Source organism: Medicago sativa, chromosome 3, assembly GCF_051527215.1.
Source record: "Medicago sativa cultivar Bolivia chromosome 3, Bolivia_mono, whole genome shotgun sequence".
Lineage (NCBI taxonomy): Eukaryota > Viridiplantae > Streptophyta > Magnoliopsida > Fabales > Fabaceae > Medicago > Medicago sativa.
Window position 1 is genome coordinate 68,541,270 of NC_140751.1, and position 61,221 is coordinate 68,602,490.

Below are 61,221 nucleotides of genomic sequence, written 5' to 3' on the forward strand. Positions count from 1 at the left end.
AATCACTTTTATGAGTTTTTTTTTTGACAAAGCTTTTATGATTTTTTATTTTTATGTGATTATTGTACGGATTTAAAAAAAATAAGAATCTGAAGGGAAAAAAATATAAAAAGCTCCAAATAAAAAGTTGTTTAGAGGAGTTTCTCTTGAAAATCATTTTTGATAGATATTTTAGAATAAATTTGAATCATTATGATAAGAAATACAAAATACCTTATTGTTTTTTAAATCTGTAAACTATTGAATATTATAATGATATTTTTTACTATTTTTTTTTTTTATAATTTGTAATAAACACAAGTTATAAATTAACTTTTACCTTTTAAATTTTGGTCCGTACAATAATAAAGATTTTAAAGCCTCCACAATGTAAAATAATTCTAGATTCAATGTCATTACAATTTCCTATAATTTATTTGGTCATGAATTTTAAAAAAATTCTTCTTAATTATTTGCAGGTGGATATAGCACTAGAGTGTGCAAGGATGCAACATAGGTTTTCTTTGCCTCCCTTGGAGGTGGAAGACTTCCCTCAAGTTGGTATGAATTCTGAGCTGAAGATGACACAATTAGTCTCAGGTTCCATGAGTGGAACTAGAAATGAAACAGATATCTTGCAGGAAATTCTATCTGTAGCTCAAGCTTCTCAAGAATTGATAAACCAATCAAACTACTCACATGCATTTGGTGGCAATGAAAATTATGCTACTGATCATGAAAATGATTTTACTTTTATGGTTGGAAATAATTACAATCATGTGACTGATCATATGAATTCCATGAGATATATTGATGACAAAGCATGGGAAGATCCAAACACAAGATCAATTGAAATTGGGGATCTTGATAATGAATTCAAGGCTGAAAGGATGGTAGAGAATTTGAGATGGGTTGGAATGTCAGGCAATGATTTAGAGAAGGTATGCTAGCTATATTGCTGATATTTAAATTTAAAGTGTCATCTAAGTACTAATTTAAGATAAGATCTTATATGTCAATCATAGAAATCCACCATATATAGGCTATCTTTTGGTATATTATAAAGTCCCAAAAATGGATTTTAAAAATGCGACAACTCCCATACCCTAGAATTTTATTAAGTATACTACCTAACATCCAATCATTTGATGTCACATGTACTCTTTAATATTTAATTATTTTTAAGTGAATAATTTAATTTTTTTTTTATTAATGTTATCTTTTGAGTATTGGTATCTTATTATTCTTATGAGTACTATCAAGGAATTCTTCTTTTGAAATTGCTAGCCTAGACCCTATAATATTGAATATTTAATAAATTAACATTGGACTTTATAGGTTTTTTCTAGATTACCCTCTCTTGTTTAGAGGGTATTTAACCCCTCATGATATCAACCAATCAAAATGTAATATACATTGGCAACATTAAATGTCAAATAAATGAGTAAATTTTTTCTATAAAAAAAAATCAATTTTAGGTAACTTTTAATACTTTTAATTTTTATTTAATTAAAGACAAGATTACATTATAGGTCATTTATCTTATTTATTCGTAACACTTTAGTCTTTTATCTTTATTTTTTTCCGTTTAGGTCTTTTATCCCTCATAAAAGCACATATACATCATTTTTCTCATTTTTTTTATTAAAAAAATACATAATTTTATTTTTTAAAATATATTTTTATTAAAAATGGAAAAAAAAATCCAGAAATATGATGAAAATGTTCATCATCTCCATCTTCTCTCTTTGAATCTTCATCATCTTCATTGAATCAGAAAAAATTCTACACAAATATATCTCCAAATATCATGAATTAATGTTATGTTCACCTCAAATCTTCTTTTAAACACAAAAATCAAAACCCTATAGAAAAGAGATTTAGTTTCATCACAAAAAAAAAAAAATAGTTATATAAATTGTCACACTGTATATTATTATTATTTTCTAACTCAATATTCAAACCCGGCATAAAAATAACCCCAAAATTGAGAGCAGCTTTGCACATCAATTTTGTTGTTTCCAGAACAATCTTAACTTTTGTAAAGCCTAACCCTTCCGCCAGTGACTAAGCCTCCACCATCCGCCTTGCAACATTTGTGAAATTAAGGTTTTGATTTTTGTGTTTAAAAGAAGAATTGAGGTGAATATAACATTAATTCACGATATTTGGAGATATATTTTAGTAGAATTTTTTTTTATTTAAAGAAGATGATGAAGATTCAAAGGAAGAAGATGAAGATGATGAACATCTTCATCATATTTCTGGATTTTTTTTTCATTTTTAATAAAAATATATTTTTAAAAATAAAATTATGTATTTTTTAATAAAAAATGAGAAAAAAGATGTATATATGCTTTTAAGAGAGATAAAGGACCTAAACGGGAAAAAATAAAGATAAATGACCAAATTGTTACAAAAAAATAAGATAAAGGACCCCTAATGTAATATTGCCTTAATTATATTTAGGTGTTCAATCTTAATTAATTTACACTACAAGACTGGCTTAGAACAATTAAAATTTCACGTCAAATTTCTTTCATCTGAATGTCCTTAAATTTATTGGTTACATTCATAAAATTTCTTCTTCCCATTATGATTGTTCAATTTTGTCGTTCTAAACTGCCGCATTTTTCAATTTTCGTGAGAATCGTCGTCGTTCGTTTGATTCCAAATATCGTGAGAATTACCGTTATTTCCAGAACCACGTCAGGTATGGTGAGTTGATTTTTCTTTTTGATTTGATTTTTCTTGGTTGTGAGGTAGTTAATTATAACAATTGAGTAAGTCATCCGTTATACTTTAAGGATTGCTAGCAGGTGTTGCCACTGTGATGTTTTGGGAGTTTGCTAGCATTTTTTTCGGTTGCTGCTGAAATGGTTATGTCATGAGGCTTTTGTTCTTTTGTTTGGACTTAAAGGCTTTGGCTGATAGTGAGGCAGGTCTATGCGTGTTAGCAGATTTTATTAGGTTGGCTGCTTAAATAAAAAAAAGTCACGATACCTGATGTGGTTCTAGAAACAACGACAATTCTCACTATAATTTGAAACTGCAGCATTTTGGAACGACAAAATTGAACAATCAAAATGGGAAGAAAACGAAAAAGAAACAAGAATTGATCAATATGGAAGAATAAAGAAGAGATTTGAATGAAGGAGATGTTTTTGTTCTCACGTTCGGGGTTGTGGAATGGAAGAAATTTTATGAATGTAAGTGATGAATTTTAGGACATCCAGATGAAAGAAATTTGATGTAAAAATTTTATTTGTTATAAGTCTTGTAGTGTAAATTAATTAAGATTGAACACCTTAATATAATTAAATAAAAGAGTAAATTACACTCTTCTCCCCTCAAAGATTCTTGAATTACACTCCCCTCCCCTCTTATGTTAAAATATACACTCCCCTCCCCCTTATTCCAAACATATTAGAAAACATTTCATTCCCCTCCCTTAAGAGAAGCTTGAATTACATTCCTCTCTCTTCTTATGTTAAAATCTACACTTTACTTCCTCAATATTTTTTTTTTAATAATCTAGCAAAAAAAAAAATCTAACACACTTAAATAAAAAAAAAGTATTGCGGGTCTATTTTAACATAATCAAAATTTGAATACATATTTTTCGCTATTTTTTATTCACAATTACATTAACATATAGTTTTAAACCCTATTATAAAATATGAAACAACCAAAAAATAAAATTACAATAATTACTAAATACAGTAAAATATGGTTATTTAAAAATTAGTTTTATACTATAAATTATAAACTTAATAGCAAAATATTTAAGTTTAATTACCATTAATATTTAAATTATAATGAAATGAATTTATTTTTCTTAAACGGTGGTTCAAAATTAGTATATATCATAAAAATATTTATTTATCTTAAAATAGATTAAAGTGTAGTACATATTTAATTATTAAGGGAGAGGGTTGTAATTCAAGCATCTTATAGGGAGAGGAGTGTAGATTTTATTTTTAAAAGGAGGGAAGTATATATTTTAACATAAGAGTGGAGGGGAGTGTAATTTACTCTAAATAAAAATTAAAAGTATTAAAAGTTACCTTATGATTAAGATTAACTTTTTTATTTTTAGAAAAAATTGATTCATTTATTTGACATTTAATGTTGTCTATGCATATTATATTTTGATTGGTTGATATCATGAGAGGGTAATTACCCCCTAAACAAGAGAGGGTAACATAGTTCTCACCGACTTTATATGATTATTTGAATAATTTTACAGAGTTTTATGGAAGAGCATCAAAAGGTTGTTCCAATTGAGGAAATTTCAAGCTTCAAAACAAACAGGAAAGAGAATGAGGTGCAAGGTATTATTATTAATTAAAAATTAAATGCATGATTTATTTTTGTAATTGACCTTGGATTTTTTTTTTAACTTACTATTTATTTTTATAAACCAAATTGACTAACAATAGCTTTTGTACTTTACAGTAGAATCTGAGCAACCAAATATCAACAAAGAAGTCAATGATGCTAACATTGATAATTTCTCAATGGGGTTTATCAATGATAATGACCCTAATGAGAATTTTATAGATGATGGTAACATTGATTATTCAAATTCTACAAGCTATGAAGTTGTTGAGGAAACAACAAAAGTTAGTCATGGAATGTTTGTTGCTACACGCCAAGTAGCAGACACGTTCTTTCACCAAATAACACCTTCACAAACAATCAAAGTTCAACTCAATCCAATTCTGGAAAATAAAAAATCTATAGAGAATGCAGAGACAATGATTATACCAAAGAATCAAGGATACTCTCTCTTAAGGAAGTTTAAGGCTAATTTGATGAAGTACATGAAAAATCCATCAAAGATAATAGCAAGTGCAATTGTGTTCATATTTGCACTTTTTTTGGTGCTTTGTGTTTATTTGAAGGAGCAAGTGGAAGATATGAAACCAAAGTCAGAATATGTGAAAAGGAAATATAGCTATGGAGCTAATAGCATGAAGAAAATCATTTGGAATGAGCAAGAGAAAATTTGGTTTGTTGGTATCAAAAGTGGTAAAGGTTTTGAGGTGGTCTTGAAGAAGATAGGAATTTTCCTAACTATATCTTTGGCTCTTTGTACCATGTGGGCTAACCATATGATAGTTTGTTATTGAACAATTCCTAATTTTATTTTGTTCTTAGTTTCTAACTTAAGGATTTGATATAGAAAAAAACAGTTTAAATTCTCAAATTGGGGTTTTAAAATTATATATAGGGGATCGATGATGTATCCAGATACTTGTATTTTTTTTTACTTGGTCACTTATATGCTTTTTTTTTACTTGGTCACTTATATGTTATTTGATTAAGAATTTGTTACATTCAATACTAATTATAGAATCCTTTATTGATTACCTTTAGTTTATTTAGCCCCAATGTTATTCAATTAATCTACTGATGGAGGATGGTGATGTTCAATTTGTTTCCTCAATGTTATTGTATTTGATATTCGTTTCAAATTAGTATAAAAGTCGTACATGCACAATAATTTTTTTCATCAAGAATTAACCTAAAATATCATAAGGGCTACTTTTATCCTCCATTTTTTTCTCATGTCAAAAAGAAAAGAAAAGAAAAGAAATCCTCCATTTTTTTCTTCTTAAAATCCACACCCCTCCGATATACCAATCTATACGGAGAAAAACACAATATATGTTTCTCACGCCCGAATAAGTAAATTGACAAATTCAGATATAAGTGGTTTCTAAAAAATAATGGATGGGAAAAAAAAGCTCTCATATATGATCAATGTTGACAAGAAAAGGAAGAATATAAAAGAGATTTTTTTATCGCCCCCTCCCGTACTTTTACACGCCCTCTAAATTTCTGCAAAAAATAAATGATTGTTGTAATTCTTTGAAATAGTTTTTTAAATTGACTGATTAAGTGATTATACAAATTGGGTGGTTTGATAGCATCGAATTCCTGTCGAGAAAGGAGAATTAGAGTCTAGAGGATAGATGTAGGCTGGATTGGTGGTGGATACTTGTATGTGTGTGGCAGCGTGCGACCGAGAGATGGAAGTTGGGAGGAAACACGAGAGGTCAGGTTGAGAAGAAGAAAGAAGTGACGTACCGGAGGAAAGAAGAAAGAAGGAACATGTATTTTTTTTTTCTTTGAGTGTGGGATGGGTTGGGCTATAAACATTTTTTAGGCCCATAAATTTTGGAGTCCCAACTCGGTTGAGTTGTTTGCAGCCCCCAAAGACGGGATTGATCTTGATGGACCATTGTCGATTAAGCTTTGATTGGACAACATCATCGTCTTTCTCACCCTCATGTGTTGTCTGTACACGCCTCGTGAACTCACGCACCAAGAAGCTAAACCGTGCATGAGCCATGTTCGTGCCATCCACTTCATGGACAACATCATCTGGGTCAACACCTATTGTAACGCCCACTTTTTTTAATTATTTGATTTATTCTTTGTTACTTGATTTATTTGGTTTATTTATTGAGCCTAGAAATATATTTATATATATTTATGTGAATTATGTGATGAGATGTGAATATTGATATGACTTATATGTTTATATGAACTATGTGATGTGATGTGTATATTTATATGATTTTATATGATTTATATGATGTGGTGTGATTTTATGTGATTATATATGTGATGTGAATTTAGAATATATTTATATGATTTATGTGTTCTGAATAATTATGTAATGTGAGCCTGGAAATATATTTATATTTATGTGATGTATTTATGTGAATATATGTTATTCGGTGTATAATATACTTGTTATTTTGTGTGAAAATATATATATGTTATTTGGTTTATTATTTATTAGATTATATTTAGTAGGTAATTATAATTATTAGAAAGAGTAAATAGAATAGTTGGAGGGTTATAAATATGAGAGACTAGGTTGGAATAGCTATTACGTAGAAACTGTTTTGTGAGAAGAGTAGCCACCAAAAAGAAGAGAGAAAGCAATTTCCGTTTTTCTGAAACCTACCTCAGTAAAACAATGATATCTCACTCGTTAACCGTTGGATCGTGACGATTTTTGGACACAGCATTCACAACACCTGGGTCTACCTTTTCACCGTTCGGATCGTCGAAACAAGGTCTGAGTTGAGAGAAAACTATCGCGCACTGAAGCAGTATTTTTGGGTGTTTTCATCACTTTGTTTTTCGCAAGCTTTGTTCATCTGAATTAAGGTAAGGGTGAGACTAGCTTTCAATATAATTAAGGGTATGGTTCTGAGAATTGAATTTAACATGATTAGGTTGAGTTTTGGTGAGAATTGAGATTAGGGTTAAATGACCGATTTGATGATTAAACCATGAAAAGATGTTAGATTGATGCAAAATTAGTTTACAGACCTTAGATATTGTCTAGGGTGTTAATTAAATGCCATATGGATGAAAGAATCATGAAGATAGGTGAAAAGTTGTGATTTTTTAGGTTTCTGGCCGTACTGACATTCATCGCTCGCAACTGCGAGTAGAAACACTCGCAACGGCGAGCTGCACCGCATCGCTCGCAACTGCGAGCAAATTACTCGCCACTGCGAGTTAGGCTGTTAGTTGCCCAAAATTGTCCCGATGCGATCCTTTCGCACGTGTAGTCATGAGTTGATCTTATAAGTAAGAAAAATGGTTGTTTAGGATACTTTCAGAAGTTCCAGAGGTCTGTTTAGGTGACTGAGATTAGTGGTGATGATGCATAAGAATTATTTAAGATGCGTTATGATTATAAGTTGTTATGATTCATTCCCTTTAATGTTGATATGTTATTTAGACGCTATTATATGTTGTATCTTGCTGCTGTTTTCTGTTGTCGACTGTTAGTGTCTTGAGGTTGCATGAGTCGGTCTATGTTGTTGGAATTTAAGAAGTTGTCCATGATTATGAGTCGTATGAGTTGTACACGTCGTTGTCTAAGTTGTTGGAAGTTGAGTCCATTGCATACTCGTATAAGTTGGTTGAGGGCTTGATGCCCTGGAATGCTTAGTCATTCACATGATTGGTGAGGGCTTGATGCCCTGGAGCTTTTGCTCACTATGTTGGGGGCTTGATGCCCTGAAGAGCCTAATTACGCTCATATAAGTTGGTTGGGAGCTTGATGCTCTGTATTGGTACCACATGCATGATGAAGTTGTCTAAGTTGTTGATGAAGTTGTCTAAGTTGTTGTTGAGGTTGTCTGAGTTGTTGTTGAAGTTGTCTGAGTTGTTGTTGAAGTTGTAGTTGCATTGTAGAGTCGTCATAACTTATATTTAATGATGATTTAACGATGATGTCTGACGATGATGCCTTTAATGATGATGTTTGATTATGATTTGATGATGATATTTTGATGATAATGTCTGTTTATGATTGATGATGATAATAATATGATACTAAATGATTATTAATGCTGATGTTTATGATGTCTTAAGTTGTTAAATATATGATGATACTTGATTATGACTTAATGATGATTTTTACTTATGAATTAGAGATGATAATTGTTTACGAACTAATGATGATATTTGACAATGATAATTGAATATGATTTGATATAATGCTAAATGGTAAATGTTTTAAATGTAAATGATGATTTATGTTGTTAAATGCATTTTGACGAATTATATGTTTAATTTATTGACTGTGAAATCTCACCCCTTCTGCGTATATGTTGCCTCGACCGTGGGTAATGTGCAGGTAATAAAGATTAGAAGTGTTCGTGAGAGGACTCCTCACTTGTGTCTAGGTGCTCTGATATGTAACGGGATGGGGCTTGCTTTCATGAACTTTTTATGAATAAACATTAACTAAAACTTATGAGATTTCTGATAAGGCCTGTGTGCCAAGACTTTTATTATGTCGAATAATTTCCGCTGCATGATTATAGATTTTGACGTTGAATTTTGAAAGATAATTATTATTATCTATTTTGTGGTTTTAAGGAAGTATGTGACATTCCGTTTGTGATTTAAATACTCTGATTTATGATGAAATTTTCAAGTTGGGAAAACGGGGTGTTACAATTGGTATCAGAGCAGGTCGGTCCGTCCGGCCAAGTAGTAGAGTCGTGTCAAGCAACGTAGTGTTGTGTAATAATTTTACATTGTCTTTTGTTGTTCTGACTTGTTGTTTGATTGTATGTTGTTTAAAATTGTTGTTTGTGGTATAGACTAATCCAGAGTTGTTTGCAGGATGTTCAATTTTCGAGGACGAAAATTCTTTAAGTGGGGGAGAGTTGTAACGCCCACTTTTTTTAATTATTTGATTTATTCTTTGTTACTTGATTTATTTGGTTTATTTATTGAGCCTAGAAATATATTTATATATATTTATGTGAATTATGTGATGAGATGTGAATATTGATATGACTTATATGTTTATATGAACTATGTGATGTGATGTGTATATTTATATGATTTTATATGATTTATATGATGTGGTGTGATTTTATGTGATTATATATGTGATGTGAATTTAGAATATATTTATATGATTTATGTGTTCTGAATAATTATGTAATGTGAGCCTGGAAATATATTTATATTTATGTGATGTATTTATGTGAATATATGTTATTCGGTGTATAATATACTTGTTATTTTGTGTGAAAATATATATATGTTATTTGGTTTATTATTTATTAGATTATATTTAGTAGGTAATTATAATTATTAGAAAGAGTAAATAGAATAGTTGGAGGGTTATAAATATGAGAGACTAGGTTGGAATAGCTATTACGTAGAAACTGTTTTGTGAGAAGAGTAGCCACCAAAAAGAAGAGAGAAAGCAATTTCCGTTTTTCTGAAACCTACCTCAGTAAAACAATGATATCTCACTCGTTAACCGTTGGATCGTGACGATTTTTGGACACAGCATTCACAACACCTGGGTCTACCTTTTCACCGTTCGGATCGTCGAAACAAGGTCTGAGTTGAGAGAAAACTATCGCGCACTGAAGCAGTATTTTTGGGTGTTTTCATCACTTTGTTTTTCGCAAGCTTTGTTCATCTGAATTAAGGTAAGGGTGAGACTAGCTTTCAATATAATTAAGGGTATGGTTCTGAGAATTGAATTTAACATGATTAGGTTGAGTTTTGGTGAGAATTGAGATTAGGGTTAAATGACCGATTTGATGATTAAACCATGAAAAGATGTTAGATTGATGCAAAATTAGTTTACAGACCTTAGATATTGTCTAGGGTGTTAATTAAATGCCATATGGATGAAAGAATCATGAAGATAGGTGAAAAGTTGTGATTTTTTAGGTTTCTGGCCGTACTGACATTCATCGCTCGCAACTGCGAGTAGAAACACTCGCAACGGCGAGCTGCACCGCATCGCTCGCAACTGCGAGCAAATTACTCGCCACTGCGAGTTAGGCTGTTAGTTGCCCAAAATTGTCCCGATGCGATCCTTTCGCACGTGTAGTCATGAGTTGATCTTATAAGTAAGAAAAATGGTTGTTTAGGATACTTTCAGAAGTTCCAGAGGTCTGTTTAGGTGACTGAGATTAGTGGTGATGATGCATAAGAATTATTTAAGATGCGTTATGATTATAAGTTGTTATGATTCATTCCCTTTAATGTTGATATGTTATTTAGACGCTATTATATGTTGTATCTTGCTGCTGTTTTCTGTTGTCGACTGTTAGTGTCTTGAGGTTGCATGAGTCGGTCTATGTTGTTGGAATTTAAGAAGTTGTCCATGATTATGAGTCGTATGAGTTGTACACGTCGTTGTCTAAGTTGTTGGAAGTTGAGTCCATTGCATACTCGTATAAGTTGGTTGAGGGCTTGATGCCCTGGAATGCTTAGTCATTCACATGATTGGTGAGGGCTTGATGCCCTGGAGCTTTTGCTCACTATGTTGGGGGCTTGATGCCCTGAAGAGCCTAATTACGCTCATATAAGTTGGTTGGGAGCTTGATGCTCTGTATTGGTACCACATGCATGATGAAGTTGTCTAAGTTGTTGATGAAGTTGTCTAAGTTGTTGTTGAGGTTGTCTGAGTTGTTGTTGAAGTTGTCTGAGTTGTTGTTGAAGTTGTAGTTGCATTGTAGAGTCGTCATAACTTATATTTAATGATGATTTAACGATGATGTCTGACGATGATGCCTTTAATGATGATGTTTGATTATGATTTGATGATGATATTTTGATGATAATGTCTGTTTATGATTGATGATGATAATAATATGATACTAAATGATTATTAATGCTGATGTTTATGATGTCTTAAGTTGTTAAATATATGATGATACTTGATTATGACTTAATGATGATTTTTACTTATGAATTAGAGATGATAATTGTTTACGAACTAATGATGATATTTGACAATGATAATTGAATATGATTTGATATAATGCTAAATGGTAAATGTTTTAAATGTAAATGATGATTTATGTTGTTAAATGCATTTTGACGAATTATATGTTTAATTTATTGACTGTGAAATCTCACCCCTTCTGCGTATATGTTGCCTCGACCGTGGGTAATGTGCAGGTAATAAAGATTAGAAGTGTTCGTGAGAGGACTCCTCACTTGTGTCTAGGTGCTCTGATATGTAACGGGATGGGGCTTGCTTTCATGAACTTTTTATGAATAAACATTAACTAAAACTTATGAGATTTCTGATAAGGCCTGTGTGCCAAGACTTTTATTATGTCGAATAATTTCCGCTGCATGATTATAGATTTTGACGTTGAATTTTGAAAGATAATTATTATTATCTATTTTGTGGTTTTAAGGAAGTATGTGACATTCCGTTTGTGATTTAAATACTCTGATTTATGATGAAATTTTCAAGTTGGGAAAACGGGGTGTTACAATTGGTATCAGAGCAGGTCGGTCCGTCCGGCCAAGTAGTAGAGTCGTGTCAAGCAACGTAGTGTTGTGTAATAATTTTACATTGTCTTTTGTTGTTCTGACTTGTTGTTTGATTGTATGTTGTTTAAAATTGTTGTTTGTGGTATAGACTAATCCAGAGTTGTTTGCAGGATGTTCAATTTTCGAGGACGAAAATTCTTTAAGTGGGGGAGAGTTGTAACGCCCACTTTTTTTAATTATTTGATTTATTCTTTGTTACTTGATTTATTTGGTTTATTTATTGAGCCTAGAAATATATTTATATATATTTATGTGAATTATGTGATGAGATGTGAATATTGATATGACTTATATGTTTATATGAACTATGTGATGTGATGTGTATATTTATATGATTTTATATGATTTATATGATGTGGTGTGATTTTATGTGATTATATATGTGATGTGAATTTAGAATATATTTATATGATTTATGTGTTCTGAATAATTATGTAATGTGAGCCTGGAAATATATTTATATTTATGTGATGTATTTATGTGAATATATGTTATTCGGTGTATAATATACTTGTTATTTTGTGTGAAAATATATATATGTTATTTGGTTTATTATTTATTAGATTATATTTAGTAGGTAATTATAATTATTAGAAAGAGTAAATAGAATAGTTGGAGGGTTATAAATATGAGAGACTAGGTTGGAATAGCTATTACGTAGAAACTGTTTTGTGAGAAGAGTAGCCACCAAAAAGAAGAGAGAAAGCAATTTCCGTTTTTCTGAAACCTACCTCAGTAAAACAATGATATCTCACTCGTTAACCGTTGGATCGTGACGATTTTTGGACACAGCATTCACAACACCTGGGTCTACCTTTTCACCGTTCGGATCGTCGAAACAAGGTCTGAGTTGAGAGAAAACTATCGCGCACTGAAGCAGTATTTTTGGGTGTTTTCATCACTTTGTTTTTCGCAAGCTTTGTTCATCTGAATTAAGGTAAGGGTGAGACTAGCTTTCAATATAATTAAGGGTATGGTTCTGAGAATTGAATTTAACATGATTAGGTTGAGTTTTGGTGAGAATTGAGATTAGGGTTAAATGACCGATTTGATGATTAAACCATGAAAAGATGTTAGATTGATGCAAAATTAGTTTACAGACCTTAGATATTGTCTAGGGTGTTAATTAAATGCCATATGGATGAAAGAATCATGAAGATAGGTGAAAAGTTGTGATTTTTTAGGTTTCTGGCCGTACTGACATTCATCGCTCGCAACTGCGAGTAGAAACACTCGCAACGGCGAGCTGCACCGCATCGCTCGCAACTGCGAGCAACGTTACTCGCAACTGCGAGTAGGACCTTCGAGCTCGCCATTGCGAGCAAATTACTCGCCACTGCGAGTTAGGCTGTTAGTTGCCCAAAATTGTCCCGATGCGATCCTTTCGCACGTGTAGTCATGAGTTGATCTTATAAGTAAGAAAAATGGTTGTTTAGGATACTTTCAGAAGTTCCAGAGGTCTGTTTAGGTGACTGAGATTAGTGGTGATGATGCATAAGAATTATTTAAGATGCGTTATGATTATAAGTTGTTATGATTCATTCCCTTTAATGTTGATATGTTATTTAGACGCTATTATATGTTGTATCTTGCTGCTGTTTTCTGTTGTCGACTGTTAGTGTCTTGAGGTTGCATGAGTCGGTCTATGTTGTTGGAATTTAAGAAGTTGTCCATGATTATGAGTCGTATGAGTTGTACACGTCGTTGTCTAAGTTGTTGGAAGTTGAGTCCATTGCATACTCGTATAAGTTGGTTGAGGGCTTGATGCCCTGGAATGCTTAGTCATTCACATGATTGGTGAGGGCTTGATGCCCTGGAGCTTTTGCTCACTATGTTGGGGGCTTGATGCCCTGAAGAGCCTAATTACGCTCATATAAGTTGGTTGGGAGCTTGATGCTCTGTATTGGTACCACATGCATGATGAAGTTGTCTAAGTTGTTGATGAAGTTGTCTAAGTTGTTGATGAGGTTGTCTAAGTTGTTGTTGAGGTTGTCTGAGTTGTTGTTGAAGTTGTCTGAGTTGTTGTTGAAGTTGTAGTTGCATTGTAGAGTCGTCATAACTTATATTTAATGATGATTTAACGATGATGTCTGACGGTGATGCCTTTAATGATGATGTTTGATTATGATTTGATGATGATATTTTGATGATAATGTCTGTTTATGATTGATGATGATAATAATATGATACTAAATGATTATTAATGCTGATGTTTATGATGTCTTAAGTTGTTAAATATATGATGATACTTGATTATGACTTAATGATGATTTTTACTTATGAATTAGAGATGATAATTGTTTACGAACTAATGATGATATTTGACAATGATAATTGAATATGATTTGATATAATGCTAAATGGTAAATGTTTTAAATGTAAATGATGATTTATGTTGTTAAATGCATTTTGACGAATTATATGTTTAATTTATTGACTGTGAAATCTCACCCCTTCTGCGTATATGTTGCCTCGACCGTGGGTAATGTGCAGGTAATAAAGATTAGAAGTGTTCGTGAGAGGACTCCTCACTTGTGTCTAGGTGCTCTGATATGTAACGGGATGGGGCTTGCTTTCATGAACTTTTTATGAATAAACATTAACTAAAACTTATGAGATTTCTGATAAGGCCTGTGTGCCAAGACTTTTATTATGTCGAATAATTTCCGCTGCATGATTATAGATTTTGACGTTGAATTTTGAAAGATAATTATTATTATCTATTTTGTGGTTTTAAGGAAGTATGTGACATTCCGTTTGTGATTTAAATACTCTGATTTATGATGAAATTTTCAAGTTGGGAAAACGGGGTGTTACACCTATCAACTCCGCCATCAGCTTAACCCCTCATCTCAACTCCAGAAGAGGGCTCTCAATGGTCAGATGCAGCAGACATGACATGTCATGCAGTGTCGCTACCATCTCCTCAAAAAAGACAGACAACAAGTCGCAGTCGATCAGTGAACAACCCATATCAAAAAGGTCCTTCAGTCCACTCGCTCTGGTGGCATATGTGAACACCTCTCATTCGGGTATCCAACCTCATTACCTTATTCTTGTTGTTGATGCATTTTAAAGTTTGTCTGACTGTAAAAACAAAAAAGGATAAATTAAAATAAATAATAAACCATATATATAATTAAAAAATTGAACCAACCAAATAACGAAAAATAAAGAATAATTCAAAATAAATAAGAAACCATATAAAATAAATAGCGATGATGTTTCTTACATCTTCCTCCCATATGTGTCTAGCTACGTGGTACGAATACAGGCCCAAGATTGATGTGTTCTCCAGACCGCCAAAATATGACTCTTGAGGTAGTGTCGATGCATTTGGCTGCTCAACCTCCTCCTGTTGGGGCTCATGTATTGGATCTGCTAACTCAGGGCCAAGCTTGGGGGTATGTTGAGGCTCTAGCTACCGAGACAGTCTGGGTCTACCATTATTGACCTTCCTAATATGCTCTCGCCTAGCTGAAGTAGTCATGTTCATCTTGTTGCCTTAACATGGTCGAGGTGTGTGTTTATATATGAAATAATTTAAAATACATATACAAATCAAATTGATGGATAACATTTCCAAATAAATCTAAATTTATCATTCTTGAGCCCATTTCAGATTTAGAAGCCAAAATGCTAGAAAAACATGTTTCAGTTTCTAAAACCTGAACACAACCGATACCCAAAAAAACAATATAAATGAAACATTGAATGTTTGAGCTAATGTGAACTAACCTCTTATTTAATGGTTGGAAAGGTCTCACAATCAATGGATTTGAGCAACTTCACTTAAAAAATGCCACAATGTAGCAAGATTCGGAATTGGTCTTTTTTTGTTGTTTGAGTTTTTTAGGTTATAAAATGTAACTTAAGAAATTAGGGAAGGAGACTGGGAAATCGGCATGGTTCAGATTAGATAATTTGAAACGTGTTTATGAGTTTTAAATTATATAATCCGAATAATGGCAAAATGGGGAAATTAGGGGCCGGTGAGAAAGCTAGGACCGATAAGAAATTATCAAAATAAAAACTCAAAAGGTCGACTACAAAGTCCAGTTTATTTCGATCCTCCTGAGTTTGTTAATGTTAACATGCCAAATATCATTTGTGATCCTTTTAAGTTAGCCGTATATAACACATTAGTCTTTTAATTTTATTTTGCAACAAAATAGCCCTTTAATTTTATTTTGTTTTGTAACAAATCGGTCATTTAAGTCAAAAAATAATTACAATGCCAGAGGAGTGTATGATTCTATTGTTGACTGTTGTGATGCAGGTTGATATTCAGGATGCTTGGTCATGGGTTCTTGATCCAGTTGGTGGGTATTCTGTCAGTGGGGACTATCGCATTCTTGCTGATATGAATCGCATCTAAGACTACGTTTTCGCGGATCTCTTATGGAGGAAAGATGTCCCATTGAAGGTTTCAGTGTTTACTTGGGGGCTTTTTCAGAATAGATTGCCAACTAAGGTGAATTTATTTCGAAGAGGGGTCATTCCGTAGGAGTCTCAGTTGTGCGTTAGTGGTTGTGGTTTACTGTAATCAGAAAATCATTTATTTCTGGCATGCACTCTTTTTGGTCAGATTTGACCACTTGTTAGAAATTGGCTAGGAGTTCATTCGGCGGATCCATCTACCATTGTGGATCACTTTCATCATATTGATACATCTTCAAGTTATGCAAAATCAAGATATTTTCTTTCATGTTTTTGATCTATTTTGCTAGTTCTTTGATGATTTGGAAGGAAAGAAATGATAGACTTATTCGTCTCAAAGAAAATTATCCTCTTCTTGGAGAATAATATTAAGCTTATTTCCTTTTGGTGATTTAAAGCTAAATTTGTTGTTTTTCATGATCAATTTCATAATTGGTGCCAAAACCTTTTTTTATGTTTGGGTATTAGCTAATGTTTGTTTGGTATCGTTGGAACACTTGTTGTATATTTTGGTTTTCTTCTCTGGTACACTTTGTGCTGGAAAGATAGTCAGCTATAAGTAATATATCTCATTTTTATTTCTTAAAAAAAAAAATTAAGGTGATAAGTCCAAAAAGTATTTATTACACCAAACATAATTATTTACACGCATTTTCTTCTTCTTATTTATGAATTCAAACTTAATTTTATAGATAAATGTCCCATGAACAATATTATAAATCAAGTAATTGAACGATGTCTTTTCAAATATAATCAATACTAAAATAATACACCTATGAATCATAATTTTGATAAAAATGAATTTGTAACCACCAACATATCATTAAACATCCATATAACCACTTTTTAACAAAGTATGTTTGAAAGAGAGCAATGGTGAAAATAATTTATGACATAAAGCATCAATTTATAGAAGGAAAAAAAAAAACTTTAAGTCGATCCAAACATCCGACTTAAAAGACTCTGGGTGGTATTTTGCCAGGTTAACACATAAGGCTCATGCATTCGTGGGCAGAAAACTTATGACGACCTCATTAGAAATCATTATGATCACTTCATGAAGAATTTTTTGGCTAAGCTTGGAGGGAGCGGAAAACACCTCAATTGCTGAGCTATGTGGTATTTTCTTTGATTGGCAGATGATAGAGAAATGAAGTTGAGTCATGTTATCCTAGAAAATGATATTTTCTTTTTCAAGAGCATTTTTAATCCCTATATAAATTTTCTTTCAACACTTTTTGTCCTTAAAAAGCTAAAGAAAAATGTATAGACTAAAATGTGTGATTTTATTTTGTAGAGACTAAAACCGATATTATCAATATTTATAGGAACCATTTATTTAATTAACCGAATTAATTATAATCTCCTAAAAAAAACTAATTTTAATCAAATATCAGTTTTTTTGTTTTTTGTTGAGGGAATCAAAATGAGACTCTAACAACTTGTCCACTTCACAAATACCTTGAACTGACAGTTCAGATAAATATTATAAATATGATGATAAGTTAATCATAAAATGTTATAGTAACAGATTATATAAATGTTTCATATTTGTTTGATTCTCTCATAGCAATGTACTTCTACTTCTATATCAAAATCTATTTTTGCTTTACAGGATTAAACCCTTTTGTTTTATCCAACAAAAAAAAGTTGCATCCCCTTTCAAATTTTATTTTATTTTTTTAATTCATGCCAAGGACTCAAGATTCACATGATAGCATTTATCTGAACATCAGAACATGTCATGACAATTTCTCCATGCCCATTATTTTTTGTTATAAAACTTTAGAAAGTATCTAATTTCTTGTGAAACTGATCAATTAAAATTAAGAGTTAATTAAGTAAATGGTCCCTATAAATATCCAAAATTTTGTTTTTAGTCCTTACAAAATAAAATCACACTTTTTAATCCCTAAAAAATTTTCTGTCAATTTTTAGTCCTTATAAAATTTTTCCATCATCATTTTTACTCCTTGTCAAAAATTTCTGTCAACATTTTTTGTCCCTAAAATACTTAAGGAAAATGTCACATGAACTAAAAAGTATGATTTTATTTTATAGGGACTAAAAACAAAATTCTGAATATTTATATGAACCATTTACTTAATTAACCCTAAAATTAATGGTGGTGTAAGAAAATTGTTAGTGTTGTAGTCTAATAAACTGCAAGATAAGGTAAATGATTTTGAATATGTAGGGGTTGAATTAAGGTGAGTGCACAGCACATGTATAATAAGTAGTGGATCACTCACATTCATCAGGGTATCAAAATCACAGAAAATGACAAAAGAAAAAGATGTAACAAATTATGAATTAATAGGAGAAAAAAAATGGATGAAAAAGTAAAAATAAAACATGACAAAATAATCCAAACATAGGTTCACGGGTCACTCACTGTTTCCTCTTCTTTGTTAAATTTATTAAATTAAATAATATAGAAAGTATACACTATACACTCCACTAGCTACATGCCAACAATTCATTCATACACTCCTTATGATTTCACCTTAGTTTCAATCCATTTATCAGGAAAAAGCTGCACACTGCACCACAAAGAATGCAGATAATTGCTCAAAAAGTTAAATAGCTTTTTAATGTGCCTTAAAATAATCAGAATGAACTAAGATAGTGTATATAATTAGTTTCATTGATCACATATTTATTTTTTTATATAGAAAGTGGTAACTAACTCATTCAGCTTATGGATTCAGCTCATTGCTCTTGGTTCCAAGGTTTATTTTTCTTAGCATTAGTTTGGTTCTTTAATTGTGGAAGTGTTGATGGAGTGAGTACTAGTACAGTGAAAGTGGGAAACTTTTCTAAGGTAGAAGATGCTGTGAATTTTCATATTTACTATGGTCAGACCTTCAAAGTCATTAAGAATGCTGTTGATGGCCAGAGCTACCTTCTTCTCCAGGTACTTTACAAACAACTTGGTTTTTTTTTTCTTTCAATTATTGCTAAGGTTGCCCTTTTATATAGTGACACCGACACAAATAATTACACTGAATTATATGATTTTCTTAAATAATTAGTGGGGTCAGTGTCCGTGTCTGTATTCGTGCTTCATGGTTCGGTAGTCATGGCTTAGTACTTTATATCAACCTCATCATGAAAGAATTGATGATATCTTACGTAAATACAAAGAATTTACATTGGAGAAGACTTGATACTTTAGTATGATCAATCTTTGTAGCTTCCCAATCTGTCTTTCCAAAACATTGATTAGGTACAGTAGCTTCCATTATTAGCAAAGTTATTTGTAATCAAAGATGGGAGAAATCTGGTTCCTCGGAGTAGTAAGGCACTTGGACACCGTAAGTGGCTAGGGTTCGAATCTTGGCTATTGTGTATGGAGAAAATTTGGTTCGGAGAGGAGAATCTACATTATGTGGCCAATAAATTCCTCGACAAAGATCAATCACTACTAAATGGTGGTAGATATGCGTACCTATAACATTGTTATGAAAAGATAGGAAAATTTGAAACTAGATCATTTATTAATATAATAACAATCTTTAAATCTTAATTGGAATTTGTTTGTCCTTCTGTTGGGGATTATACATAGGAGTTACATATTTAATTTTTTCCTAATTTTTTACATGTTTGCTAAACTTTTCCTGCTAAGCTGTGTTTGTACCTAACTTATATTTAATCAATGAATTCCTCTCATTGGTAGAATAACTCAAGGATTGCATCAAGGACAAAATATTGCACTTCAAGAATCAAATCATTTGTCATACCATTGTCAAACTTCTCTGCTGATACAGATTCTTTTCCTGGTATTCCATGCATAATCAGTTCAATGTGGCAATGCTAAAACTAATTATTTGGCATTACAAATTTAGTCATACTTTTGGACCATAAACTTAAGAATGACTTATTATTTAGCTGCAATTTAATACATTAATTATTTCTTTCCCCTCGTGGCTAATGATTTTTTTTCCTTGTTTGCCTCTTGGAATTTGGAACTAAAGTTTCCTTCTTAGAGGTGAGAATCTTCTACTGATGAAAGTTTACATATGTGTTAATTTCCAGTTTTGTGCCATGATTAAGACAAAAGGGTTTTAGGCCCTGTTTGAATAAACAACTTGATTAAGCACTTATATGGTAACGAAAGATATATCAAGCTAACTTATACAAGATATAAAAAAAATTCATAAGCTATCCTAGAAAGCTTATGAAAATAAAATGAAAATAGCTTATAGACATGTTATAAGTTGTTTCTATAAGCTCTCTCAAACAGTCTCTGAAGCGTTTATGCAAACCAGTCGAAACAGGTCATTAGTTCCTGCTTTTAATTCTTATATTCTTTCTATTCTTGTTTTGAGCAGCATTTAGGCTTACTGGAGAGCTTGAAAGGCATAACCTCAGACACAGTGACTTCTCCATGTGTGTTGAAATTGTATAAAGGAGGACAGATTGAAAAGTTGAACAAAAGTGATTATCAAATGCTTGCACAATTTTCTGCACACTTCTATAGTGACACTGATCAACAGCCAGCTTGCAATTTTGCAACTTCAGTTCCTTTTTCAGAGGATACTCCTTTGCAGGTAAGAAACTTAACTTAAGATTACTCTGTAGATAAAGTTTCAAAATTCAAAAGGATCAAAACATATGTTTGATGTTTGTTGTGCTTACATGGCATTGTCAAATCATTAACGTGTAACAAAGGATAAAATATCGACATGTCATAAGTTGTCTCTACAGGCTGTCTCAAATAGTCTCACGCGTACATATCTATGAAGCACGGACACCTTTTGAATTAAGCGTGTCACAGTGTTTGACAATCGTATGACACTCTTACGATGTGTGTGAGACAACTTAGACAAGTTTCCCATAAAAAAAAATTCTTTGTTTTGACACATGTCAGACACGTCTATGAGGGTTATAAAGATGTGTCGGAGTAATGATGATCAATGAAGGGGTTAAAGACATTAAATTTGATTACAAGATGTTTCGCTTTTCGATAGTTGATCAATAAATGAAGGTGAAAATTATCGGTGTTGGTGTCCTATGCAGCTATGCTTTTAACTTAAGTAGTGTTGATGTGTCGTGTCAGGTGTCTATGTCGGAGCTTTTACTTCATAGGTACTTATGTCAGCACATAAAGTCAATCGAAACAAGCCTTAAGAACATATATGGAAGAGTGGTACAATATTTTAGATTCGTATTAACTTATGTATACTAGTCAATAGAAAAGAGTGTTCTACCAGGTTGCAGATTTTCTGCGCTCCATGTTGAGAAGCATGGTGGAACCCAACAAAGCGAAAAATAAATTCAGAGAAATATTCATTTTGGAATTAATTGAATGAAGAAGTTGGTTACAATGATTGTGTGATTACTTTATGTCTTTATATAGTGAACCTTAGCTAACTAATATAACCAACTAGCTACTAATCACAACTAAAACTAGCTTAAACAATATTCAACTAATTCTAACAAATCTCAAACTATCTTGAACACTTGAAATTCATCATGATTTGCTGCATTCACTTTGACAGAGAGCAGAATGGATCAAATTTATAGGAGCTTTTGCGAATGTTGAATCTAGAGCCAATCAAGTGTATACTACAGTAAGAACACCACTCAGTCCATAGCATAACTAAATTACTACTACTACTACTACTACTACATGAAAATTATATTTTCAGTAACTTTTACCATGTTCTGTATCCTTGTAGTTGAATTTCTGTGCTAATCTGTGTAACTGAATAGATTTTGTAGCTTAGGTTACTAACAAATGGCTTGTAACTGTATAGGTTAAGGAGAATTATTTGTGCTTGGCTGAAATCGCAAAATCTCGAACTTCATTCAAGCCAACTGTTGCTTGGATGAAATATAATAATGTATGTATCTCCAAAAAATATTAATAATTAATAAATATTAATTTATGGACACAAATGAGTTAGTGTTGTGTAAATTCAAACTGAAATGTTATCTTTGTAGGGTGTTTGGTCTTTTACAAAGGAAGCCTATTATTTGAAGGTATGAAACCCTAGCTATCTGTTAGCGAAACATGGCTACTGATATATCATAGTGCATAACTTTTTTTTCTGAAACATGGCTACTGATATAAGTTATTTTGGTTAAAAAAAAATTGCATACAGTATGTGGAAGATGCAGGGGGAGAGATTTTGGATGCAAACAAGAACACTTACAATGTCTCTGATCCTGATGACTTGGAGGAATTGCATGCCCTCCTATGTGTGAGTTCAAAATTTAGATATTCCATTAAATTGAACATTGAACAGCTAATATTATACTACCTAAAAATATGACTCGTTGACTAAATCACGCAAATTAAAAAAGTTGATAGAAGTATTACATTTTTTAACAAATTGGTTTCCATTGTTTCTATTGAGTAAATATTATTATTTCTCATGTAGACTGTGGAAGTAGTCATTGATGAAACATTAGCTTATGATCCAGTCAACTACACTATGTCAACATTTATCCAAAATCTAAATGTTGAAGATCGTTCTTGTTTTTCCTTTCTTACAAACACAAGCCTATGGAGATATGACAAACGGATTCAAAGTTCGTCTCTTGGTAAGTCTCAACATTTATGTTTTTCTAGTGAAATATGCTTAACATTTGTTTCATACTTTTTACTATGGAATTTGATACTTTCATGTCCAAGATAAAAGAAAGAATTTCAACAAAGAGAGCATGTTGGAAATATAATATATATATATATATATATATATATATATATATATTTTGGTGACATTTTTATTTATATTCTTACATGAATCTTGTGCTACTTGATAACTTGCTTTCCATGTATAATTGTTTGTATAACTTTCTGCATGTGAAGATTGGTACAATGGAGCAGTTTCCCAACCTCAGTTGGTATTAGCAGATCTTATTGAAGTTTTCTTTCCAACTGGAAATTACACCATGACTTATTTTAGGAACCTTTTTAAGGTATGCTTTCATTGCTAAACACCAAAGGAAATCAATTTTTTTTTCTCTTGTATTTCCAACTTCTCAAGCTGTTCATATCATCTTGCAGGGAGAAACACCTATAAATATTGGTCCTGAAATGTGTGACAGGGACACATCCTCAACATTGGATCCTACCATAGTGCCATGTGGATGATTTATCTTTCAAGTTCTAAATTAGGTAGATTGTTACTAAAACTGTTCTTTTTTGAAATTTTTGAAATAGGATCTACACTTCTATTTTATTTTTTACGATCAACGAGTTTCTTTAGGTTTATTCGGTAATCTTTAAGTGAAAAGTTTAAGTGAAAAGCCTTCATGATAGTTAGGAGTTCTTTTCATATGATTTGCACTTGGTAGTTGACAGAACAATAGTTTTATTGATAACATAGAAACAGTTGTCATTTTGCAACAAATACACAACTTATTTGTAATGAATTAAATGTGTGAGCAAGATTTTCTTGAAGAAATTGTTGCACCGCCGAAAATAAGCTACATTAACCTGTATACTTGATCTTAACCCTGTGATCTGGACCTTGAACGCCTGCAGTAGCAAAACAATAGGGATAAAATAAATAATGTAAGCTTGAGAAAAAATGACAAACTATATTCTAAACTGAAAATTCTTTTCATAATGATAAAAAGTTCTAGTCAAACAAATTCGATATCTTAGTAACTTTATTCTGTCAAAATTTCTCGATTGATTGGATGACATACCTGCTTGTTCCTTGTTTTCTGAGACTCTGCTGCTTGGAGTTGGACACTGGTTGTTGAGGTTCATCAATTGGAACAGATATAGTCTTCACCTGTGACATTTACATATAAGAAATTGTACCTATCTCAAATTCTCATCACATATAAGAATAAATATATTGCTCACCAAATTCTTAAACATAAGGTTATAGAACATCCAAATGTATCTTTGCTTTGCCACTTTTGGTTCATTATTCACTGTCCTCCAAAAAGTATAAATGCTTCCCATATTCAGCAACTTGTTTGCATAAATCTTCCATGTATAACTGAAAACAAAACCCATGCAATCTTGATTCAATGTTGCAAATGTTAAAAATAATTATAATTATTCTAATCTAGAGCTAGTAAATTGGTGTTTTTTTGCCTTACCATTCATTAATACGCTGCAATCCTGCCGCTGAAATCATGTTCCAATGTGTCGAATCCACTTTACATTTTTCAAAGAAATCAGCAATTTTGTTACTTGATTCGTCTCCATTGAGAGGATCGATATGGAAACCAGAAACACCATCAACAGTAATTTCCGCTGGACCACCATGGTTAGTAGCAAAAGTTGGCAAACCACAGTTCATTGCTTCAATGACAGTTAGACCAAATGCTTCATACAAAGCAGGCTGCACAAAAGCTCCCTTTGTGTCGGCAATAAATCGATAAAGCTCTCCATTGCGATGTCTATCGGTCTGTGCAACAATCCATCTAAATTGACCCTTCAATTGATACTTTTCAATTAAATCATGCATTTTCCTTATTTCTGCCATCTCTTCTCTGTCTTTTGATTTCAAAGGATCAAAGAAGCCTCCAACTATGACAAGGTTCACCAAGCTTCTCAACCTTTTGTTCTTGCCATACCATTCAACTAAACCGGTTATGTTCTTCACAACATCAAGCCTTGCCATTGAGAAGATTATAGGTTTTCTTCTGTTTTCTAGATATCCACTGTAAGAGAGAATTAATCATTTTGTAAGAATATTGAAATTCTTATCTAAAGTCTTAACATCAACAACAAAAGAATGGAAACTTTTTCACTTACATATGATCTTTGTTATCAACTTTACTGTATAATAAATCTTCAATTGTAGGATGGAATTGAATGAGTCTTTTGTCTTTCTCAGTGTAAGGAAAATAGACAGTTTGGTCAGCACCAGGTGCAGCTATGTTGAACTTAGGATCAAATATATTTATCCCTGAAACAACTCTGCATAGTCCTGGGAGTGTAAATGTTGCATGGCTTTCATATTGTCCAGGTTTATCTTTGCTGCAAGCATTAACTTTCAGAATTCAGTATGTTACAACACAATCCTTTTATAGTTTCTTCAATTTTTCAAGTTATCATCAGTGTCGACATGACGGCATGTCAATGACTTATCAGTGTGTGTCATGTCCGGTGGCTGTGTCAGTTCTTCTTACAAGAAGATTGTATTTTGTTTTTCTTTTAATTATGAGGACTAACCTTCCAGCAATTTCCTGATATGTGCTGGTTATGATGAAATCTGATGCATTCATTGCAATTGTATCGGCCATGAATTGGCATGAGAAGTGATACTTAGGGTCTAACTCTTTCCACTTGACATCTGAATCTTCATACTTAGTCTTCTCTAAAGCATGTGCTATAGTTCCCTGGTTTTCAAGCAACCTCATTTATTAGCTCATGCAGTAAAAAGGACATCCTTAAGGGTAACAAAAATTGTTGAATAGGAAGTTAAATTTCAATAATAATGAGATCTTAGTAATCCTAAGTTTCAATAATAGGATAGTTACCTGAGTTATCCTAAGTTTGCTAGCCATAAGAGAAGCTGCCAAATTTCCATCAGTGTAATTTCCTATAATGAGATCTGGTTTTTCTTCCATGAGGTTGAGAATCTTAGTTGTGGCATCCTATAACATGAACCGAAGAACTAGTCAAATGGAACATTTGTAAGAGAAAAATGACATGCCTCCAACTTATAAACGCGTTTTCACGCCATATCTCATCAAATGCAGGATTCTCAACAATTTTATACTAAATATGCATATACCTGAGTAAACCTCTCAAGATAAGGATAAATGTCAAAGCGAGAAACCCATTGACGCAGGATTCCTTTATCTGTCTGAAAAGGCACGCGTAAAATTTTTGAGTGCTTGGTATCAATGATTGGTTCCAATTCCTGATTGCATTTGGTTCCTTGAGCATCAGGTATGAGCCTTGTGACCTATCATTGTCAACACCATATTCTTGCATAAATAATGATTCTATTAAAAGCAAGTTTATTATGTATAGAAAGGAATCATCATTTTTTCGCATGAAACATACCACAAGAATTTGAGGATTCACTTTTAAGCCTTGCTGCTTAATTCTAACTAACATTTCTGCTTCCAAAGCTCTCACTTGATCCAATATGTAAACAACCTATTCAAGATTGTAGAAAAGCAAATGTTAAAGAGCTGCCACATTCATTTAACATGTGCTTGGTTTTGCGGTGACAAAAAATGATTTTGAATGAATTGCATAAGTAAAATTGATTTTGACTAAAAGTGAGTTGAATGTAAACTGATATGTTTGGATGCATTCACTTAAAAGGGGATTGAACATTAAATTCAATGCTAAAAATCAATTGTAAAGGTAAAAATGTCATTATCAATTACAGAAGCATAAACAATTCTACTCGAGAACATGCAATTATGTCGGAATTAATTCTAGACACTTTGAATCAATTTTGACTCCTCTAAAAATGGAACTAAACACACACTTAACAACTCAACTACTCGAGTTTAGAAATGTTACCTGTCCGCCGGTATCTGGCAAGCCAAGAACATCTGCTTGACCAAAATAACCATGAATTGAGAAGATCACAACATTGAATATTGTGGGAACTCTACTGAAAAACTTCTCCATGTTCATTGGATCTGGAGCTTGGAGTACTTCTGACAAAGTTCTCATTGTATCCTTCACTCTTCCTGCAGTATCTCCCCATCCACTTTCAAAACCCCACTGCTTAAACCTATGAATGAAAATAGGATTGTATAAGTGAATCATAAATATATATTGTTCCACTTTATGACGTGCAAAGAGATTTACCTTGGTTCAAAATCATCATAGGGAGTATCCACTGGAAGTGCTGAAAGGAATGCATCAGCCACTGTTAGTGCCATCTGAAGCTTTGCAACTGAGCTCAGGGTATCATTTATCATTAGACTCTGTCAGTTCAAATGACATAAAAGATGATGAATAACCAAAAGTACATTACAAAATTACATGTGCGTGTACGTCGTGTTCTAAAAATTGGACCGAACTGTGATTGAACCATAACTCAGAAGTCTCTCTGGTTCGATCACTGATTTCCAAAACATTGGTGTACATGTGTTTGTGTGTGCGAGAGAAATATTAAAATGATGTTATTAATGTATTTACTTCTCCTTGATGATTTAGTGATAACAAGTAGTCCAATATAGGTTGTGTTTTTGCCAATTTCCCACTAAAACGTAAAGTTAAGAACTTTGAAACAAAATGGAGTCCATTTCCAATTGAAGAAGGCAATTTTAAGTTAGGAATAGGAAAGTCAAATGCTCCAAAATCTGCTTCAAGTGCATTTTCATCGTTTGCCCTACAACATAAACCCAAGTTAACCATTAAAAATTGTTGGCTAATCAAGGAAAATAGAAGCATGACATGTTGAAAACTTTAAAGTAAAAAAAGTATAGTATAAGTAAAAGGACATAGTACCATTTTTGGTCGTATATTCTTTCCTTAAATTTGAGGTAATCAGTGGATGTTATAGGTTCAACAGAAAGATTCTCAGAGCTCACTTTTACATATTCCCAAACTCCAGGGTCTGGCCTTACTGCAAAGGCAACATATGGTGGATCAACAATAGCTTCCTGCAAGCATTAAAATCCATATTAATTAATAAGCCTATGAAACAATGACATATAACAGTAGACATCGATTATAATTTAAGAGAATAGATATGATTAAATATAACTACATGTGTTTATCACGTCAGACACCAAATATATCTAAAGCAATATGGTCGGTCCATCTACTATTTTTCTTAATATCATTTTTTTCAAATTTAAATAAATTTAGACAACGTGGATATATTAAAACTCGAACAAATGAATATATTAAAAAAGACACTGCATTAAAATATAAATACAACAAAGTACGACAAAAAATACTGATAGACGGGCATGTTAGGGCCCGTCTTTCCACAATGTAAATTAGTTTATAGCAAAAAAAAAAAATGCAAATTGGTTGACAAAATATTAACCTGTGTAAAACTTAGTAAGAAGCCAAGATTGCCTTCCAATATTTGATTCCTATCATTCTGGTCCTTTATAACTTGCTCCATTTCTTCCATCAAATCATGAACTTTTATGATCCTTCTACCTTTCTCAAGGTACTTGGCAAAACACCTCTTCATATGATACCTACTCTGCTTGGATGCATCTGGTGATGACATATTGTTATCTGTTATTGAATCTGTGCGCTTCAACCCTGATGCAGAAGCCATGAAATTGAAGATATTGTATATATTGTTGTTTCTACAAGGAGATATCTGTCTCAGTTTATACGCATAGCTATTTATACTTTATACATGATGTATGAAATGGGGCCCATGCAAAGGTGCAAGAGTGGGAGAAAGAACATTTGCATGGCCAATGAGCATTTCTAAGTGGGAGCTATTGGTATCATTCTTTTCTTCTTTGTTTCATTGTTGTGATATATCTATGTTATTGTTCCTCTGGCCATATAAGTGGCAGAATATTGGAAGTTGCCATCTTCAAGACATTTGCTTCTGAGTCTTATGTACAAATAATATTGAATTGAATATTCCTAGCTGTAAAGTTTCATACAAGATTGGTCGTTTTTTTCAAAGGATCCAAGATCAGTCCTCGGATTTTTTGTTGCGTAAGTTAGGAGTAACAAAATGGATGGATTGGATGATAATAGGTGGATATCAAACAATCCATTAATCCATTATCAATCCATTAAAAATTGCTTTAAAAATTTCAAGGATTAGTAAATGTTTAGGTCACTATATTTTCACCAATTTGCAGCAGGAGAAAGCTAAACAGTGTCATAGAACATTGGTTAAGCAACTAAAACAAGTAACCTTTTATAAAAAAAAAAAAAGTAGTGTAATGATTACTTAATCAAAAATCAAAACTTATATTTTCAAGAAAAAATTTCTATTTATATGTGATGCGACATACATTAGCGATGCGATATATTATAGATGATTTGACATGTACATACAAGGATGTCAAATGATTGATATCATGAAATTTTAATAAAAAAAATTATTTTTAAAACATCATTTAAAATATGTAACATCATCATTTTTAGTTAAAAAAAAACCTAAGGAAGGGATCAAAACTGTTCAAATTTAATATATAGGATGATCATTCCGCAAATTGGTGGAAATATGTGGACCAAAACTACAATTAAATCAAAATTTAATATATCCATAAGCATAACATACATCCAATACATTCATTATTAAATTTTCAATGGATGAATGTTTATTTGATGCGTTGTATTATTTATTTAGTTTTTTGACATATTTTTTTAAACTAATTTTTTTTATAAATTTTTAAAATATTACTAGTACTTGATTTTTTTAAACTAATTTTTTTTTATAAATTTTTAAAATATTACTAGTACTTGGACTCGTGCGATGCACAGGAAGGAAGTTAATTATCTTAATTAATGACTAATATTTGTAAAATTACATTATCATATGTATAAATAAAAAGGCTAATTTTTCACATCTTTGAATCAATTTTGACATAAAATACTCATTAACTAACAATGAAATAAAATTCATATATGCAGTAGCAAGTGAAGGACCATTGTGGATATGTTCATGAACAAATTTATGATAATTTGTTAAGCTTTAGGAGACATATTAATATAAATGAGAGTAGGCATGATAATTAGGCGGAGTTAGGGCATATTTCACATTCCTCATCCCCATCCTGAATTTCATAAACTTGTTATCCTACCCACGATCCCCGACGGCGATGAGAAATTGAACTTCATCTTTGTCTCCGACGGGTTTGAGTATCTCTGCCTCGTCCTCATCATTCCCACAATGAAATCCTTTTTTCTAATTAAAAAAAGTTATTTTTAGCCCTAGACCCACTCTAAGCCCAAAAAAATTTCAAACCTTAACCCATTACTAAAAATTAATATCTACCATTTTTTATCAATCTTATCCATTTGGTGTAAGGAAACACCCATTATCATGTGTATTTGTCAATTGCAAATCACGAAAATGTTCACAAGGATTAAAAGTTTAAAATATCTCAAAAGTATGGATGAAATTTAGAGCTTATATGTTGCATATGAATAATTTTCTACATATGAGACGCGTTCGGGGTGGATACTTATATTCTTGTTACCCCGTCTCATATTTGTATTTTGAAATATGGGAAAACCTAAACTCATACTCAAACATAGTCAAAACGGAGAAACCCGTCAAATCAAAGTGGGTTCAAGAGGGTACCAGCAGTATTGGTTTTGTTGTCATGCCCAAATGAGATTGGCCATTCAGTATGAATTATTGTTTTAAAAGAGAAAGAAACAAAACCTTAAATAGTTTTGAATTATCATTCTCAAATCAGATAGATTGTTGAAAGGAAATATTTAAATTATATGATTGTTGATTCCATAACTTGTAATAGAAACAAAAATACATATTAATAAAAACAACTAAATACCCCTAAAAAACAAATACAACTACTAAAATTATCATCCTTTAAAGAATAATTTACAACATTATACATGGTAAAATCATTAAAAAAAAATTAGAAAATTTGTAAAAAACTATTTTCGCTCAAAAAATTTAATTAGGAGACTTAACAACTTTCATGTATAAGATAAGATGTGTCAGATAATATTTTTCAAAAAAGAATAAAAAGCCAAAAAATTAGGAAAATCACAGCAAACTGTTTGGCTCTAAAATGTGCTTGACAAAAAATTAGGAAGAAATTTTGCAACAATTTTGTTGGCTCAAAAAGTTGTCTAAGAGAGTTAAAAAATTTAAATATAAGATATGCGATCATTTTCTAAAAAAATATAGTAAGAGAAAAAAATCAGGAAGGAAATTTGCAACAAATTTTTTGGCTCCAACAAGTTTTCTAAAAAACTTAAGAACTTATATATAATAAGATAAGATATGCTATCATTTTCTATAAAAGTAAAGAAATAGCAAAAAAAATTAAATTATAGAGCTTTGTCGTTGGTCAGTGGTAATCCAACATAATTTTAAAATATATTTTTATTAAAATATTAAATTATAAACTAATAATAATATTTAAATTAGGTTAAAAATCATTTTTTTTTTCAATTCTTTTCCAGTTTCTATTAAAGTTTAAAAGGTAAATTCATCACTATAAAAAATTACTATAAAAAAATGTAGGGCTATGTAAACAACGATTCAAAATAAAGAAAGACACTATACTACATATTGCAAACAAACAAATATAAAAAAGGTAGGATCTGTTGACAAACAAATCCTAACCATTAAATATAATCAATCAAATGGTTTAGAATTTTCCATATGGCAAACACACTAAGAATTTAGTAGAGTATCACATGAGTATTTTTTTTTTCTTTCCTTTTCAACCTTTCTCATCTTTTACTGGGGATGAAATTACTAAAAACTGGCACATAAAAAAGCTTAAAACTCCATAAATCAATCAACTATAGAACCTTTTAGTCTATATTTCTAAATTCCAATTTATTTCTTCATGTCTTTCGATTTATTCTAGCCAACTAATTATGTACGAGGAAGCTTCTTTTGTATTACTTTTATTAACCATTGATATCCAACCTATACACTGAGAAAATTTCTCAAAGTAGTATTGAAGCACCAGAACAATTATTTAATTTAATTCGATTAGTGATTTTCCTTTCAGATCTATTGATCAATTATTTTAAAATAAACATGATTGTTCGAAAATCATAATTTATGTTTGAAAGGCTCTATGTTGTGAAACTTTTGATTTCATTTGTTTTATCATATGGGAAAAAGCTTAAAGAACAGCCAAAGGAAGAAGCTTACAGGGAATACGTTTTTGTTTTTGTTTGTGACTAATTTAAGAAAATAAGTTAAATGATCAAATAATTAACATTTATCACATGACACATTTTAAGTATTTTGTTTCCATATTTTGAACCATCAGATTAATTAGATTGAATGGCTAGGATTTGGTATGTAAGTCTTTTGACTTACACATGGTCAACAGATCATGTCTCATATAAAAAATATCACAACCAACAACACAAGATAATGTCACCAACAATTTTTCTCAAAACTAACAAAAGTTCAGTACAATTAAACAACTGAATTTATTCTTTTTCTTGATATTGGATGACTAAAAACTAAATAACTTAAATTATGCTAAGAAATTAGCCATTATAATTTGATGAGTGCAACTTTTTTAAAAATTTCCTAAAGAGTTTCACCTGGTGCCCCAATCCATAACACATTTTCATAAAGACTCAAACATCATAAGATTCAACTTTCAAACTAATAATACACTAACACGTTAAGATATCCCTACTCCATTTTTCTTATTAGAATCTCTATTCAAGATAATACTAAATTTGAGAAACAAACATGACCATAAACCCTTCAAAAACTATTTTAGCTTCAATTCTAAAACATTGTACAAGCAAAAATAAGCAAAGGAAGTCAGCAACCATTAGAGAGATCACTATTGGATGTAGCAATCTCTCAACTCATGTACCCTTTTCTTATATCATTGAATTCTTATTTCACTCTGTCTTGTGTTTTTATTTAAGGGTTAAATGTATTTTTGGTCCCTATAAAATTGGGAACTTCCAAGTTTAGTCCTTAATTAATTTTAATAGTTTTTTTAATCCCTACAAAAAAAATTTACTTCTAATTTTAGTCCCTGCTAAAACAAAGTTTGTTTAATTATCCTTGAACTTTTAAATTTTTTAACGATTTTTTTGAGACAGTTTAGAACACTATGAAATGTTCATTTATTAAAATTTAGAATTTTTTAACATGAAACGAATTAAATATGAATTTTTTAAAACGACAAAAAATTAAAGATAAAAGTAATAAAATATTGACGTAAAAATCAAATTTTGCGATAATATTTTACGGAGGAACTTTTAGTAATGTTCTTAACACGTCTACAAAAAATTGTTCAAAAACTTAAGACTTTAAGCATAAATTAAACAAATTTGAATTGAGCAGAGACTAATACTGAATGCATAATTTTTTTGTAAGGACTAAAAAAACTATTAAAATTAAGTAAAGATTAAACTTAAAAGATCTCAATTTTATAGAGACTAAAAGCATATTTAACCCTTTATTTAAACTACTTTGTATAAGCTAACCGAAAAACATAACGTAGTTCCCACTCTTGCAGCATAAGCTTCGTCCCTGGACCAGAAAATCGATAACAAACTTGAAACCAGCAACCACAAATAAAAAGCTCATCCTTCCAATTCTCGCGGGTAGGATATTTTGGTAATTTGAAATTCAATTATCAAATATAGTTAGAAATCAAACATAGATACTTATAATAGATAATTTAGTTTTGAATTTAAAGTTGAGATTTTTACTTTTAATTTATAAATTTAAGTGTTACAAATATTAATTGAATAAAGGGTTAATATTGTTTTTGCTCCCTGTAATATGAGCGAATTTCGGTTTTAGTCCCTGTAAAAAAAAAATTTAGATTCTATCCCTATCATTTCATATTCTTTCACTTTAGGTCCTTCATTTAAACATTGCAAAAAAGGTCTACATGGCACGCTGACTAGACCGTTTTCATTATTTTTCAAATTAACTAATTCTATGTGGCTTATTTTATAAGTATTTGCACTACAAGAATTTTGGTTATTACTATCCCCCAATAATGCAAAAAATCCCTCAGTAATACGCATTACTGGAGGATTCGAGTCCCTCAGTAATATGAGTGTCAGAAATGTTACTAGCGGATTTTTCCCTCAGTAATGAGGATGTAGTCCTGACAAAGCATTACTGAGGGATTATTCCGCCAGTAATTACTGACGGAATAATCCCTCAGTAATGTAGATTCAGATTTGTCATAATATTACTGGCGGATTTATCCCCCCAGTAATGTTAATCGAATTTGCATTACTGACGGAAATGTCCGCCAGTAATGTACTTCACCTTTTTTTTTTTTAATCCCTTCCCCCACTTTTTGATTTTAATTAGAGAAATAAAATTAAATAAACACAAATAAATTAAAGAAATATTTTTTTTATTTAATACGACAAATTAATTAAACCACATATCATTATAATATTTGTACAATACATAAATAATTTTCATACAAAATCATAAATATTTTAATAATATTCCTACAATCTAGAAAACTAAGAAAAAAAAATTAATTATCATAATATTCGGAAAAATTTGATCTTGGTCTCCCTCTCGGTGATCTTCGCTCTTATTTCCTCCTCTTCCACAAACCGAAATAAGGAACCAAAGGAACAGCCACAGAGAACAGAATGCTGCTCACAAATAAAATTAAGCGTCGATGATACAGATTAGAGGAAAAAAAACTGACTCGATTATAAATTACAAGAACTTACTATTTAGCTTTTTCTGAAGGTGCACAAATAGGCACCATCTCTTTGATCCACTTTAGGCACCATGTCAATCCCATTGCTTCTGCCATTAGTGGTGATGTCTTTATATTTTCTCTCAAAGTGATTGTCGCACTAACAATGCCTTCACAGCTGCGAGCCACCAGTCCCCAACAAGTCGACCCTCCTTCAAAACACTCAACATCTCTATTAATCTTTGGATCATCAAATTTTTATTAGCATAGGAAGTTATAAGAACTACCAACTCTCGCAAAGAAAAGAAATACAAGGGCAACGCTAAAGACGAAACACCTTGAAAAGAAACAATCATCCATAACAATCATAAACACTGCCAAAACAGAAATTCAAACACTCCCTAACACCAAAATATGTAGGTCAGCCGTGCAGAAAAACATACATCAGTGTACAATATTCAGTATGCACAAAAAAAATAATACATTAGATACATCATAATTGTGAGTATTTTTATCCAGTTTTCTAACAGCCATATATTGTTTGTAACAAAGCTTAAATCTGGACTATACAATCAGATATGTTTCTACGCATATGACTTTTGACCTTACAGCATTTATACAATTATACTTAGCTTATGTATAGGTTGATGACTAAATCTATATCTATATTGATCTATCTACCATCTATCTTCTATATATAAACTAAACATGACTTCTTCTATGTCTTTATGTTTATGTGGCAATTCTATGTAACAATCTTACCCTATGTTAAAAACTTAAGAGTTCTGCCTATGTGACATCTCTATGTAACCTTTCCATTATATAACATTTCCATCAGATTGAGAGCTATGTAAGTGAACACAATGTGGCACTACTTCAAACTTCTTTAATTAAACTAGCAACATTATATCACAGGGTGACAAAGCTTAAATCTCTGATAGCAAGATAAGCATTATCCAAAATCTACTCTTAAATTAGGAAAATTTTGATCAAATTCAAAAAACATTAATGCTTCTAAATTCTAACCACATTACATTACGCAAACATACATATAACATCAAATTCAAGACAATTAGTTTCAAAAAGGTCAATTATCTCACTCTAAAAGCTATATATCACTAAAGTCTCTACAAGAAGTGCAAGAAGCACTAAAGCTCGCGGCGAAAGGAAAAAATACAAAGTGCCGCCAATATGCGTAACACCCCAATTAAAAACCTCACCAAAGTCTCTGCCACAAGCAATGAGGCCAGAATATACATATAGCAAACTAACACGCATAGCCATGCCTCACTCCCACAAACAACAGAAACTAAACAGAACAGCCCTACCAAAATAAACGAACTGGTGTTGCTGCACTAGCTGCAACCAGCAAAAACAGCTGGGGACAGCAAGCACACACACACAGCAGGACCTCAGGCCTTCCCAAAAACCACAAATGCAGACCCATCAGCCCAAAAAACAACACCTAACAATAAAACCAACTGGTCAGGTCGAACAAAGCCATTCCACCACTGCCTAGACCGCATAAACAGAAGCTAACAACACTCCACTGTTGCCAAGTCTTTACCGCGTCAACAATTTTCTATCAAGGCACTCAAAAGGATTCCAACACCATTCGTAAAATAGACAACTCGGCACCGACATCCTACTCAAAACCCACCTCCAAAAACACACATGGTTTATACAATGACTCTCAAATCAACAAATTCTTATCAACACTCAACATTGTGTATTGGACATAAAAAATGATTTGAAGTATTGACAATCTATAGGAACAAAAATTATCAAATCAATTAAAAAATAGCAAAGACTGAATAATCTTTTAAACATGTAACTATTATCAAATCAAAATTAGAAAGAAAAAAATCAACAATCTATATATTATTATAGTACAGATGATTTAGTAATTATAGGGAGTATTTTTATGTGTGCTTGCACTTCTAGCTGCACTTCTAAACGCAATTCTAATCACCATGCACATTAAATCCAAACTCTAAGATTAAACCTATTCTTTTTAACAATTTATAATATTAATGAAACAAAACATACAAAATCATGGCAGCAGCAAAACAACTTAATCTACTTACAATCTCAATTTCAACGCCAAATATTAGCAACAAGAACACTAAACCACTAACAGGAACCTATTAGGGTTTTAAGCTCTATTCTCTTGCATGTCAATTTCTCTAAACCTAAGAAAGAATTTCAATTTCCCATTTCTAAAATTGAAGCTTAAGTTGAGAAATTCACCTTATTGATTTTCCCTTTTGCTTTTGTTCCTCTTGTGCTGGAATTTCCATCTTCTATCAACCAAAAGAGATGAAAAGAAACGAATTACTACACATGCATGGCTTGATTCATGGAAGGAAGCTTTTCTGGAAGTTGGTTAATGGAGGGTGTGGGTTCGGTGGTTGAACCCGAGAGAGAAGAGAAGATGAAAATTATCCCCCTTTATCTAAAAAAAACGCCTCCCTTCCTTCTTTTTTTTCAATATTATTTTATTATTACTAGCGGATTTGGTTTCAATACTAACGGATTTGATTATTAATAGCAACCGACCATTACTGGCGGATTTGGTTTCAATACTGGCGGATTGTTGCTTTAATTACTGGCGGACTGTATGTGTTACTGACGGATTCGTAAATAACAACATTATTGGCGGATCTTTTGAATTACTGGCGGATTATATAATTCCGTTATACCATTATTGACGGATTATCTCCCTCAGTAAAGCAAAGACATATGTGTTTACATTATTGGCGGATTATATCCCTCAGTAATAATTCGTACGCTCTTTATTGAAAATACTGACGGATTTATCCGTCAGTAATGTAACTCACTGAATTATTGTGGGATTTTTCCGTCAGTAACTTTATTGAGGGTTTTTTTGGATGTTACTGAAGGTTTATTCCGCCAGTAATTACTGAGGGCCTAAATCCCTCAGTAATGCAATTTTGTATTGGTTAGTAGATTGGGGAATTCTTGTAGTGTTGGTGCACGGTACCACAGAATTTGCCTAAAATATTGATTTTAAGGGAAATATTAACTTGTTCCCTTAAGGCACAAGTTAATAAATCAAATATAGAAATAGTTTATTAGAATGTTTGCATTACATTTAATCTTTAACTTTTTAATGTATTTGAATGCACAAAATTTTAGTGAATATTTCTTCTTTTGGGTTTTTTAACATGTGCCCTAAAGGCACAAGTTAACACTACCCTAATTTTAAATATTAGATAAATCACACAAAATTGATTTTTCCTTATTCTCATGAATTAAATAAGACTCTTGAGTCATGCATTTCAATCACAAAGAATATCACCAACTACATGCAAAAAAAACTACCAATATATATAGCAAAGAATGCATATCTCTCAAATTCCTCATGTATTAAATATGAATCTTAGAGTCATACATGTTATGTGGCAATGAATATTGTATACGTTAGAAACACAAAGTGGTTGTATAATTTAACTAATATTTTTTATATAATCACATAAAATTACTAAAGTTATAGGCTTAAATAAGTAAAAGGTCCCTATTAGTTGGCGCGTTTTTGGTTTTAGTCCTTGTAAGTTTTTTTCTTGCGAAACAACCCTTGTAATTACCAAACGTTTTGGAACTCGTCCTTGCCGTCAGGTTCTGTGAAAAAAATGGTTTGCTGGCTAACGGACGCCTACGTGGCACATGCTGATATGGCAACCGGTGTCAACTGGGTTAAGCAGAGGGACTAAAACCAAAAACGTAATTTTACACAGGGATATAATTAAAAAAACTTAAACATCAATTTTTGAATTTTAAAAACCACTTTTTCCTTCTTCTTCCTGTCTCTGATTTTTCATTCTTCTTCTTCTTCAACCCTTCCATGTCCAACTTTCAATTGCTTGCGCCCTAAAACCCATTTTCTTCAAGCCATATGGATTCACTTTCGCTAGGTTAATTTATGAAGAACCTCAAATTCTTCAACATGCCACAAATTTGAAAGGAAAACAATGCCATATGGATTCACTTTCGCTAGGTTAATTTATGAAAAGGTAACGTAGCCTTGTACCCATATCAGATACATTAGGCATAAATATAACGATAAAAGGGAAACATCACACAACAATGAGGAAGATCATGAATAGACTTATTCTGCAAACTAATTTGGCATTATACAGAGACCTATGAGAAATCATGAACAAAACACATAATACACTAGCCACACTTAAATAGAAAACCAACTATATTTAATTTTCATAATATAACCGGATGAACAATTCCAAATCATCACATCACATGATATTTGCTTTCTTACTTCATTCATTATCATCTAGCATCAAATAAAGCAACACATGACATATGCATTCAATCCAACACTAAATATATACATACATCACATATATGTGTATATATATATAATCTTTTTATACGTGCCAAAACAGCACCAGATAGAATAATTATCCTTCAAACTCCAAACCTTATCAAACAACACCCACAAAGGACTCAATAATCTCGGTAATGCATGTCTCCGTAATCATCTCTCGCATAAGCAACATCGCTCTCAACCATATCCGCAAGCCTATGCTCTTCATACCTCATCCCTTCTTCCAGAGCAAGCCCCAACAGCAGCACCAACGGCTAATCCAGCTGTTATCAGAGTAATTGGTGTAGTAATTGTAAGGTGAAAGTGGTGGAGAAGGTGTAGAATAGTTATCAAATGAGTTGCCTATACGATGATTGAGAAATGAAATGAGAAGACATTGTTGAAGGAAATGGGTTTTAGGGCGCAGGCAATTGAAGGTTGAACATGGAAGGATTGAAGAAGAAGAAGAAGAAGAATGATTGAAAGATAATAGAGAGGAAGAAGAAAGAAAGAGTGGTTTTTAAAATTCAAAAATTGATTTTATGTTTTTTTAATTACATCCTTATGTAAAAATAAGTTTTTGGTTTTAGTCCCTCTACTTAACCCAGTTGGCATCAGTTGCCATATCAGCATGTGCCACGTAGGCGTCCGTTAGCCAGCAAACCATTTTTTTCACAGAATCTGATGGCAGAGATGATTTCCAAAACGTTTGGTAATTACAAGGGTTGTTTCGCAAGAAAAAAACTTACAGGGACTAAAACCAAAACGCGCCAACTTACAGGAACCTTTTACTTATTTAAGCCAAAGTTATATTATTTTTTCGGCAAATTATAAATTACACCAGTCACTACTTTGAACTTAGACATGAAACTTCATCACCATTTATTATTTGTTCCGTCTCTCGTTTGTTTTCATTTCATTTATTCTTTTGTATTTTTTTTCCTCTCTTTATTATTTTTTTACATATGTAAAAATAAGAGGCATTTTTGCAAATGTATCAAACATTATTAACTCTAAATATGAGACATTTTTGCACCATTGGTCTTGATATTTAAGCCTAAAGTCTTGTTGTTTTAGGGGAAAAATATATTGAGTTATTTTATTCAATAAATTGGTAAAATTTTACTTTTAGTATGTAAATTTTTTATTCACTTTTAAATATAAAAAATGTTTAAATTTATTATATAAACGAAATTGAACTGCCATCGATCAACATAATTGTATAGATATCAAATTATGTTTAATTTAAAGTTATATTATTTCAATTTTTTTATTTAAGAAATTATTTATAATTAGTTTTGCCCTTTTTTATATATTTACTTTTAATGGAGCTAGTTAGAGCATAACGATGCAACAATAGATTTCCAATCACCTGTGATATATATAATTATTATCTTAAAAATTCACATATCATGCTAGTTTTCAAAGGTTAGGTATCACTCCGTGAAAGGTAGAAATTCAACTCTTATCGTTAAGAAATTATGTTGATGACATGACTTTGTTTCATAACATGTTCTATATCTAACAATGGTCGTGGTTGATCTAATGGGTCATCACCCAAAAACCTTATGTCTACTTACCAATACGGTCTGCATGAGAAAGACTCTGTTCAACCAATATCAATTTTACTTTTTTAATTATTCTTCAATTGGTCACCTCACAATTGATATCATGACAAATATTTGTGTTTGTAACGGTACTTATATATTAAATGGAATACTTACTTGTTTGATTATGTTTGCGTTCATCTGACTTGTGCATTGTAATACTCATCTTCAATTCAATTAGGCCCACCCTATGACAACAATCAGCTATAATTGTAAACAAACATGACATACTATACAGTCTAAATAATATATTTACACAAGCACGACAAATAATTGTTGTTTAAAATGATTTCATATATTTAATTACAATATAATTTCATAAATAAAATACAAATTGATGTGAAAAAATTCTTTATTTCCAAAGTTCAAATTTATGATCAGCACTTGTATAACATGTTCAATGGCCTATCTTCAAGATGCAAAAAAACATCTATTTAAGAAAACATCAAAAATAAAATTATGGGGACATAATTGAAAAGGACTGAACCCAAGAAAAAGGAAAAATAAAATAAAATGAAACTAAAAACATCTAAAATTAAGTAGGTTTCTACCACTTAAGAAGGTATTTCATAACTAAGCTTCCATTTGCAAAAATAAAATATATATATATATATACACCCACACCCACACCCTTTAGTTTCTCTAGCATCTTTATACTTCATATGTTACTGTATCTCCAAGTCATGAGCACCGTTTAGATAAGGATTAAAAGAGTTGAGGAGTTCAAGGTCTAGGATTCCAGTCCTACCAAAGAAACAAAATACTCCCTCCGGTCCTATTTATAAGAAAACTTTGACTTTTTAGATTCATTGAGTAATTGATGTATCTTGTTAACAATATAGACCAAGTACATCATTTATGCAATGAATCAAAAAAGTCAAATGTTTCTTATAAATAGGACCGGAGGGAGTAGATAAAATACATCATTTATGCAATGAATCAAAAAAGTCAAATGTTTCTTATAAATAGGACCAGATGGAGTAGTTTAAATAAAGGGTTACATATGCTTTTAATTGATTTGCCATTAAGAAAAGGGTAGTGATAACTTGTGCCCTTAGGGCACATGTTAAGAAACCCCAAAGAAGAAATATTCTCTAAAATTTTGTGCATTTAATTGATTAAAAAGTTAAAGATTAAATGAAATGCACACATTCCGATAAACTATTTCTACTATTGATTCATTAACTTGTGCCTTAAGGGCACAAGTTAGCATTTCCCTTGAGAAAATTACATTCATACATGACATGTCACTCCAAGACATAATGTCTACATAGTCTACAATAAATATTTATTTCCTTTCTTCATCTCGAACCCATGTCAACAACTCCTATCGTGAAGTAAACTTTCTATCAGTCGAGAACTGTATGCGGTAATCAATAGAAGACACAAATGGAGGTGGAACCTCAACTTTGGAATTGCCAGAAGGGATATCAACTAGAGGTGGAATCTAATCTTTTACATTTCCAAAAGGATTATCAACTAGAGGTGGAACCTCGACATTGGCATTGCTAGGATCATCCACAACTTAAGGTGCCATTCGGTTTCACATCAATAGGAGGTTCCACAATCGGAGGTGTAATGTGAGGTGTCAAAACTAAGGGAATCATTTAGAGCATTGATGTCTGAAATAGTGCAAACAATTCTCATAAAATATAGTATATTTTTGTACATAAAAGTTTCATATTATACAATCCAAAACTGAGTTTTTTCAGATTATATAATTCGAACAGAGCCAATACAAACCGGGTGATGTGATTAGAAGTAAAACACATAGGAATCGAATTAGAAAGGTTTTAGAATCACGATACCTTTCCATTCAAACGATAATAATGTTTATGGAGTCCATTGATGCTTGGAATGTGCTAAGAAATCAATTTATCATCAAATAAGTGTGTTTTTTTTAGGCTTTTGTAGTGAAAGGTGAGCAAGGTGGTGAAGTAGTGTCTGATTATGAGGAACTTATGCACATAAGTATTTCATACCACATAATCTGAAGGTGAAAAAACACGCTCCAGATTATATAACCCAAAATAATTTGTTTATTAAAAAATACATGAAATTCCAGAGGCGGGATTGAAAGGGAGACATTTTCAGATTTTATAATCGGAAAAATTGTCACATACTTTCCGGATAATAAAATCCGAATGATGTAAAATAGGCAAAACAGAGGGTGTGTGAGAAGGATAGAGGGTGAGATAGAAATTCTATCAGCTTCTTAGCTGGTCCATTTACAACAAAGCCCAGCATGGGTTTTTTCCGCTCAAAACTCCATCAACAAATTAGGGTTTCGTAGCCGCAGCACTCTTTCTTTCTATCTCCCCTTTATAAGAACACCTTCGCCTCTCATTCCTCTCATTCCCCACTCCTCTCTCAAAGTTTAGTTTTTTCATTCTGTTTTCGATTTAGGGTTTGTTTTTTTCTTCTGGGTTTGTCTTCTTTTTTCTAAATCATGCGTCAAAATACTGATTACCAGTGCTCTAAATCTTGTGAGCTTTGAGTATGAGCTGACGCAATAGCTACCCCTCTTCTGCAATCTTTTGTGAACTGTTTTGATTTAATTTCAGTTCCTATTGCAGAATAGGAATATTATAAACTAATCATACTCAATTTTAGTGTATTATGGAATTTGGTACTATAATTTCAGTATTTAGTTGCTTTGATTTGGTTTTTAATCGCATGTTTTGTTATTTATTTTGTCGAATTGAGTTTCAATTGAAAAGTTATGTTGTAAGATGGATGTGATGATTATTTCCCCAGATGATCGAAACTGAACATACTGTGCGAATTTTTTTTTCTCTTCGGAGAAATCAAGCCAAATAATCTGATCCATTTTTGCACTATCAAATCTGTTACTCAAAATTATTGATTTATTGATTTGTAATATATAGTTGCATGTTTAAATGAAATTTGTGTTTATTGTTATGTTAGAGACAGTCTTATATTTAGTTTTATTATAAGATGGGTGTGATGATTATTTCCCCAGATGATCGAAGCTGAACATACTGTGCGAATTTGTTTCTCTTTAGAGAAATCAAGCCAAATAATCTGATCCATCTTTACAATTTGAATTGGCAAATTAACAATTTTTGTTTAAACTATAGATGTGTTACTTGTAATGTTTGATGTAATTTGGGCACGTTTGAATCTGCATGTGTTTGTGTTGTGTTTTTAAAGACATTGTTTATATGTCAAGTTGTAATGTTATTCTTAAATAATGTGTTCCATTGTACAATGGGTGTGATGATTATTTCCCCAGATTATCGAAACTGAACATACTGTGCGAATTTTGTTTCTTTTCGGAGAAATCAAGCCAAATATTCTGATCCATAATTGCATTATTAAATTGTCTAGCTAATATGTCTTTGAATAGAATTTTGAAATGTTAATGTTGAATGTTTTTTTTTTTGGGCATATTCATCTGTGTTATGTATTGTTTGTGTTTATTATACTAGGTGTTTTATCGTGACATGGATGTGATGATTATTTCCCCAGATGATCGAATCTGAACATACTGTGCGAACTTTTTTCTCTTTAGAGAAATCAAGCCTAATAGTCTGATCCATTTGCAATCTGTATAAAATGTAACATGATTGCTAATGTTTTTGTATGTATCTATTTGGTATCTGCTCATTGATTTGTAAATTTCGAATGATAAGTCATATCTTTGGAGGATCAAGCAAGGGGTATAGGCTTTATTTTAGCTATACTCGATTGCTTTTTGATTTGTTCTCCATACATCAAATGACAGATGTTTAATGCTTGCACTACTTTTCATGTGGATAGCAAGTTTGGCTTGTCTTTTACATTTATTACAATTGCGAGTTGAATTTGTTATTCTGTATGGTGTATGCTTGCAGCTTGATCACATTATTATTTATCTAAAACTTTTGAACTTTGTTTAAGTGACAATCCTTTATACCAAAGTACTCTAATTAGTGAAGAGTTTTGAATCCATGTCTTAGTTTGGATTAAGCTTTACATTGTTATATAGTTTTTGACCCATTTGTTCTCCTTGGCTTACATAAAAATACTAAGGACTGTGACACGAAAAACTATTTAGACATAATTCTAAAGGTTATTTCAGATTTAAGACACAATTCTAAAGATTATTCAGATTTAAACTACAATTCTTGAGAATATGAAAAGTGGTGCAATTCTAGTCTTTAAAGCTAAAATATTTTAGAGTAATTTTGGAAACTAGATTTGTAATCTCAACAAAAAGCATAAAATATTGAGTAATTTTGGATACTTGATGTAATGAAGTTTGAAGAATGACTTGAAGCCTCATGAGTTGAGGTTAACTGATAAGCACAAAGAAAACTTCAACTTCAAAAAAACAAAGAAAACTCTAAAGATTCTGCATCGTATCAAACTTTGCAAGCTTAGTATGCAAGGAAATTGAAATACATGAAAGGAAAGAATTATTGGAAGTATGAAAGTTCCAAGAATGATGAAGGTTCAGTAAGAACAAGAAAACATCAAGAAATACAGAACACAGAATGCATCATGTCTGAAAATAGTTGATAAGAAGGATGAAGCACATTTGTACATAATTATAGCTTTATTTCATATGAAGTTCCTTTGATGGCAATCAGTTATAGCTTTATTTCATATGAAGTTCCTTTGATGGCAATCAAAATTGAAGAACAGAACGCTGTACAACTCAATGACGCATTAAACCATAGTTGACACGATGAAGATCTTGTTGAAATAGAAGCAAGTACCTCATTACTTTTGTGAAGCAGATTGTTACCTATCTCATCAATAGGTGTCCTACAAAGAAGTTGCATTCAGGGTAAAACACTTGAAGAAGCATGGTAAGGAGTTAAACCAAGTGTGTAACATCTCAGAGTGTTTTGGTTCTTTATGTTTCAGACCCATTTCAGATCAAATGAAAAGAAATTTAAATGACAAGGCTCAAGCTATGGTTATGGTTGGTTATCGTTCAACAGGTGCTTTACAAATTGTATGATCCTACGAGTAGAAAGCAGTAGTGTTCAACAAATATGTAAAATTTGATGAATCAAGAAGCACTGCATTGGCAAGGAAAAACATCAAATAAAACCGACAAACAATTTTACTTCTTTGAACCTGAAGAAAACTATCAAAATGAAGATGAGTTTCTAATTATAAGCAAATTTGATTTTTTTTTTACATTTAATTAATGATGTATGTGGTCTGTATTATGGATCACATACATCATTAATTGAATGCACTTAAAAGTTAAATTTGCTTATAATTAAGAACGAAGGGAGTATATAAAAATAGATGGGTTTCTTCTTCAAAAAGGTTTGTGAAATGTGTAAATGGAAGAACACTACAAGCAAGCACGAACTTATTGTTGGCATATATATAGATGATATGATTGTGACCGGAAACAATGAAGTTGAGATGACTTGTTTTAAAATTAACATGATGAACCAATTTGAGATGTCTGATTTAGGTATCTCACATACTTCATGGTAATCAAACTCAATGAATTCACTAGATTTGGTGATTCATCAAAGGAAGTATGCACAAGATATATTGAAGAGGTTCAATATGGAAAACTGCAAGGCAGTCTCAACACCAGTAGACACAAGAACCAAGCTTACTTTGAGTAGTGATGAGAAACAAGTTTATCCGACTTTGTACAAGCAAATAGTGGGATCACTAAGGTATTATTCCATACAAGACCTGCCATAACATATGGAGTAGGTGTGATCAAAAGTTACGTGGAAACCCTACAATTTCTAACCTAATTTTAGCAAAGATAATTATCAGATATGTGAAAGTCACCAATGTTTATGTATTCATGTATGGTAATACAACAATGTCATGGAGTTCTAAGAAGGAAGCAGTAGTAGCTATGAAACCGGGTACATAGCAGCTTCAATGGCTGCTTATCAAGCTCAATGGATCAACATGATTATGTTGGGAACGAATATGAAAGATGAGAAAATGGAATTGTTGATTGATAAAGTGTGTAATAGACTTAGCTAAGCATCTAGTGGCTCATGGTAGAAGTAAACACACTCTGACACGTTTTCACTTTCTTATGGATCAAGTAAACAAAGATAAAAAGCTAAAAATCAAGCGATGCAAGACATAAGAACAAATTGCATATTTGTTAACCAAGCCTCTAAACACCAACATTTTTTAATTCTTAAGGAACAAGCTAGAGATAGTTAAAGTCACTAACTAATGAATTAAGGTGGTGTATTAGGAAATTAATTTAGTTAGTTAGCATATACTCAAGAGTTAAGAGAGTTTACTTGTCAAAAAAAGAGAGTTTACTTGTTGAACAAGTAAACTCAGTTAGTTATAAATTTGTTGAAGTTTGTTAAGTCTTTTTTTAGTATAATAAGGACTAATTGTGATACCTATTTTGTAATGCAATTCATTCGATAAAATTCACTTAGATTATCTTCACTTTCTCTCTCAATTCTTTCAAACTCTTCTCAACATTCCCACTTTCACTTTGTTCCGTCAAGTTTAATGTAGTTCATTTTGATTGGTCCAACTAGTGTTATAAATATATTGAATCATCCCTCAAAAAAAAAAAAAAAATTGAATCGGATACGGTATCATACAACACAAAATATGGTCTATCAGTGTATAGTAGTTGAAAAACTTTATTCTTTAATAATCATTATTTGATAAACATACATATTCATAAACAATCCATATACTTAGGTATATATGAATAGGATAGGACAAGATCTCCTTATGCCAATTCCTTCAACTTCTTCCAAGCTGGCCTACTAGAAATTTTCTCCCACCAAGCATTCACATTCTTCCTCTCACTAATCAAATGTCCCAATTTTGCTGCCTCAATAAGATGTCCAATTCCAGGAAGATGGCTAAGATCAGCCAAAGTGAACTTATCACCAGCAAGATAAGTGCTTTTAGAAAGCCTACGTTCATACACATCAAGCACTTCTTCTAGCTTCTGTTCAGAACTATGAGCTATAGTTATGTCTCCAGGCTTACCCATTTTTGGTAGAATTACAAGATTGAACATGATATTGAAGCATAAATCGTCAAAATTGTGTGCTTCTACTTCAAGCCATTGATCCACCACAGCTTTCTCTTCTAAAGTTGTGCCAAGTAGGTCAGGACCACGGTCTGCATACTTTGCTGCGTAGTACCTTACAATAGCCCTTGATTCTACACAAATCACAGAAGATAAGCCTAACATGTTACTTTATTTTGCCCTAGAAAAAATAACATGTTACTTTATTTAAATATTTATCTCTATTAGAGCTTTTAAATATATTATTAGGCCTCTCTTTAAATAAACTAACAGATTAACAAGCCAATATGGATACCCATGAATTATAAAATACAAACCAATGAAACTATGAAAATTAAACTACTAACGAATATGATATGATATTTGATCGTAGAAATTAAACTATATTTGCGTGAGCTTTCTAAGGCTAAATTTTCATTATGATAATATTTTGGTTTAAATTTTTTTAAAAGCCTAACATGACACTCTAAAAAAAAAAAAAAGCCTAACATGACGTAATGTCTGTCTATTTAAAAAATACATCTTCTTTGCACATGACAAAATATTTTATAATAAGGACTTTACTTTTTTTTTTGAAGGAAAATAAAGACTTTACTTTTTTTGACAAGAATAATAATGACTTTAAAGATTATCGATTAGGTACGGGTTTGGTATCCCATGTGGCCATGTCGTCCCCATTGGTGCTCTCTCTTGGTTTAAATATGTGGTGTTGATTTATTGGTGGAATATAATTGAAGGTAAGAAATAATTAAGGATAAAATTCGAAGAAAAAAATGTTAAAGCAAAATTTTTATTTTTTAGAGTTAAATATGTTGTGTAACTTTTGAATGAGCACAAATTGAGAAAGCCAACAAAGTCTCACCAAAGAGTCTGAAATCACCATCCTCTACAACTGGAACTTGACCAAAGGGCTGCAAAAAGAAAAATTGATTACATGATGGTGTCTTATACAATACATTCTCATGAAATACGAGTAGAATCAAAGATATATGGTCAAATGCAATTAATTCATTTGAAATTTAACAAATTTGCTACGAAAATAGTCAAAACTCTGTTAATCAGACAAAATTTAACATGTCAATATTTTATCATATATATTTTTTTAAAGAATATTTGATCATATATATAATTGTATATGTTTGTAAATATTCATGCAAAATATCTCGTACAACTAAAATGGTAAAAGATTGCACAAAATATTTACTATGTTGGGTGTAGTGGCGGAGCTAGAATTATTATAAAGTTTGGGCATAAAAATTTGCAACACATTTATAGAGGTTTATATAAGAAATTGCAAGCAGATAATCAAAATTTAAAAAAATTGCACAATTTATAAGGGTTTATATAATAAATTAAGAGGGATCTACATAAAAAATTACAAAAATTTTGGGGCAGAGGCTCACCGGGCCTTGAAACCGCCCTTTGGATGCATTTTTAAACCACAATTACTCATTTCTCTTCACTTAGTGTAGGTGTAAGTTTTGTAACTAGATTCTTTAACGAAAACAATCATGGCAAAATAAACCATCAATCAATATAATAAATCTATCTAATAAAATTAACTTTTCCTACTTTTAATTAATTAACACTCTAATATAAGATTCTTTAATAAAATTAACTTTTCCCACTTTTAATTAATTAACACTCTAATTTAAGATTCTTAAATTTGTATGTAGGGTGCACACCTTTATAAAAAAAAGGAGAAATACATTTTTTTAAGAAAAAAAGTGCAAAAACAACACCACCCAACAAACCAAAATATCTCAACTATATTTTTATTTCTTGATCGTCACCTATCATTTACGACACTCAAAAAATATTATTGAATAAAAAGGAAAGAAAAATACAAAAGTATCTAGGGAACGTGCATTTATAAACTATATACTACCTGGAGGAGAAGGAACTCAGGTTTCTTTTGCTCTCCTTTATCAAGATCAATATGCACAATTTCAAATTCTACCTCTTTTTCTAAGAGGCAAGCCATCACCCTCTGAGGACATGCTGCATTAATTGAACCATAAACTTTAACCACCATATTTCCCCTTCTCTTTAGTTACTTGAAAATGCCCTAAAATCTCAGCGATGATAATGATAATGTTGACAATGCATATGACATCTTGATTTGGGTGTGGAATATATATACTATATAGCATCAACAACAAGTGCATGTTTTCTCATTTAATTTTTTTCGGCACTTAACTGTCCACCAAAACATAGTGTGGAACTAACAGCTCGGGGGTTGACACGTGAATTATTGACTTCTTTTAGTTTCTTATGCCATCCTTGTGGAAAGTTGTAGATTTTTTTTTTTTTTTTTGCCTAGTTTTTACCAATTAAGGTAAAATTTATGAGAAATCTTATTCAAACATCAGAATGCACTTATGATAAATATTTGTGTTTGCGCCTAGTATTTATACGGTTGAAATTGAATGATACACTTCTCTTTGTAATATTTTTTAAAACATAGAACAGAGTATTTTTTAACACAATTAAATAGGTAATTGTGTCATTGATCATTTTGATCACTTCGTTAACCACAAAAATACGTCATTAGCCACAAAAATGCAAGACGTTAATTGCTTATTTTACATAATTCTAAGTATTTGTAATTTTTTAACTATGTAAAATAAATTGTTAATATCTTGTATTTTTGTGGTTAATGAGATATATGTGGTATAACTGGTTAATAACATACATATTTTGGTTAAAAAAGTAGTCAAATTAATTAATGACACAATCTTGTATTTGTGTTATTAAAATACCCCAATATATATATATTTTTTTTATAAAATAAACACTTCGAAAAATTGACGAAAACAAATAACTCAAAAATTTGTGTTCATAGGACAATGGTATGCTTCAAGTGTCGTATTCTGATGTGAAAAGTTGTGTTTATATAACATGGCTAAAATTTTATACTCACTCCATTTCAAAATAATGTCACTTTAGCAAAAAAAAAAAAGTTTTAAAATGAATGTTATTTTCATGCAATAATAATTTTTTCTTTTCAATTGTACCTTCCTATTAAGATTATGCGACCTATTTCCAAAGTATTACTTTTAAAACTAACAAATAGTTAATAAAAATAATTTGGTAAAATAACAATTATCTTTCTTTTAATTATTGCATTTCTTAATATGTGTGTAAAAACTGTAAACGACATTCATTTTAAAACGGAGAGAATATTGTTTTAGACTGGTTTATAGCATATTCCTCTTGATCAAAGTGGTACCCAAAAAATTGGTATACAATGTGCAGCAGCTTGGGGGTTGACGCGTGAATTCGTGACTTCTTCCACTTTATTATCCCATGCCTAAGCTTTAGTTTTTATCAATTAATTAAACTTTTTTAATTATTTGAGAATGTAAGCTAAGCATATTCAAAGAAACTCGAAATAGTACCAGCTATCAACAGAGTTGGTTCCAGTGGAAGAGACAAAATTTCTACAACGTAGGGAACTGAAACTCGAAATCCAATTTAAGGAGGTGTCTATACTTAATGTTTAAACTGTCTTGAAAAATGTAATTATTTTCTTAAAAACTAAATAAAATTATTAATTAAATGAATGCATAAAAAAATATTAATTTTTTGTTCCGTGTAAAACAAATTTTAAATGACAGTTAAAAATAAAATGGTGTATAGTAGTTATTTGCAAAGGATTCTAGTATACGTGCAGCACATTGGCACAACTAAATAAAATAGTACACCACAAAATTTCAAAAGAATATATTTTTTTTTTTTGAAGAAATTTCAAAAGAATATATGGTGGTTCTTCAAAAAAAAAATATATATATGGTGGTTGGAAATATTCCCATCGTTGTAAAAGATTGAAAATAGCGAAGCAAAGCCAATGCTGTACAATACAAAATGTTGCGGTGGTTGTAACCTCCAATGCTGAGACCCTCGTGCAAACTGTATCAAACAATATAACTATGTAAGATCAACTTCAATGTAAACTCCAACCAACTATATTTTTTAAGTCCGATTGAACTGCGTCATCTGATCTTGAAGTAACTCATTAATAATTTGCTTTAAATTGTGCTATTCTAAGGCTTTGTTTGCGAGTTTGGAGGGGAAGAGAGGGGAAGGCTTGGAAAAGAAGGAATGAGCAAGTGGAAGGAATAGAGGAATATGGGAGGGGAGGGCTTTGGGGGGTTAACTTTTCTTCATAATATTAAACCCTCCTCATTTGAGGGAACTAAAAAATTGCATTGGAGCATGGTTTTGGGGGGTTGTGGAGGGTTTATATGAATTCTTCAAATTTAATCTATGTTGTTATCTTATTTTAAAAATTAAAAATATAGTAATCATATGCATTAATTTATCATTCTCTAAAAAACTACTCTTTTAAATTATTTAAAAGATTTCTCCATTTTCCCTCATATTTTCCACCCTTCAAAGCCTTCTCTTCCCCTCCCCTCTAAACTCGCAAACAAAGCCTAAAAGAACTTAAATTAGGTCTCACAACTTTACTTTGTTACATATTAATATTTTATTTATATTTGATTTTATTGCAACCTAAAATATTAATTTCTCTATTTTAGTTTATATTGATATGCGCTAAGTGTGGATTGTTTTGCCGATTGATTTTAATTAAAAAAAGTGTATGTACTTTGTAAAAGTTGGTAAATAATAGATTTGAGATAAAAATCAATTGTAGTGATGCGGAGTTCGGTCAAAAAGAAAATAAAACTTCGTTAAAATAATAGTGAAGTTTAATTAAATATTGTTTTTGTAATAATTTGAACTTTAGTACTCTCCACTAAATCGACTTGAATTGAAACTCGTTAACAATTTGAGTACGTATGACCAATTGCTTAAATAGTTTAACATTCAATTCAATTCAATGAACATGAGTATGACCAATTGCTTAAATAGTTTAACATTCAGAGCCCGTCTGTTATAGTTTTTTTTAAGAAAAAATCACTTTTTTTAAATAAATAATCACTTTTAAGAGTTTTGCATCCGTTTATTACAGATTTTTAAAAAAAATCAGAATCTAAAAAAAATCTAAAAACAGCTTCAAATGAGAAGTTGTTAAGAGCATTTTCTCAAAAAATATATTTTTTTTAGAGGAGAGAGAAAATATGATTTAGAGCCCGTTTGTTTTTTTTTTTTTTTGAAGAAGTTTAGAGTCCGTTTGTTAAAGCTTTTTTAAGAAAAAAAATCACTTTTTTTAAACAAATAATCACTTTTAAGAGTTTTGCATCCGTTTGTTACAAATTTTTAAAAAATTCAGAATCTAAAAAAAATCTAAAAACAGCTTCAAATGAGAAGCTGTTAAGAGGAGAGAAAATATGATTTAAAAGATTGAACTAATTTTGGGCCCGTTTGCTACGGATTGAAATAAAAATGATTTTGACATAAAATAATTTAGAGATTATTTTTTAAAGATTTTATGAAAAAATCAGAATCTATTTTGTGTTTGTTTACCGTAATAAAAATCACTTTTTTAAAAAATAATTTAGTTTGTTTGGATGCAGCTATATAAAAACGATTTTTTTGTTACAAAATTAATTCAATCTTTAGATACATATTTTCTCTCTCTTCTAAAAAAAATCTATTTTTTGAGAAGCTGCTCTCAACAGCTTCTCATTTGAAGCTGTTTTTAGATTCTGAATTTTTTTAAAATCTGTAACAAACCGATGCAATATTCTTAAAAGTGATTATTTTCTTAAAAAAAGTGATTTTTTCTTTAAAAAAACTATAACAAACGGGCTCTTTGTAACAAAAAATCCCTTTTATAGAGTTGTATCCAAACAAACTAGATTATTTGTTTAAAAAAAGTGATTTTTGTTACAGTAAACAAACACAAAATAAATTCTGATTTTTCACAAAATCTCTAAAACATAAATTATTTTATGTCAAAATCACTTTTATTTTAATCCGTAACAAACGGACCCTTAAAAGATTGAACTAATTTTGTAACAAAAAAATCCCTTTTATATAGTTGTATCCAAACAAACTAGATTATTTGTTTAAAAAAAGTGATTTTTGTTACGGTAAACAAACACAAAATAGATTCTGATTTTTCACAAAATCTCTAATATATAATCTCTAAATTATTTTATGTCAAAATCACTTTTATTTTAATTCGTAACAAACGGGCCCTCAATTCAATTCAATGAAGAATTGGAAAAATTAAATGAAATCTAATGCGTTTTTTTTTCCTCTTTTGTTTAAAACAACATAATTGTTGATTCTTCCTTAAAAAAAACATAATTGTTGATTCCGGAGACCCAATACAAATCAACTTTTTTTCTTTTCAAGAAAAAATAATCAAACGCAACGAACTTGATTTTGAGTACGTGAATTGAAGATTCTTTGCTAAAAAGAAATTATATTGCTTCAAAAGGTATAAAATGTATTCTTCTAACTCCTAAGAATTCAAAATTGAAAAGTCCCCAATGACCAACAAAATTATACCTTTTGAAGTTGAAACTATCTTGAGGAGGACAAAGTCAAAAGATAACAATTTGATGAAAAAATCAAGATTACTTCTTTCTTATGGGTGAAAGCCAAGAAACCATCCTTTGTTTACGGTTATTTCGATTGGTTGAAACACCCGTTACTAGGTATGGGTGTTGTTCGGTAATTTATTTTTGGATTGTTTATGATGGTGCCTCTCTTTATTTGGCACCTCATCTTTGAAACTCTTGTTCGATGATTCATTTTTAGTACACCTTATACTGTGTGGATTATCGTTGTTATTAATATATATCATTTTGGGTTGTGAAAAAAAAAACAATTTGATGAATGAGTATCAGAATAATAGAAAGTTAATAGATGTGAATGTGACATCCATTATTGGACTATTTGCAAGCCACTTTTCCTTCATTTTATTTCAGTATTTCTTATATTTCACATTTGATATCGAAGTTTGTGTCTGATATTGCAAGCAGAAAAGCTTGATGTATCTCTCTCTGAAGATGGTCAAAAAGATTACCCACAAATGTCTATTTTCTTTTCTAAATTTTTTTTTTTTTGAATCAAAAAAGTTGAGAGTTATTTTAATGAAGATTATTACCACTTGTGATGTAATAATTTCATAATCAAATACTTCATCAGTTTATTTTTAAATGTTGTTTTCTAATAGTAACATCAAATTACAAAAATTTCTAAAAAAAATTCAAATTATAGAAATGGATTTTTGGAGTTTATTTTCCTTCTATTAAACCTTTATTTTAATCCACCAATGAATTTCTATTTTTTTTATACAATTTCTCTTTCCAATAAATTTAACGTATTATCTTTCTTTCATAACAAACAATTGTTAGTTACTCTTCATTTCTTCAATAAATTTCTATTTTTGTTTGCACACACTTTATCTCTATCATAACAAACAATTGTCAATAGTCTAAATTATATATAAAAAAATTATTAAATCTTCTCCTTCGTTTTGTTTCAATGCGTCCTCTACTCTTTTTTCGTTTTAAACATTCACGGAATCTTTAATTTTTATATATAAAAAAATTATTAAATCTTCTCCTTCGTTTTGTTTCAATGCGTCCTCTACTCTTTTTTCGTTTTAAACATTCACGGAATCTTTAATTTTTTCCATAAGAGTTCTTCTATCTTGCACTTAAATTTATTAACAATGTTCATGATCTTATTATAATATTTCAACTCTTCATGAAACCATTATTATAGGTAACAAAATTTTGTTCGAGGGAAGTATAAATTTGAACATAACAAAAAACAAACTTTGTTTTGAAAAAAACTTCAACTTTCCAAATGTATAATATTAATTAGTTTTTACTGAAAATGAGTAAGTAAGACTAACAAATGGTATAATTGATAATTGTACCCTTAAAACTGTCAAAACGATAGTTAAATAGAAACACAAAATTCATACCCAAACGACACTTAAAAAAAATAGCGGGAGTAGAAATTTCTATAATGGGACAAGATCGAATGATACCACATGTCATCTTAAAGACTTACATCAATTAGAAACTTCATATAACATACATGAGGTTGGTATCACGAAAGGGCTATATTTTCACAATTTGACAAAATAAAAGCCTCTGTTGATGACCTTTTGACAATTAAGACAGTTCACCGTTGTTTAAAGTTAACTTTCAGGGTTAACAATTAACTTTTCCAAAAGTAGTGTTACGGGGGTTAAAGTTTGTGGTGAATTTTTGCAAAAGATTGAGCATTTTCTCCATTGTAGAGTGGGGACATTGTCGTTTACCTATCTTGGTCTACCTGTAGGGGTCAACCCTCGTTTAGTGTCTACCTGGCAACCATTGATTGAACTTATTTCTAAAAAGCTTGGCTTATTGTGCAATAGGTTTGTTAGCCTATAGGGCGTGGCGGTTCTCCTTAATTCATTTTTTATTTGGATCCCGATTTTCTATTTGTCATTTTTGAAGATGCTCGTTGAAGTTTAGAAACAGATCGTTCAACTTTAACTTCGATTCATTTGGGAAGGTGTTATGGGTTTTAATAAGATTATATGGGTTGGTTGTGACAATATGTGTAAGCCTAAGTCTTGTGGTGACTTGGGGGTGAGAGACCTTCAGAAGGTTAATCTTATCTCCTTGCTAAGTGGCATTGAAAATATTGTTGGGGTGACTGTGGTGTGGAGGGATATCTTGTCTGCCAGGTACAGGGCGTGCTACCCTATATCGCATTTAAGAGGTCAGGTTAAGGATGTTAAAAGTGTTTCCTCGTGGACTAAGGATGTCTTTTGGTTATGGTCGGGGTAACGAAATGGCGTCATCGTTTTGGGACGACCCGTGGGTTGGTACAATTCCTATGCGAGCTTGGTTTTGGCGAGTGGCGACCTTTCCACGTGTAGATTTAGTATGAAAGCAAGGTATTTGATATGGGTAGTAGAAAATATGGCATGAGACCTTAGATTGGGGAGGGTTATGTTGATGTGGGTCATACGAATCTCCTGATAATTCTCCTCTTTGATTTTAATGATGTTGTTATCTCTAATGTCGAGGATTCTTGGTTTTGGAAGCACAACCGGGTGGGGATCTACTTGATTAGGTTTGCACTCACTACCCTATTGGAGGGGTCCATGTCAGTGGGGGTAGATCTATAGTGAAGGTTGTAACTTGGCTAGGGTTTGGAAATCTAGCGCTCAATTTTGCTTTCTCTTGGTAGCTCATTTTAGACTGGGTTCCTACTTGGCAGAATCTCCTTAGGAGTTGGGTGATAGCTGATTCGGGTGGTATTCCCTGTGTTTCTATGTGGAGCTTGTAACAGCCCGATTTTTGCGTTAGATTTATTTTTAATTATTTATTTATGTGTGTTATATATGTTTATTTGTGATTATTTGCTCTTGTGTGTATTTTGGTTGGGATTCATAGAATTCGGAGTTAGAAGGGTATTTTAGTCATTTTGGACTTAGGGGCATTTTGGTCATTTTGAGAGTAGGGGTAATTTTGTAAATTAGTTGAGGACTATTTTTAGTACTTAGTGAGAGTTATTATTTCACCAATTTACTAGAGAGCGTAGTAATTATTTTATTTACCGGTAAGTGACCGTTAGTGATGTATTTTACCGTTAAGAGAGTAATAACATTTTTGAGGTTGGAATAGAAATGGGTTAGGCCCATTAAGGTTTGTGAGATAAGCCCAATTAAGTGAACCTATATAAACTAATGTTAGTAGAGAAATAGGGTTTTTCCACAACATTTTTCATTTGAGAAGAAAAGAGATAGAGGCTAGAAGGAAGAACAAGAACAAGGGTTAGAGGCAAGAGATGATTCATCATCTAGGAACCAAATTGAAGCTTGGGTTAGAGAGTCTTGGTGCTAGAGGTAAGAGGGTTAGAATTCAACCATAATTCATAACTTTTTCTTTCTTACCCATTTTTATGAAATTGATGAATTGAATCTAATTGTTGTAAATTCGTGCATGATTGTTGTTGTTATGTTTGAGAACATGATTTATATGATAATTGCAAGCTAGTATGTGAATTAACATGTTGAAATGCATAATTGTGGGTAAATTGTGTTCTTGAGCAAAAATTGATGAAGAATGAAGTTGTGGTTGTTGAATTGTTGATGAATTCATGTTCAAATGTTGTTGTTGTTGTTTTAACATGTGTTGTTGATGAATTGATGCAATGGGTATCATTGAAACGATGAATTATGATGAGATTTGTTGTTGTTGTTCAAATTGGTGAAGTTTGTGTTAAGTTGTTCAAGTGAAGGACCCAAATGAAATTTTGATATATGAGGTTGTTGACTGAGTTTTTGATGTTTTTGGATGAATTGGAATTGGTATAATTTATGTTTCATATTGTGGTTGTGTTAGTCGAGTTGTTTTTCACATTTTTGCACGCCTGTTCTGTGTTCTTGCGTCTTTTTCTCACATTTTTGTTTTGATTTGGCTTTCGACGTAAACATGAAAGTTGTAGATAATTTTGTTAGCTTTCCAGAGGCTTTGGTTTGACTTGAAAATGATTTTTGGTTTGTGAGTTATGAGGAAAATACTCCAAGGTGGTCTTAGGGAAATTTTACGAAAATTCCGCATAACTATTTCTAAGTCAACCCAAACTCTGTGGAATGTTTCTTAACTTCAAACTTATGTTCTCTAAGTTCAATTAAGGTGTTTTAGAGTATTCAACTGATGGTGTGATGGATCTAACTTGTTTTGATTCGAAAATGGAAATTTCTTGAAAAGTGATAAAGTGAGACGAACTTTATGATTTTTATGAATTCTTCGTATTTGGCCGATGAAATGCTTACGTAACCTCTACTGCACACACATGTGGACTGTGAGAATACAAGGCATAGGCTATTGAGCTTGTTTACTTGGTTTTGAATTAATTGTTCAATTAATTTTAAGTTTTGACTTTGAGAAACGAATTTGACTAAAGATGACTTTTGAGAACCAATTGATTGTGAATCCTTTATGGGGAATTGTTATATGATATGTGAAGATGATTGGTGGTGCATTTATGTGACAACTTTATGTTGTGTGATTTTTGATGTTGTTGGTGATTGTATATGTGTTAATTGGTGATGAATTGTTGATGATTGCATATATACATGTATTGGTGATGGTGAGGTGATTATTGTTTGTGTGAACATATGCATTTGTAGTTGAGTCATATGTTCATGCATTCATGACTGATGGTGGTGGATTTTATATCCAAGACTGATGGTGGCGGATTTTATATCCAATTGAGGTGAGTACGATGTTTTTGTTGCATCGAAGGTGACGACCTTGAGGTGTTTTGGTACCACATGCATCTAGAGAAGAGTCTAGAACATTGCATGCATTTGAATAATTGATGAGTTGTGTCATAATTGAATATATGACTTGGTGAATTTGTGTATTGGTGAAATTTGGTGAATGTTGTGATTGTGTGGATGGATGTATATGTACATTGGTGAATTTTGTGGATGGATGTGAATAATTTTATTATGCTCTAATTGCATGTCTTAATTGTTTGTGCTTATACACTTGGTGAATCAATTGATGATGGTTATTTTAATAATAATGATGAGGTGATATTTGTATATGTATATATACATATATGATGTGGTGATGTTCTTTGATAATGATGATGGCTTGCTTATAACTTCGATATGATGAATTGTACTTGTTGAGATAAGCATGATAGATGAGTAATGAAGTGAGTACTGTTTTCATTGATTGATGTTGATAAATGATGAGCTTTTGTTGATGACTTGATTAGAGGTGGAATATGCATGCTATGCTATAATGTCATAGCTTGAAATGTAAGTGATGGGGGATAATACTGATCATGTGATGCTAGTGTTCTAGGAGGGAGGGTTATGTATATGTGATACGTGTATGATACACTTGTTGATATGAACTTGGAATGATGATATGTAATGGTTTTGAATGGTATGAGAATCACGAATACTTGTGAATACATGTATGATTTGTTATTCTGTATTCTTGAATATATCTTTCATTTCCAATGTTCTTGTTTAAATCTTTTATGGATTATGATGATGTAATGCTAACCCTCAGTGGTCTGTGGTGGACCGCCTACCTCTCTGTATGGATGGGTAGACGGCGTGCAGGATGCTTAGTTGTTGCTTGTTGATGCCGAGGAGTGGAGTTCCTCTTTTTCATGCAAGTGTCTAGATTAGGGCTCTGATCTAGGATAGTCCTTACATGTTGTTTCATTTTGACTATGTATCTTGGAGTTGTTGATATATTCTGTTATTTGGGATTTGGAGAATACAATTGTATTTTGTTGAGATCTGGAGATGTTTTATGATTTTTAAGTATGTCCGCTGCTATGTTGTGTAACATGATCTTTATGCATGTATTGTATTGTGGTTTATTCGGAGACGTAGCATCTATTTCTAGAATATGTTTGATGTATTCGCGCGTTTTACCGCTTATTGGAAATAGGGTGTTACAGAGCTTCGGTTGAATCTTCTACCAATTTGTTTGTTCTTGTGGATTGGTCCTCTATGTGTGGTATATGGTGGTTAGTTGGTTAGAGTGGAGTTTGTGTTGCCCCTGAATCTGTTTGGGATCTTTAGTTTTTTCCATGGTCTGGGGGTCGGGAGGAAAGCTAGGTTAGGTCCAGTCTTTGTTTGAAATTCTTGTGTGATCCATCTAGAAAGTTCGAGATGATCTAATATTCTCTGGGATGATTACCTCTGAGGTTCAACTGGTAAATAAGGTAAAATTCTCTTCCGTGAAATGGTTCTTTATTAAAAAGTTTGGTCGTCTCTACTCCTTCAGAGAGTGAGAGGTGGACTTCATCTTATTATGTTGGAACCTTAGTGTTATGTGAAGGTGTTATTGTTGTGTTGTTGGGGGTTTTGAGTGTTAGAGGGGGCCTATTATTCCTTCTCATTGTTAGGGATTAATTTGTCTCCTTTCACCGGGGTGCTTGGTGGTATTATGGGGGGTTTTAATGTCTAATATGTATATCATTTTCAATTTAAAAAAAAAATCCAAAGTGAAACTCAGAGATAGATCCACATTTAATGTCTAATATGTTTTGAATATGATTACCTCATGTAGAAAAAACCTATGAAAACGTAAAAATACAAAACTAACCTTTTCAACAATTAAACTCGTTATATTTTGGTCAAATTGCACTTTTGGCGCCCAAGTATTAGGATGGTACGATTTTGGTCCCTAAGTTTTTTAGCAAAAACTGATGTATTTAATTTAAAATATAGACTAAATACAGGAACTTTTTTTTTAACTCATTTGTCTCTTATCAAAAGGATAAAAAAGAATATTAATTAAAACAAAAAGTGGGGATGAATAACTCACTTTCTTCAAGTGACCTTTAGTACATTTTTGAGTGGCGCATTTCCTGTTCGTCATTACCTTCGGTTTTTATTTTATTTTTCTTTACATATGCCATTTTGGGAAGTTTTTGGAGAACATCTTCACTTTTTCTTTTGATTATATTCAACTTTACCCATCTCCAATTAACCTTTCCGCCTAATTTTAGCACCATTTAGTTTCTCTTTTTTATTTAATTTTTTATAAGAAAAATTAATAATAACTTTTGTTATTTTGATTTATCAATTACGCTAATTATAAGTAATAAAAATGTGCAAAATAGTAATATTGATGAATAAAGAAAATATTTATTTTCAAAGTTATAAAATAGACAAATTTATTAATCTCCTAAGTATGTAGTACTTAAGGCAACATGTGGATGATTTTTTCTTTGTCTACGTTCCAACACAGTAAGCATATTTTTGGTTGACCATTTTCTCTTAAATCAATAACTCT

The 61,221-nt window shown here is 31.4% G+C and overlaps 4 protein-coding genes, 2 long non-coding RNA genes and 4 other non-coding genes across 11 annotated transcripts in view; 8 read left to right on the forward strand and 2 right to left on the reverse strand.

Moving 5' to 3' along the window:
- Positions 1 to 5,360, forward strand: part of NAC028 (NAC domain containing protein 28) — a 7,800-nt gene extending 2,440 nt beyond the window's left edge. Inside the window, exons 5-7 of the mRNA XM_085753156.1 lie at positions 459 to 920; positions 4,229 to 4,313; positions 4,438 to 5,360. Of these exons, the coding sequence (XP_085609282.1) occupies positions 459 to 920; positions 4,229 to 4,313; positions 4,438 to 5,114 (1,224 nt within the window). The 3' untranslated portion in view covers positions 5,115 to 5,360. The remainder of the gene's footprint in view (positions 1 to 458; positions 921 to 4,228; positions 4,314 to 4,437) is intronic.
- Positions 1,318 to 3,334, forward strand: LOC146939527 (uncharacterized). Its single transcript, XR_015031674.1, has 2 exons — positions 1,318 to 2,949; positions 3,035 to 3,334. It is a non-coding gene; the product is annotated as an uncharacterized LOC146939527 (long non-coding RNA).
- Positions 5,361 to 18,753: 13,393 nt separating the features above from the next.
- On the forward strand, positions 18,754 to 25,530 carry LOC146939528 (plant/protein). Of its 2 annotated transcripts, XM_085753159.1 has the most exons (12): positions 18,754 to 19,204; positions 19,967 to 20,069; positions 20,265 to 20,278; positions 20,622 to 20,840; positions 21,792 to 21,863; positions 22,050 to 22,136; positions 22,237 to 22,275; positions 22,398 to 22,496; positions 22,677 to 22,839; positions 23,108 to 23,217; positions 23,306 to 23,416; positions 25,101 to 25,530. In XM_085753159.1, exons 1-11 carry the CDS (start codon positions 18,989 to 18,991, stop codon positions 23,390 to 23,392), a joined length of 1,209 nt encoding a protein of 402 aa, XP_085609285.1. In that variant the 5' UTR covers positions 18,754 to 18,988; the 3' UTR covers positions 23,393 to 23,416; positions 25,101 to 25,530. The 2 variants fall into 2 exon arrangements, with proteins under 2 accessions (XP_085609285.1, XP_085609284.1); XM_085753158.1 differs by lacking the exon at positions 25,101 to 25,530 and having other exon boundaries at positions 23,306 to 23,705.
- On the reverse strand, positions 23,596 to 28,521 carry LOC146939529 (sucrose synthase 5-like). The gene is made up of 14 exons (XM_085753157.1): positions 28,236 to 28,521; positions 27,689 to 27,843; positions 27,377 to 27,569; positions 27,044 to 27,162; positions 26,750 to 26,966; positions 26,279 to 26,374; positions 26,004 to 26,177; positions 25,747 to 25,863; positions 25,439 to 25,605; positions 25,019 to 25,243; positions 24,358 to 24,924; positions 24,116 to 24,254; positions 23,953 to 24,041; positions 23,596 to 23,779 (listed from the first exon to the last, which is right to left on the reverse strand). Exons 1-14 carry the CDS (start codon positions 28,476 to 28,478, stop codon positions 23,752 to 23,754), a joined length of 2,529 nt encoding a protein of 842 aa, XP_085609283.1. The 5' UTR covers positions 28,479 to 28,521; the 3' UTR covers positions 23,596 to 23,751.
- A 14,705-nt stretch (positions 28,522 to 43,226) lies between these two features.
- Positions 43,227 to 43,324, forward strand: LOC146939530 (small nucleolar RNA Z103). The gene has a single exon (XR_015033592.1). It is a non-coding gene; the product is annotated as a small nucleolar RNA Z103 (small nucleolar RNA).
- Positions 43,325 to 43,452: 128 nt separating this feature from the next.
- Positions 43,453 to 43,548, forward strand: LOC146939531 (small nucleolar RNA Z103). The gene has a single exon (XR_015033593.1). It is a non-coding gene; the product is annotated as a small nucleolar RNA Z103 (small nucleolar RNA).
- A 177-nt stretch (positions 43,549 to 43,725) lies between these two features.
- LOC146939532 (small nucleolar RNA Z103) lies at positions 43,726 to 43,822 on the forward strand. The gene has a single exon (XR_015033595.1). It is a non-coding gene; the product is annotated as a small nucleolar RNA Z103 (small nucleolar RNA).
- Positions 43,823 to 43,961: 139 nt separating this feature from the next.
- Positions 43,962 to 44,057, forward strand: LOC146939533 (small nucleolar RNA Z103). The gene has a single exon (XR_015033594.1). It is a non-coding gene; the product is annotated as a small nucleolar RNA Z103 (small nucleolar RNA).
- Positions 44,058 to 47,090: 3,033 nt separating this feature from the next.
- LOC146939534 (glutathione S-transferase F11-like) lies at positions 47,091 to 49,632 on the reverse strand. The gene is made up of 3 exons (XM_085753160.1): positions 49,398 to 49,632; positions 48,372 to 48,420; positions 47,091 to 47,643 (listed from the first exon to the last, which is right to left on the reverse strand). The coding sequence occupies exons 1-3, from the start codon at positions 49,542 to 49,544 to the stop codon at positions 47,201 to 47,203; spliced, it is 639 nt and encodes a 212-aa protein (XP_085609286.1). The 5' UTR covers positions 49,545 to 49,632; the 3' UTR covers positions 47,091 to 47,200.
- A 7,154-nt stretch (positions 49,633 to 56,786) lies between these two features.
- On the forward strand, positions 56,787 to 59,803 carry LOC146939535 (uncharacterized). The gene is made up of 2 exons (XR_015033458.1): positions 56,787 to 57,287; positions 59,521 to 59,803. It is a non-coding gene; the product is annotated as an uncharacterized LOC146939535 (long non-coding RNA).
- Positions 59,804 to 61,221: the final 1,418 nt, after the last annotated feature.

Excerpts from the sequence above, each read along its gene's own strand:
- LOC146939528 (XM_085753159.1), top strand. The coding sequence starts at position 18,989 with ATGGATTCAGCTCATTGCTCTTGGTTCCAAGGTTTATTTTTCTTAGCA. Across the intron at positions 21,864-22,049 it reads CCAATCAAGTGTATACTACA|GTTAAGGAGAATTATTTGTG; the intron begins GTAAGAACACCA and ends GTAACTGTATAG. Across the intron at positions 22,276-22,397 it reads AGGAAGCCTATTATTTGAAG|TATGTGGAAGATGCAGGGGG; the intron begins GTATGAAACCCT and ends AATTGCATACAG.
- LOC146939529 (XM_085753157.1), bottom strand. The coding sequence starts at position 28,478 with ATGGCTTCTGCATCAGGGTTGAAGCGCACAGATTCAATAACAGATAAC. Across the intron at positions 26,967-27,043 it reads TATGATGATTTTGAACCAAG|GTTTAAGCAGTGGGGTTTTG; the intron begins GTAAATCTCTTT and ends TTTCATTCATAG. Across the intron at positions 23,780-23,952 it reads AGAAAACAAGGAACAAGCAG|GCGTTCAAGGTCCAGATCAC; the intron begins GTATGTCATCCA and ends TTGCTACTGCAG.
- LOC146939534 (XM_085753160.1), bottom strand. The coding sequence starts at position 49,544 with ATGGTGGTTAAAGTTTATGGTTCAATTAATGCAGCATGTCCTCAGAGG. Across the intron at positions 48,421-49,397 it reads CTGAGTTCCTTCTCCTCCAG|CCCTTTGGTCAAGTTCCAGT; the intron begins GTAGTATATAGT and ends TTCTTTTTGCAG. Across the intron at positions 47,644-48,371 it reads TGGTGATTTCAGACTCTTTG|AATCAAGGGCTATTGTAAGG; the intron begins GTGAGACTTTGT and ends TGATTTGTGTAG.